Consider the following 72089-nt stretch of genomic DNA (forward strand, 5'->3'; position numbering starts at 1 on the left):
CAACTTATATGATGCTAAGCGATAAAACCTCTCCTTGTCCCACGACCCCCTCCCGATCCAATCTGGCCTGCACCACCGCCCATAGCTCTGGCCGCCGGACCTCCCCGGCTGGTCACCCCATGCTGGCCCAACCAGCACAAAACTAACCGGAACAGTCCAAACCAGCAGGCCGGCCCAGCAACAATGTAGGCGAATGCAAGAAGCGGGGTCGACGGATTTTCGGGAAACCTTTCACGCCCTTCCAGCCAAACTGATTGTCAAATATGTTTTGTCATTGCATGAAAATCCTTTTCATTTTGCAGATAAGCTCATCAATCTCAGGTGAGCTGATCAAATTGGATCCAGCTGAGCTCTGCATCCCCGCCTTGCTAAACAAGAGTCTACTGCTCGGTGTAAATATAATCAACACTACAGATTTCTATGTTGCTTTCCATTCATATTGGATCGATAGGATTGCACCGCGGGGCAGAATATCACTGGATAAAGGAATCCTGCCACCAAGGTCCACTATAAAACACACATTCACATGGTGTACTAACGAAACTGAACTAGAAGCCATGGAGCACTCAGAAGGTAACTTTGTCTGGAGCCGTGTTGTGACTGAAGGTGTCAAAAGCGGAGACATCATTAGCTGCATGGGTGAGGAAGAGGGTCAGAAATTGCCCATCATTCTTAAAAAGGTCAATTCCTGATTGCACAATGTATTATTCTGTATAGTCAATAATGATTGATTTAAATCTGTAAATGCGAACTGATGGTGATTTCCTTTTGGACCCAATTAATCCACTGATGTGTTCTTTCTTGGCAGGCAACCCCATGTACCTCAAACGAGCTGATCCAGTTTGACCCGTCAGAGCTCAGCCTCCCCTTCATGCCAAACAAGCCCTTAGTGTTTCCAGTTAATATAATCAATAATACAGATTACTATGTTGGTTTTGTAACATATCACCCAGAAACAAATGCGGGCGTGTATGACACAGTACCCGCGAGTGGAGTTATGCCACCACGGTCCACACAAAGGCTCATTGTAAGAAGAGAACCAGAGGAAGACGAACAATATGACATGCAATGCGAAGACAAGTTCTTTCTATGGAGCAGCTTAGTGCATGAAGGTGTCGAAGCCAGCGACATTCAGGCCTATGCTGATTACAAAGGGAGTATGGAGTTGCCAATTGTTTATAATAAGGTAAGTAATAATTATGCAATGAATGTGTTAGAAAATTATTTTACTATTAATACCAGCTGAAATCACGAGGCTGCCATGTTAGTAGAATCCTCCTCCTACGGTTTGGAGCACCCTACATTTGATACTCAATGAGAACACGTCTTGCTTAACTTTTTGAAATAGTCCGAATATCTATTGTCTTTTTCAAAGTTGAGCATCATCTAGGTCTGGTTCCACCAGTCAGCTAGCCTGAAATTGCATGACAATCTCATGTCACTAATGTGGTGACGACTACCATATTGTTGGCTAGTAGGCCGATCTCGTTGCCATAACACGTACGTTACTAAATTTACAAGTGTATTTAGAGGCATTACTTTGTAGGCATTTGGTCAATGATGGTCCGTTTACTCCCGTAGAAAGAAATAGATGGCGTAGTTACGTTGGTTTTTCTCTGGTACCCATTAATATAATCAATCTCGGCATTCTTTCACTTCCTTTTTTTTGCAGACGAGATTATGTACCTCAGACGAGTTGATCCAGTTTGATCCTCCCCAACTCCCCTTCCCCTTCCTGTCAAACAAGAGGGTGTCCATGTTAAATTTGTCTAAAGGGATGTTTAAAATAGCCAACGTTACGGACCACATCGTCGGTTTCAGTATATGGTCTCATGAAGACAATTATGCACGGTACAAAATGGAACCACAAGAAGGGATCCTGCCACCACAGTCCGCACAAACAATCGAGGTAAGAAGGATCCTTAACGGAAACCAAACCGAAGACTTGCAGTGCAAAGACAAGATTTTTGTGTGGAATGGAATTGTGACTAAAGGTGTTGAAGTTAGCGATGTCGGTAAATACTGGAAGAAGAAAGATAAAGAGTTGCCAGTTGTTCTTACGATGGTGAGTTCCCTGACATTTCAGTTATAAGTCTCCAATTGCCATTTTCCCGTACCGACACCTCCAAAGATCTGATAATTCACCCAATGAGTATCATGGACAACTATTACGGTAAAAGACACAACTAATAACTATGGGCTTCCTATATATGTTGACAGCCTGGCGAAAGCAGTTCAAGGTAGCATCAGCATGGTCGAATCTCTTGGACGTAAAGGCTTGAAGGAAGGTAACTAAGGCAAGCTCCTTTCTCATTACTACTTTTGTACTCAGCTATAAGGACATTACTTGTGGCTTTTTTTTTTGAGCAACCGGCAGGAGCTCTGCCTTTTCATTAAGAAGAGGGAAAATGACCAGTTAATAAGGGAAACTGGCCGAAAACCGAACAACACAACGCAACACGCCGGTCTCGAGACCGCGCACCACACGAGCCGACGACTCTTCCGCCCAAGCAGGAAAGGCGACACCCTAGAGCTAGACAACCGCTCCAACATCCGAACAGCTACAACCCACACACACCGGTCCCAAGACCGCGCCCCAGCGAGGCCGACGACACTGCCACCCAAGCGGCCAAAGCCAACGCCTAGAAGCACGACGACTAAAGCCACAGAAGCAGCACAACGCCGAAAGTCCAGAGCCACCACTCCGGCGTCCACGCCGATCCCGAGATCGCGCACCAACTGTGTCGACCCCTCCGCCACCCAAGCGACCAGAGGCAACCACACAAACGCAGACGAATTCCGGAGCCGCCGCTCCAGCTTCCACGCTGGCCCCAGGGCCACGCACCAGCCAAGTCGATGCCTCTGCCACCCAAGCGACCAGAGGCATCACCATGAATGTCGACGAATTCCCGGAGCCGCCGCTCCGGCTTCCACACCGGTCCCGAGACCGCGCACACACCTGGCCGACAGAGAACCAGCCAAGCAAGCAAGCCAACATAGACTGATGGAGTACCGGCCTCTAAGGCGACGCCCCCAAGGGGGAAGCGACGATGACGCTGCCGACGCCCACTCCAACCAAAGCCGGAGTTTAGGTTTTCACCCGGAGAGTCCGAGACTCCGAAGCGACGAGGGAGGTGAAGGAGCTCCTCGGTGATGCCTCCAACGAGGGGAGCGACGTCCGAAGACGCCGACATCGCCGGCATCGGCCGAGGTCGATACAGTGCTTTCGTACGGAGTTCACCAAGCCCAAGTCGATGAAGTCTGTCCAACAAACGCAGATGACATGCCCGCCGTGCAGCTCGCCATCGCCACCTTGTAGCTCCCAGACCACCAGGGCACCTCCTGCCATGGTGAGCCTCGCCACGCCCTCCGACTCGGGGCCGCCGCCCCGACGTCCTCACAGCAGCAACCTCGTCCGCCTCTTACCCGGAGCCACCGCTCCGGCGTTGCCACGCTTCCCACCACAGAACCTCACGCTGTGGTGCGCCTCGCAAAACCCACCGTCCCGGGACCGCCGTCCCGACCTCCTCTCCCCCGGCTGCATAGAACCACACAACCGGAGTTGTGGCACAGCCACCACACGCAGGCCGCGCACAGCCACGATGCAGCAGCATCGATCCAGGGCCGCTGCCCTGACCTCCTCCCCGCACGAGCACCACACCTCGCAGGCACCAAACCCCCACCTGACCATGATGAAAACCGCGCCCGAGAAGCCGAGGCGACCAGATCCGTAGGGGAGGCATCCTCCCCAGCCACGGGCCGCGAGCCGCCGCCCGTCCATGCCATCGGCCGGCAGGCCAGATCTGGGCGGGAAGCCCGCGATCCGCCGCCGCGAGCAGCCCACGCCCGCCAGACCACCCCCGTCGCAGCAGCAGGGTAGGGGACCTCCACCGCCATCCGGGGCCGCCGCCCGCGCCCCTGCGCCGACGAGCCGGTCGATGACGCCCCAGCCGCCTCGACCTTCCGCGAGCGCCACCAGAGAAAGGGAGGACCCCTACTACCTTCGGCAGCAGGGCCCGCCGCCGCGGCAAGGGCCGGCGGCAGCGGCGGCGATGGGGGCGAGGCGTGGGGGAGGGTGGCGGCGGCGCTCAGGTCGCCCCCAGTGTTGCCTAGGTGCGACACGGGGGGGGAGCGGGGTAGGTATAGTTACTTGTGGCTTTAGTCTGAGCATTTTGTTCAACCTCTTGAACTGTTACCGGTATGCAGGATGTACGGTTTTGGTTTGGCCTCCTTTTGGCAAAAGGGAAGTCTCAAAGTTCTGTGGTGTAAGTCGGCAGATATTGCTTCTGTGGGTCAATAGATAAGGCGGAGATTCCCGGTCCAAAAAAAAATCAAGATAATTGCTGTCTGCAATCATTATAGTATTTTACTGCACAAGTAAAAGGACACTGAAATGGATAATACTGAAATAGTTATTTATAGCCAATGAACCCATGCCTCAGTACCAGGGACCTGAACTTAATGCACACTCAGCGGCGCTGCTCTGTTTTTTTTTTTTTTTCGCTTGCTGTAGCGCAGCCACAGCAGAACCTCTTTTCACAACTGCTTGCGGGCAATCATGATATTGCCTATCCGTACACGGGTCTCATGAGTTTCACATAGTTTCAGCAGGGCCTAAACTAACATATGTGTATAAGAAATGTAGAATTTTTAAACGGTCCTTAGTAAATTATAGAAAAGTGCTGGCGAAGGAATTGTATTTCACATATGTTGGCTTTTAGCTGAACTCTCCTTTTTTAGATGATTAGCTCAAATATCTTGTACTCCCTCCGTCTATAAATGGATGTCGGTGATTTGTTTAAATTCGGATATATCTATACACCAAAGAGTGCCATCCTTTTATAGACAGACGTAGTATGATAGTTTTTTCCTTTTTTGTGCTTTTGAACTTATAACTTACAGCATGTTTCTCTATGTAGGTCTGTCATGGGTTAGTAATAGAACAGAAATCTCAGATATGAGCTCGAGAATGAGGACCGCCTGTGCGAAGCCTTCCTTGCTCGTCATGGCACGGAATCATCGAATTATTTTAAAATAGATTGATACAATGACCTCAAATTGGGACAGTATCTTGAACTGTACCAACATAACTTGTAGCTTGTGCATCGCAATTCGGCATGCATGTTCACCCATGCCCTGATGTCATATGTACCATCCCCAGAACTTTAGGTGGATTTATACGGTACCAGGCGATCCGCTCTACTGTTTGTGAACTTAAGTTAAATTTCCAAGTTTCAGGAGAACGAAGAACAGCAGTCAGCAATGAATTTGTGAAAGCCCTGAAGCAGATCAAGAGAAAATAGTTGCCTGCAGAGGACCCAACTACATGTTCCAGAGCAAATCTGGGTAGCTTTAATTGTCCTTTTCTATGAAAATGCAGGCAGAAACATTTTTAAAACGAAACACAAGAGACAGGGAAACAAATAGTAAGTCCAAGTGATCAGTTCCATGGATTAACAGAAGACGGAATTAACCTTCATGTAGAGTTCCAGAATCTTTTTACATGCATCTCTTACGTTCCAGGGGGACGACGACATGAGAATTATCTGCGATATCAGTAACCAGCCAACGAAACACAGCAACCTGCGATGACCCGAAACCACGGCTCCTTCTTTCCAGTCCCTCCCCATGTTCCTCTTTCGTCGTCCACGACATGGGCGGATCCAGCCTATAGCCAAAGAGGGCAGCTGCCCCCACTCAATTTTCTGAAATCTTGTAGTATGATAAGCTAAAGGCTGGTTTGCCCCCACTTAGAAACGATATTTGCATCACTTATCATATGTTTGCCCCCTCTAAAAATTTATCCTGGGTCCGCTCCTGGTCCACGATGCTTCCCCGCTAGAGAACTAGTAGTGGGCTTGGATTTCCCTCTTTTTCTGTAGGAGCGGGCTTCTCTGAGCATCAGTTGGCGTCAGTGTCGATGACACGATTTCCAGTATACTAAAGAATCGAACAAGTGCAAAATTGAGGTCTGGTAAATGAATGATTAATTCCAATACTAATAAAGTAGACACATGCATTTATTAGCTGTAGTTGTCTAGAGCTAGAAGGACATGCCTGATTTTGCTCCTCATGGCTTCGATAGCTGCTGATTGACCGGTTGGTGGTTCCTGTAGTGCCAAGTCGAAATCATCCAAAGCACTTGCAAACCATAGAAACGACTATAGTCAGATATAAAGCTAAGTTAATTCGACAAACAAGTGTCTGCAAGTTTCCACATCTATATACACTAGTTGGATGCCCGTGCTTCGCCACGGCCTTTTCAAATTCGTGTGAAAAAATAGTTCCATAATATTCTTAAAAAAATTAGATCCTACTTTTATTGAATTATATTTTGCTAAAATTCAAAACAAATGAAAATAGGAAGCACCTCAAGGGCCCTCTACTTTTACGAAGCAAATAAAACAAAATTACTACGTAGTCTTCTACTTTTATTTTAGAAGGGTTCACTCCGCCTCTAAGAAGGATTCCACATCTATCCGATGAGAGAAAAATAAACAATTGGTTCGTGTCGCATTAGCTCCACACAATTTGGACCCACTAAAAACACATTGGCCAAAAATACAAATAAATACATGCTTTCTGCTTGATTAACACACACACATAAACACACAACACTATATTTACTAATGTGTCAAAGGCACAGTAAACAAAAATACATGCCTAAGAGTAGTATTTTTTTTGAAAGAGGACGTACCACCACCATGACACCACTACAATGACAACTGCAAGCTCCGAGTTAAATCTTGTATAATCAAAAGAAGCCTGGTGACCGGGTGTATACGTGAGCACGCATCCATTGACTGACACGTGTCACATTTAGCAATCCCCTGTTACCATCATTGTTGGGTTAGCAAACCACATCAGCACTAACAACACACCCAAATCACATTTTTAGCAATCCCCTGTTATCAATCATTGAAACGCGGGACCCGCAGCCCACGCCAAGTACGATTAGCGATGCATAAGACAACGTCAAGGCAACAAGCCGAATTGACGAGAACCGAATCTCAAATCAGATCGTGCGGCATCTAGAGGGTGCTCACGTATACACCTAGTCACCAAATCCACTCTCATAACTTGTATAATATGGTATTGAAAATATTTCAGAAGAATTATTTATATTTAAAAATATTTTTACCAAGTAAACCTTCACATTGCCGGAGATTACTTGCAAAAATATACATACCTCAGAAGTTTGACTTCTTAGAATCAAGAGACAGCTTATCTAACTAAACTTTAATTGTTTGTTAGCTAAATTTCTATGATTGTTATGAAACAATTCACACATAGACAATCAACACATACTTGTCAAAATGTCACAAAGTATACTTCACATGAATAAAACGTGGCACCATTGTGTTTTTCTTGTAATTTTTCTTCCAAAATATTTGTGTATGTCGACAGTGCACATAATATTGACATATTAATCGTAATTAAAATATATTTGGGTAAGCCAACAGTGCATATAATATCCACATTTTAAGCAAAAAACATGGAGGTAACAAACTCATAGTAGCGTTGCTAAAAATAAATCAGTCCAGCTAAGAACTTCATATATCAATTTGTGCACATTTTAATTTCCCCAAAAATACACTAATATAATTTAACTAAAGAAAATTTGAAATACTCTGGTGTTCGTTGTAAGTGGCTTACATTGATGAATCTCTCGATCAATGCTAGTTATATATTTAAGTGCACAAACTTCCTGACATGGCATTATCTGACCACTCTACTCTAACCTTGACGACCGGCAATGCTTAACAACTTGCAAGGAACCTGCATACGACCTACAAAAACATGACAAACCATTATAGTTTAGTTGTGCTAAATGCTTGTGAAGAGATCAATAATCAATATAGACTGAGAAGTCCAGAAAACAAAAACGAAATAAATCTCACATGGAAGATGATAAAAGAGCAAGAAAAGTTACCCGCTACTATATGATAATATGATACATGTCGGCTGCCCAGCTTAATCTCTCGTATAAAGACCATATGCCTGTAGGAGTCGCGTTGCATCCGAGTCATGCACTGGTATTGAGGAGATCAGCTTAACCGAACATGTACATAGGAGTGGCACTTTGTCAGTCGATCGGTTGAGCATGAGGCATGTGGATTTAGATTGGATTACCTCCGATTGCCTTGTTGTGGACTTGTACTCACTCTCCTGGAATCTTTCCTTGAAAATTCCGTGAAGAATGAAGATGTTTGGTGACCCACAATATTGGCCTTGGAGATCTAGACCCTACCCTGAGACAGCTTGAATATCAAAAGCTCTAGCGCAACCATGTCAAATCTCTCAACCATCCTACATGTATACACCTACAATGTGCAGATGAACTCAAATCAATTGTGGTGTGCATAGTAGTAGTACTCCAGCTAAACTGATCATAGCAGGTAGAAGAAAGTAGCTGGAGCGGAATGAGAATTGTACCAGATGTAGACATGTAGTCGACCAAACAAGTCCGGTTTGCTTGGGTGATGTGGGTCTAGTGTTGGCCTAGAAAATTGTACTTGCTGCTGAAGGTTCGCCTGACATGGAGCACGTACTTTAGTCAGTCGACCCAGGAGGCCTCATTGACGAACACGGCCCGCGTCTCGTCGTGTCCACCGCGCCATGACGAGTAGAGCGAACACGGCCTCCTCGATGCAAACGGCATGCGTATCGCCGTCCCTGCCGCACCACAAGTAGAGCGCCGCCTCAGCGTGCTCCCGATCGTACGTGCCGCCAGGTAGGATAACACTACTGCAGTAGGTCACCTTGTTGAGAACCTCCGTACAAGGGAGAGATAAACCTCAAACCTGATCGTGATGGTGAGGGCCTACCGGGGATTCCGCATGCTGCACGTGAGCTCAGGAATGGATTGCGAGATAATGTTGATGGGTGCTCCCAAATTCCACTCCATGTGGGTCTGCTAGCTTCTTGCCGATAGTGGTGGTGTGCTGAAGACGGTGGTGGTGACGGATGCAGCGACAGAGGCAGAGTTAATGTGGATGCTTGAGCCGACGGAACGGCGGGAGGTCAGAGAGATAATGGCGGCGTCGCCTGTGGTACATGTGGGTCTCTACATGTGGAGGCTGGTCGCCTGTGGTACATGTGGAGGCTGTTGCGGCTGATTGTGAATCTGTGGAGAAGATTAGGCAGTTGTTATCTCGGATACGGATCTCCTCATTAATCGGATATTCTGTTTTTGTGTAGAGACATTCTGTTGCAGCGCCACCAGATTAGGAGTTACGGTGGCATTTTTGTAGCAGGTTTTTTTTTCAAGATTGCGTTGAGATAAATCATCTTAGTAGGAGACGTGGGGGGTATTATTGTCCATCCTGAAAATGTGACACCAGGCATTCACCAGTTTGCTCTTAATAGTAGAGATACTTGGGCATTTTCCGGGCTGGGCCAGGCCCAAAAAAGGCCGAAGCTGAATGTATAGGCCTGAGTCCAGCCCGGCTCGATAGTTAGGCTGAGAAATTAGGCCCGAGCCTGGCCTGAAGCCTGAAAAGGCCCGGCCTGGCCCGAGTGACCCGGTCCGTCCTTTGGTAAACGTGAATTCCTTCGGCCCGAGGCCAGGCCTGGCCCGACCATCGGGCCAAAAATTTAGACCCGAACCCAGCCCGACATGCAACTTTGGCCTAGCTCGGCCCGGGATTTTCAGGCCAGGCCGGGTCGGGCCGTCCAGGCCAGGCTGCCCATGCCCAAGTTTATCTAACCAGGAAACGTGCACCAGAACTTAGTGGGAGGCGACGTTTTCGTCGACAGTGAGGTGTATGTGGTGAGTTCATCAATTTCATGATCCAATCCGCCGGTTCAGTATTTCGGAGTTACTTAATTTACTGTGTTTCTCAAAAAAAAATAACTCAGAAAAATAACTTCCGTAGGTAATTAATTCATTTGGGAGGAAAATGGGATTACGTTAGGTGATGGAGAAGGATGCACGCTACCAGAAAGAAACATTGACCTTATGTGGATTTTCGACGTGTAGCTAAATCTGGAATTGGATCTCCATTGTCCATGGACTTTGGACCTAAGATTCAGTGGACATGAGTGCTCCGTGTAAAACGTCAGGTCGGAGTGTGTGACAACTGACAAGACAACCTGCCATCCTCCATGGACACGGCGTCACCGCGCGTTCTGGACTTCAGTGCTGGGTTATTTCTCGAGTCGGAGTCAGACGCGACTCAGATTCCCTCTACTAGACCCGGCGTCGGTGTCTATCTTGTAACAAGAAAAACACAGCAAATTTCTCGCCGCAAATCCATACGACGCCGCCGCCGCCGTCAACGTGGTTTCCGACTCCGCAATTCCAGTTTATCCATGGCTGCGCTCTCCACCGTCTCCGTCCGCCCCTCCACCCTGATGAACGCCGCTGCCTCCGGCTCCACCTCCGCGCGCTCCGGCTATCCCGACTGGGTCCTGCTCACCAAGACGGCGCGTATCTCCAGCGACCGGAACGCGACCACTGCAGCGTGCCGCACGCGGGATGGCCAGGCCGTCGCGGTGTCCTTCTAGCTCGCCGATCCGCCGAACGTCTCCCACTTCTCCGTCCACTGCCCCGGCATCGCACATCAAGACTTCTCCGACCCGCCGCCCTTCGTCATCGCCGCCGAGGGAGCCTTCGTGCTCTTCTGCGTCACCCTCGACGGGTCCGACCACCACTTCGTCTACTCAGCCCGAGGAAACCCCACCGGTAAGAAGAAGAACAAGCCGTCGCTGCACCTCCTTCCGGACCCGAAGCCTGCGGTCGAAGCGTTCGAAAGCCAGCTGTTCGGTATCCTGCCCCTCGGCGATGACGAGCACTACGCCGTGGCCTTCCTCGATCACCGGTGGGACTCCCGTGGCAATGCCTGGGCGTACCGCGCCTACGTCTTCTCGTCGGAGACCAAGGCATGGAGGAGAAGCAGGGATGCTTTGCTGCGCTTGTCGGAGTCTGATCGGCTACTATTCGACAGACATGCCAGCTCCAAGCGGATCGCAGTGGGAGCAAGCTCACTGGGCTGGGTTGATCTCATGCGTGGAATTCTTCTTCTTTCCAATCTCTTCGACGACGAGCGCCCCGTCATCACATACACATCCCCTTACCCGCAGCAAAGGTTTGTATCACCGACAAGCACGGCTACCCTCACTATGCCCCGGAGTACTTCTGCGACGTCGTCTCCTGTGATGATCTGATCAAGTTTGTCGAGGTAGACTTCGAAGATCCTGACTGCAGGGCCAATGGTAAAGCTTGGAAAGCCACCACGTGGAACTGGAAGGTCTCTTGGGATGATTGGTGCAAGGTCAGAACAATTGACGTTGCTGACATCTCGGTTGACCCAAGATACTCTGCTCTATTATTCCCTGACCTGTTGTCGGATGACAAGAAACAAGAGCTCGAACTGAAGAATCTGTTTTACCTTAACCCCACCCTCATTGTGCGTGGCGACGATGATCTTCTTTACATGCTGGCCAAGGTGGATGAGGAAGACGACGCCGCGTGGGTTCTTGCTGTTGACATGAAACATGCGGCTCTGCAAGCACTTGTCCCGGTTTCTACCCAGGATTCAAATGCCATTCCGATGTACTATGCACACGCCTTCCCCAAGTACTACATCAACCACATCACATCAGGTATGGTAACTATGTTTCTTCTTCTCATGACATCTGATTTAACATCAATATATCCTTTGGACTCCATATGTGCAGTCTGTTCACACCCTTATTTTGAACCGGCCAGTATCCTTCAGATTCTTGGATTCTTGGTTGTGTGTTAGTTATCTGTCATTGCATCTGCATAGGAGAATGTATTTTTTCGATAAAGGGCGCTTTATAACTCAAACGGTTTTTACATAGGAGAATGTATGTTTCAGTATTGACACCAACCTGCTGGCATTGGACTGTTTAGCTGATATATAAGTGTAAACATTAACAAGGGGTATCAAATATATGTTGATATATGATTTATGGAATTTTCCAATTTTTTCTCCTAAATAACACAATATATGGCGATGAAATTATATGTGTTAACATAGACATAATGCTTGAATGTTAATAAAAAAAATCATATTTTATAGTACACCGAGAATAAATAAACAGTTAATTCTTGTCCGAGACGAGAGGTTATTATTAGCTATATATTTACCAACAATTTTTTTTTGATGTTGCTCGAGTCATCGCTTATATCGGAGTCCGCGGATGACTCGAAGGACATGTAGCTGAAGATCTTGGCGAGTTTTTCGCTTGCCTTGGTGTTGATGAAGCGTGGCGATGAAGTCTCCTTGTCGCCTGACTCGATCGATGATGTAGAATTTGAAAAATCGGGATCGACCGCTGACAATCCCGACGAGATCGGAATTTGAAGACGATATGCTCCTTCTTTCTCGACGCGAAAGTGGAACCTTCCGAACGTCATGTCCATAGGCTCCTCCAGATACGCATATGCATCCAAACGGGAGGGCGGGTGAGGAACAAAATCGACTAGATCAGTTTCGATCTGTTTACCTCTGTCCATTGCGTTGCTTGCTGTTGACGAAATCGGCGATCTTGAACGTGCCATCGAGATCAGATCCTTGACGCCTCTAATTCCCACAGACGGCGTCAATTGACAAGGGATTAACTTATCAATGCCTACAAGTTGTAGACTAGGGTTTTAGTCGGAAGTAGAGGGCAAGTAGATCTCGAAGGTTTCAGCCGAAAAGTGCTCGACGATGTGAAAACTAGGGTTTCGTGAGACAATGAGTCGATGCTTTCTTTGTCCCTCGACTCCCCCTTATATAGGAGGCGGAGCCGAGGGATTCGTAATACACAAGTTACAGAGTCCGGGAGGGTTTCCAACTCATCCCGCAAGATTACAAGTATTATTTCCTAATACAACTCTAGCTTTTCTTAATAGTAACTTGGGCTTCCGATTCTTCTTATCCTTCGAGTCGCGGGCCTTCAGAAAACTCCGGGTATCATCTTCGGCAGGCCCATTGGGGATGCCTATGTCACCGTGCGCCACCACAAGCTCGCCGCATATGAGCGCGAGCTGATCGGGCTGGTCCAGGCGGTGCGCCACTAGCGGGCGTATCTTTGGGGCCACAGTGCCGCAGCACCAGTGGATCAGCAAGCTCTTCGGCTTCGACTTAACTGTCGAGTACCGCCCCGGCCGCCTCAACACAGTCGCCGACGCCCTGTCCCGCCGCGACGTTGACGACGCTGCGGACGCGCCCACGGTCGGTGCGGCCCTCTGCATCCACTCCGGGCCATCTTTCGCCTTCATCGACGAGGTTTGCCGCGCTACTGCTAAGGCCGCGGATGCGCAGCAGCTGCGCCAGCGCCTGGCCGACGGCGAGCTGGCCGCGCCATGGCGCCTGGACGAGGGACTACTCCTCCATGGGCGCCACATCTTCGTGCCGGATCATGGAGACCTGCGCCACCAGGCCTTGTCCTTGGCGCATTCTGCAGGTCACGAGGGCGTCCAGAAGACCCTGCACCGTCTCCGCGCAGATTTTTACATTCCAGGGGATGGCGCTCTGGTGCGAGATTGGGTGCGGGCGTGTGTCACATGCCAGCGGAGCAAGACGGAGACGCTCCGTCCGGCGGGCTTACTGCAGCCGCTGGACGTGCCATCCCAGGTGTGGGCGGATATCTCCATGGACTTCATCGAGGGGCTGCCGAAGGTTGGTGGCAAGTCCGTCATCCTCACGGTGGTCGACCGCTTCTCCAAGTACGCGCACTTCATCGCCCTCGGCCATCCCTATACGGCGGCATCCGTGGCACGCGCCTTCTTCGATGGAATCGTTCGCCTCCACGAGTTTCCGTCCTCCATCGTCAGTGATCGTGATCCTGTGTTCACGGGTCACGTTTGGAGGGACCTCTTTGGGTTGGCGGGCGTGAAGCTCCGCATGAGCATGGCGTTTCATCCACAGACGGACGGCCAGTCCGAGGTCGTCAACAAGATCATCGCCATGTACCTGCGCTGCATCACCGGGGATCGTCCATGAGCTTGGGTGGACTGGCTGGCGTGGGCCGAGTACTGCTACAACACGTCCTACCACTCCGCGCTGCACGCCACTCCCTTTGAGGTGGTCTACGGGAGGCCACCGCCGGCGATGCTTCCCTATGCGCCTGGCACGACACGTACTGAGACGGCGGATGACCTGCTGCGTACCCGCGACGAGATACTGGCTGAGGCGCGCCAACGACTTCTTCAGGCTCAGAAGCTGGCCAGGAGGTACTATGATGCACACCATCGCAAGGCGGAGTTTGCGGTGGGCGACTGGGTCTGGCTACGCCTTCTTCACCGGACGACCCAGTCCTTGGACCCGCGCTCCAGGCGCAAGTTGGGACCTCGTTACGCCGGTCCCTTCCGTGTGCTGGAGCGCATCGGCACGCTCGCCTACCGTCTTGAGCTGCCCGCGGGCTCGCGCCTCCACGACGTCTTCAACGTCGGCCTCCTGAAGGCCTACCGTGGCGACCCTCCGTCTGCACCACCAGCTCTTCCACCTACTTCGGATGGGCGTCTCGAGCCTGCCCCGGCGAGTGTGGCTCGCGTGATGAAGGCCCAGCAGCGACGTGGTGTTTGGCACGTCTTGGTGCATTGGACAGGCATGCCAGAGGACGAGGCGACTTGGGAGAAGCTTGAAGATCTCCGCCAGTAGTTTCCAGAAGTTTAGCTCGAGGACGAGCTGTTTGAGAAGGTGGGGAGAGATGTTATGGTCGGTCTGACCTATACACGCAAGAAGCCCACTAGTGGCTAGTTGTGGGCTTAGCCCAAGTAAATTAGGGGCTTAGCCCAAGCAAATTAGGGTTTAGAGGAGGCCGTCCTCCTATATAAACACATGCACCCTTCGTGATTAATCAGACAAATATTCATACTGTCTCGTCTCCTAAAGGGAGACGGGAGACCCCTGTGCCCAGTCGCACCCAACCATAGCCGCCGCCTCCTTCCTCCGCGACGGCGCCCAGCCGCCGGAGCCGAGCCCTCCAGCCTCTCCGCCCTCACTTCCACCCTTACAACCTCCGCCCTAGACCCGGTAGAACCCTAGCCCCTACCAGCAGCACAACCAAATCATCTGTCTGCATAAGAAACGCATCATTGCAGTGTGTCGGTTAACTGTACCCATAAATACCTGCCGGCCATGTCTCACACTCTTGGCATTACTGAGGTACCACTAAGGCCCCCTTCTTTTGGGCTTATGCTTACGGAGAGGCAAGCTTATAGAAATCGATGGTAATAAGTTGCGGTTTGAATAAGCTTGCAGAAACTATGAATGCCCTTCTTTTCAGCTTATGGAGTTCTGGGGCATTAGATGGGTGATGTCTATGTTAGCCCTAAGTTTTTTTTTTTTGTTTTGTTTGCAATGTAGACAAGTGAAGATATCGTATGTATCCAGAGCAAGAAAATGTTTGCACCTTCCGCTCAAGTTTAGAGAATCAGATGTAATAGTAGCCGTTAACAGCGGAAGGGAGTGCTTAACACCAAGTTTCGTTCAGTTTCATTCAGTGTCGATCCGGGCGTGGTCATCTTCTGCTGACGAGGGAGTTGGACAGGGCATTTTCTTTCAGGGGAGCTCCAGGTGTGGTCTGGATGTGCCATGGGGTCAATGCCGAGCTTGGATCTGCCATAGACGAGCTGCTGTGCAGGTCGACACGTTTGAGGGCGCTGCCTGCGGGAGAGCAGCGGGAGGACCGGTCGAGCGGCGGGAGGTGCGGCGCCTCGTCGGTCTGGTGGCGGGCAATCGAGGCGGCGGGGCCAGAAGGAGGTGGGTAACCGGCGAGGCGGGGCCAAAGGGTGTAGGGGCGGCGACCATTTGCGCCGGCAGCGGCGCTGGACAGGAGGATTTCGGTGGCGGCGGGAGCTAACCCTAGGCGGTGGATGGTCGCATCACCTCTGTGCTCTGTTTGTTCAGGTCAGAACAGCGTAGCCTGTGTTATCTCTGAACGAAAAGCCCCAGCCGCCCGAAGCAGTACCGGCATCAAAAATCCCATCTATATGTACATCTCCTTCAGGCGGACTCCAGTGCACATACAGTGTTGGTTTTTTCAACTGAATTTTTTACCAAAAAAATCTTCGTACGCCGGAACAACGAAGAAATCTCCTTCCTGTCATTTTTTATGGGCAGTGACTCCTATAGCATGAACAACAAACCCCACACAAGAAAAACCTATAGAACAATAGCACAACTAAACAACACAGCACATAACTCGGAAGACACATACAACCACAAGACGAAGCCCGCACGACCATCAAATGCCGATTTAGTAAGACAGCTTGGTTGACTTTAAGGAGGTAAGTCACGGCTACATGTTGCTGACTTAGCCCAGTACTGTTCCGCCTGTATCTGCATACTGAACAGTGTTGTACCTGCATACTGTATCATCTAATTAGGACTATTGATACTCCCTCCGAATGACACGTATCCTGTACACATTTTAGTCTATCTGTTCACTCGTTTCGACAAATATTATGGATTGAAGGGAGTATTAGATGTCACGGTTCACCAGCGTGCCGATGCAAAGTCTCTCCAAGGACAGAGGCTGAGAGGCAGCCACGGCGTGATTGCCCACAGCGACAGTGCCTTAGAGCATCTCCAGTCGCGTCCCCCAAAGCGTCCCCCAAAGGGATTTTGGGGCGCGCCGGACAAAAAAAGCGTTCCAGCCGCGTCCCCCAAAGCCCTTTTTTGTCCGGCGCGGCCCTATACGGTGTCCGGCGCCCCGAGCCCGTCCCCGTCCCACAGGGGACGCTCCGGGGACGCCGGACACAACGAAAAGCGAGGCGGGGAGTGGCGGGGCCGACCCGTCAGCGGCACGGAAGGCTAAAACCCCGTCGCCTACCTTTGGTCAAGCGACGTTAATGGCGTCCCTGTTTTCCCAGGCGACGCAGGGACGCGTCTCGTCCTGCATGGCCGCGTGGCCGTCCGCGCCAGAGTTATTTCGTGCAACCACCCGCCCTTCGGAGGGATCTCTCCCCCCCCCCCCCCTTTTTTTTTTTGAGAGAAAGGGAGCTCTCCCCTGTATAAACATCAGGACACTAATCATGATAGCATTTCATTGCTCATTTCACAATACAGTCCGTATCTTCTTCAGCCTGCAGCCCGCTCCACAACTATCAGGTATGTACAAGTCAATGATTATGAGTCATTTCGGTTTTTGTTTTGCTCCTGTTGTATTACTACTTTTCCAAGATCCGCTGAAATCTCTCTGCATATAAGAAGTATAGATTGTGTTTTGCGACGTGCAGCATGTTGGTTTGGTTTGATTTGCCTTCCATTCTAACTTAGTTCAGATCTGCACCGCAAGCCGTGAATTTAGCCTGTTGAAAGTAGCAACAACAACGGAAAAAAAATCTCACAAGTTAATTGGATTGTTGAACATCTACGTCAAATGGAGAATCGGAACTATGCAGGAGTACTAAAGAAATGAGGGAGATTTAGAGGGTAGCTAGATTCCCCTCTATATGCATGAGGAGTTGAGGACACTAATCACGGTAGTTTCCATTGCTCATATCGAAATACTGTCTATATATTCTTCAGCCCTGGCCACTCCTCTGCTAACAGGTTTGTTCAAGTTAATGGTCCCAATTTAGTCATTTTGGTTTGTTTTACTTCTGTTGTATAATTACCTTTTCCAGAATCTGCCGAAATCTCTATCAGCATGTAGCTCTAGAAATCTAGATCGTGTTTTTGTGAAATCTCTGTTGGTTTGGTTTGGTTTGATTTGCCCTCCATTCCAACTAAGTTCATATCTGCACCGCGCGCCCAAAATTTAGCCTCTAAAAAGTAGCAACAATAAGAAAACAAGTATCTAATTTGTTAATTGGATTGTTGAGTACCCAAGTCAAATAGAGAATCGGATCAATCCGGGCAACCTAGGTGTGAGAGAGACTGGGGAAAGAGATGGTTATGGCACATGGGTCCGTCTGGTGTTTTAGTCTACATCTCAGCATCTTCATTAAAATGCAGGGTTTGGTTGATCAAATCATTGGACATCTCCATAAACTGTTTCAGCTTGCACTCCGTCGACCACCTACAGGTCTCTCATAGGTACGGAATGTCCCCTTGTTTGGGTGCTTAATCTCATGGCTCATGAATTGCATCAGATTTATGTAACTATGGCGAGTTGAGCGCTGTGTTCTTAGGAAGCCAAGGAAATCATGGAATCAAGAAATGTAAAGTTGTTGGAGCTTATATTTGACGGAAGCATCAAACCAAGAGATGTAAAGTTATCAGCTTTAGAGAGCATCACCCAAAATTTCGCCGAAGAGCGAATAATTGGCGAGGGTGGATTTGCAACTGTTTACAAGGTAAACTTCACTTTTCACAGAAAATCTGGTTTAAACAACCTAAATATCTCATGTGCTTGATCAAAACTTTTTGTCTGTTCCAACAATAGAGCAAAATAAAACTACTGGAAAAAAATGTTCGAGTGGTGGATGCGCAATTTTATCAAATTACTGTTATGTCTCTGTGCTATACTCCGAAGCAACGCCAAATTTTCTCACAAGCTGTTGCATTGCATGTTCAAATATTTTCTAACGCGATCCAGGTTTGAACAGGGCATCCTCCGAAATGGAGAAGTAGTTGCTGTGAAGAGGATAAAGAACAGCCAGACAATAGATGATAAGCTATTTCGTCGGGAGGTTAACAGCCTATTGAATGTCAGCCATAAGAATATAGTTCGGTTTCTTGGCTTCTGTTCTCATACGGAGCATAAAGCAGTCGATTATGAAGGATCGGGAGAGTACATTTATGCTGAGTCTAGAGAAAGAATACTCTGTTTTGAGTACATCAACAACGGTAGTCTTGAAAAGTATACTGCAGGTACACTCTGGAATGTGATTGGCTGATGGCCGCTCTTCTCTCTCTTTTTTGAATTCTACTCTTGAAAAATAGGTTGCAGGTACATCAACACACCTCTGCCTTTTTATTCTGCAGATGAATTAAGAGGGCTTCAATGGGATGCTCGTGTTTTAGTAATAAAGGGAATATGTGAGGGCCTGCAGTATCTTCATATAGAAAAGCATATTATTCATAGGGATCTGAAACCAGCGAACATACTAATAGATATCAATATGGTTGCAAAAATAACTGATTTTGGTTTATCAAGGATGGAGAAAAACGCACAAACCAAAAGTACAGGCCGCATTTCATCACCGTAAGCAATTTACCAAAACAACAAACTTTTTTTAACTTGCTACTTTCCAGTTTATATGCTCTGTAATTATTATATTCTCATGCAGAGGATACACCGCGCCAGAATACATAGACAAAGGCGAAATGTCAGCCAAGTATGATGTATATAGCTTGGGCATCATAATAATCGAACTGGTGACAGGAAGTAGGAACATTCCCGATAGTAATAATGTAAGTGTGTTTTACATTGTAGATGGTTCCTTTTTACAGATTTAGCCGAAATATTTGTGTTGCATATCATTAGGAGGTTTTGTATACCACCTTATAAATTTTACGGCCCATCCAAAGATAAAACCATACTCTTTCGATTAAGAAGGGTAATATAGTGGCATGTTGATGGATATCAGCGTCATGATAATCCCAAAAATTTCATGTGAGATAATATGCACCTGGTTTTGTGCCATTTATTCTTCGTCCCTGTAAAGGGGTATTCCCAGCGTCAGGCATTCCTGGTCCAAAACCTTGTTACTTTATTCATCTGGTGATAGATTTAACATGTGCCAAATTACAGTTCTAATATCACTAGTGGAAAACAGGGCTTCCGTGGGAGCCTTTTGTCGCGGGCGCGCCTGCACCCGCGACAAATGGCCTGGCCACGTCGCCCCGAAACCATGTGGAGCGCGCGGAGGCTTTTGTCGCGGCCTTTTGTCGCGGGCCGTATTACGACCCGCGACAAAAGGGGTAGGAGCGACGTGGCCACCCCTTTTGTCGCGGGTCGTAATACGGCCCGCGACAAAATGTCCCCGCCCTATATATAGAAGCAGCCAGCCACCCCCCCCACCTCATTTTTTCCTTGGTGGTGAAGGTGGAGGTGTATGCTAGCTCATTTTTTCTACATGTGCACAAGAGGTGTTTGATGGAATGCTTGTGAGAGGGATGCCACTTGGTTTATTTGATAAGATTTCTCCTCTTTTTGATCCAAAAAGGTTAGCAACTATTTTCTTGACTATATATATATGCATAGTCCGTACAATACTAATTTTAGCAAGGTGATTGCATCTGATACATATATAATTGTGCTTATGATGCAGATGAGTCATCCATGGATGTACGGTAACCGATGTGCTCCCGCTTTCAGAGAGGGCGTGAATTCTTTCTTGCTTGTGGCCGAGGCCAACAAGTCGAAGCAAGGTTTTATGTGCTGTCCATGTCTAAAATGTAAGAACGAGAAGGATTACTCTTGCTCAAGAGATATTAAGAGCCACCTGCTTCGGTTTGGGTTCATGTCCAGTTATAATGTTTGGACCAAGCACGGAGAAGAAGGGGTTATGATGGAAGACGGCGATGAGGAAGAAGATAATGATGAGAAGTATTATCGATCTATGTTCTCTGAATGCTTTGATACCGCAATGGACGACAATGAAGAAGAAGGAGGTGAAGAACAGGCATCAGATGATCCTGTTGATGATGATCTTCGTCGGGCCATTTCGATGCAAGAAGAGACTGTGACACGGATAAGGAGAGGTTGCGGTTCGACAAGATGTTAGAGGACCACCACAAATTGTTGTACCCAGGTTGTGAAGATGGGCATAGAAAGCTGGGTAGCATATTGGAATTGCTGAAATGGAAGGCAGAGGTCGGTGTGACCTGACTCGGGATTTGAGAAATTGATGATAATATTAAAGAAGCTGTTTCCAAGAAATAATGAATTGCCCGTCGGTACATATGAAGCAAAGAAGCTTGTCTGCCCTCTAGGATTAGATGTGCGTAAGATACATGCATGCATTAATGACTATCCTCTACCGCGGTGAGAAGTACGAGAATTTGAATAAATGCCCGATATGTGGTGCATTGCGGTATAAGATCAGAAAAGATGACCCTGGTGATGTTGAGGGCGAGCCACCCAGGAAGAGGGTTCTGCGAAGGTGATGTGGTATGCTCCAATAATACCACGGTTGAAACGTTTGTTCAGAAACAAAGAGCATGCCAAGTTGTTGCGATGGCACATGGAAGAACGTAAGAAAGACGCGATGTTGAGGCACCCCGCTGATGGTCGGCAGTGGAGAAACATCGGGAGAGAGTTTCCGGATTTTGCGAGGTGAGGCAAGGAACTTATACTTTGGTCTAAGTACAGATGGCATGAATCCTTTTGGGGAGCAGAGCTGCGATCCACAGACTGGCCCGTGACTCTATGTATCTACAACCTTCCTCCTTGGTTGTGCATGAAGCGGAAGTTCATTATGATGCCGGTGCTTATGCAAGGCCCAAAGCAACCGGGCAACGACATTGATGTGTACCTAAGGCCATTAGTCGATGAACTTTTGGAGTTGTGGGCCAAACCAGGTGTACGTGTGTGGGATGAGCACACGGAGCAAGAATTTGACCTACGAGCGTTGCTATTCGTAACCATCAATGATTGGCCTGCTCTCGGTAACATTTCAGGACAGACGAACAAAGGATACAATGCATGCACACACTTTGTTTAGATGAGACTGAAAGTAAATATTTGGGAAAAAGCAGAAAAGTTGTGTACCCGTTCAATCGTCGTTTCCTTCCGCGCAAGCATCCCTTAAGGAAAAAAGGCAAGCATTTCGATGGCGAGGCAGACCGCCGTCCGAAGCCTGTCCCCCGTAGTGGTGCTGATATATTTGACATGGTCAAGGATTTAAATGTTATCTTTGGAAAGGGTCCAGGCAGTCGACTGTTCCGAAAGACGATGACGGACACGCGCCCATGTGGAAGAAGAAATCTATTTTACGGGAGCTAGAATATTGGAAAGTCCTGGAAGTCCGCTACGCAATCGACGTGATGCACCTGACCAAGAATCTTTGTGTGAATATTCTAGGTTTTCCGGGCGTGTATGGAAAGACAAAAAGATACAACGAAGCACGGGAGGACCAGGAACTTCATAAAGGACGAAACGGCAATCATCCGGGGGCAGTTTGTAGGGCCTGCCAGCTATGCTCTTACCAAACAAGAGAAGGAGATCTTTTTGAAGCCCTATTCAGTATCAAGGTTCCGTCTGGTTTCTCGTCGAATATAAAGGGGATAGTAAATATGAAGGAGAAAAAATTCCAGAACCTGAAGTCCCATGACATCACGTGCTTATGACACAATTGCTTCCGATTGCATTGAGGGGACTTCTACCAGAAAATGTTCGACTAGCCATTGTGAAGATATGCTGAACGCAATTTCTCAGAAGGTAATGGATCCAGAAACTTTGTCAGGATTACAGGAAGATGTGGTCCAATGTCTTGTCAGCTTCGAGTTGTTGTTCCCACCATCCTTCTTCAATATTATGACGCACCTCCTCGTTCACCTAGTTGAAGAGATTAGAATTCTCTGGCCTGTATTTCTACACAATATGTTCCCCTTCGAGAGGTCCCTGGGAGTCTTAAAGAAATATGTTCATACCCGAGCTAGGCCGGAAGGAAGTATCTCAAAGGGCTACGGAACCGAGGAGGTCATTGAGTTTTGTGTTGACTTTCTTCCCGACCTTAAGCCGATTGGTGTTCCTGAATCTCGGTATGAGGGGAGGCTGATTTGGAAAAGGCACACTAGGAAGGAAAGCAACGGTGTGGAGGGACAAGATTTCTTTCAATCAAGCGCACTACACAGTTCTATACAATTCCAGCTTGGTGGCTCCGTACATCGAGAAACATAAGAATGTTTTACGAGAAATAAACCCGGGCCAGCCCGAGTCCTTGATTACACGTCAACACATGAATACCTTCGGCAGTTGGTTGCAAAGACATCTCATTAATGACCCATCTGCGGTGGAGCAGCTGTACTTGTTGGCCAGGTTACCATCTTCAAACATATGTACATTCCAAGGGTACGAGATAAATGGGAATACATTTTACACGATCGACCAAGATAAGAAGAGCACCAACCAAAACAGCGGTGTCCGCTTCGATGCAACAGACGAGAATGGGCAGACCACCACATATTATGGATACATAGAGGAGATATGGGAACTTGACTATGGTCCCACTTTTAAGGTCCCTTTGTTTCGGTGCAAATGGGTGAAGCTCAGCGCTATACATATTGACGATAAGTACGGTATGATAACAGTGGATCCCAACAATCTTGCGTACTGACGAGCCTTTTGTCCTAGCCAGCGAGGTGGCTCAAGTTTTCTACGTGAAGGACATGTCTAGCAAATCAAGAAAAAGAAATCAACAAAAGAATACATCAATCGAGGAGCCAAAGCGCCACATAGTTCTTTCGGGGAAAAGAAACATCGTGGGAGTGGATGACAAGACAGACATGTCGAAGATTATAATAAGTTTAAAGAAATTCCGCCCTTCACGGTGAAAATTGACCCAAGCATCTTGCTAAATGATGAAGATTCTCCATGGCTACGGCGTAGAAGATCACAACACTAGATGGCGATGTAATAATGTATTCTTCATATATAGTTCCCAAGACAATCTCTACATTTATGTAATAATGAAGATTAAACTGTGCTTGGCTTGTTGATCTGCTTGGCAAGGCGTATCGATGCTCCTTTTATAGGCACGGCACCGCTTCTACTTTGTCTTATTACTTCGACAGGCCGTCGTGCGCTACATGCTTTATCTCATCGAGCAGTGCGTCCACCCACGCGTCCTTATCCTGCCGACACCTTTAGTCGCGGTTGCAGCCACCAACCGTGACAAAAGGTTACCGACACATCCTTATCCTGCCGACAGCTTTAGTCGCGGTTGCAGCCACCAACCGTGACAAAAGGTTACCGACACATCCTTATTATCCTGCCGACATCTTTAGTCGCGGTTGCAGCCACCAACCGTGACAAAGGCCCTCCTAGATAAGCCTCCCAGTCTTTTGTCGCGGTTTGAGCCTCCACCCGGGATGAAAGTTTCGCGCGCCACTTCGTTCCCGCCTATTTTCTTCCCGCATTCCCGCCATTTTCCACTATATATATGTAGGCTTGGACTCTCATATCTGCAAACCTCATCACTCTCTCCCATGGCTTCCATCGTATGTCTAACACCCCGGGAGGCGGAGGCGCTTTGCGCCTCGAACTACCCCTGCCCGCCCGGCTACCGCGTCCCGACCGGCTGGTTGCTGAGCGTCGGAGGCGTACCGGTCCCTCCTATCCACTGTAGGTGTGCCACGCGAGATGGCCATCACGAACCACTACTATTTCGAGCTCACGCCCGAGCAGCGGAGGAATCCCCGGTGGCATCCCGACTACAGCCCGACTTGGGACAGCTTCTTCATCAATCGGCGTGAGAGGGCGGTTGCCAGTACGAGGAGGACGGCCCGCCTCCTTCGAACTTCAACGAGGCCGGCCGTCGGATGTGGTGGCGCGGCCGGACTCTCCAGAGCGTCCCGGCCTATCGTGGCCCCCGCTGCGCTACCCTCAATCCCAGCCCACGCGTGGTCATCCGCCGAGGTTCGACAACCGCGACCCCGATGCTAGCGACGATGACGTCGGCGACTTTGATGACTACAGTGGCGACGTGTATAGGACTAGGCACGACTATGATTGAATGGCTCCAACATTCGAATCTAGCCATGTATCTTATTTTTCGGTTGAGCTCTGTACTTTAATTTCAGTTCAATCGTAATAAATTTCGTGTCAACCACTTTATTGAACAAAAACAACCGACAACGACTTTATAAACTAAATTTAAACTAATAGAACCGACAACGACTTTATTGAAATTACAATAAAATAGATAAATTACTAGTCTAGTCTCTACTCGTCGTCGGAGGTTGTCTCCGTCCAAAGGTCATCCCACCGAGGGTCGTTTCGGTCCAAGTTGTATTCGAGTTCTCGAGCTCGAAGGCGGCGACGGCCCGACGGTTGCGCTGTTGGACTGCGTTGTGCCCTAAGGTTAGCAAAGAACGCGTCGGGGGACCGCGCCCTCCACCGGCGCATCAATCGCTCGTCGCGCTCGGCGATGGCGATCTGCGCTGCACTGGCGATGCCGGCGACGGTCCTCGTCGGTGACGAGGCACGGCGGTGGCGCGAGGAACTCCGCCTCCTCTAGCGATTCAACATCCGGAAAGTTGATGTCGTGCCCTGGCCGCCGAAAGCGCCACGCCGCCGCGTCGTAGCGCGCGCCGCCTCCTCCGGCGTGTTGTACGTGCCGAGGGTGAGGCGGAAGCCACCGGCGCGTATCTCGGCGGTGAACCTACCGCTCGGATGCACTTTCCGAACGCCACGGAAACCGGACGCCCCTCGACGACATGGAGGCATCCCGGAGATGAATGAGCGGAGGCGGTGGCGACGTGTGGTTGCGCCCGCACTCGTCGCTCTATATAGCGCACGCGGGGCATGGCACGTGTTAGCGGTGGCTACACGTCGCACGCCGGCGTCGGCGGGGTGAGGCACGTGGCAGCGGTGGCTACACGTCGCACGCCGGCGTCGGCGGGGCGAGGCACGTGGAAGAGGTGGCGACACGTGGCACGGGGACGCGACACGAGTGGATATGATGCGAGATGCAAATAGTTATATGGATATCATATTCATGTTCATTGGATTTTTCTGATCAATTTTCATATATAAAACTTTTCTTTTTGAGTTACCATTTAAAAGTTATTGAAATAATAGTTTTTATTAAAAAAACAGAAAAACAAAAAACAGAAAAAAACAAACACAAAAACTGTTGCAGGCCTGATCCGCGTGAAGCGCATCCAACGGCTCCAGGCCGTTTGAATCCAACGGCCTTGGAGCCGTTGGATGCGCTTCACGCGGATCGGCCGCCTCCCCCTCCCACCCCCTTTTGTCGCGGGTCGAGCCACGGCCCGCGATAAAAGGACCCTTTGTCGCGGGTGGTGGCACGACCCGTGATAAAGGGGGCCTTTTATCACGGGTCGTGCCACCACCCGCGACAAAAGGGGTTAGGTATAAATACCTAACCCCGCGGGCGGAGCCCCCACCCGCGACACACGGAGGCCAACACTTAGCGAAATTCACGCCGCTGCTGCCGGATTTTGCCGTGCCGCCGTCGATCTGCCGCGCCGTCGCCGCCGTCGATCTCCTCTGCCCGCGCCGTCGCCGCCGTAGGCCTCCTCGAGCTCCTCTGCCGCGCGTGCCCTCTGCCGCCCGCGCCCTCTCGCCGCCGTCGATTGCCGCCGCGCGTGCCGCCGCGCCGTCGATTGCCGCCGTGCCGCGCGCGCCGCCGCCGCCGCCACTGTGCCGTGCCGGCCCCGCCGCCGCGCCGCCGCGCCCCCTCCGCAGGTACAAGCCGCCGGCCATGTGCGCAGCGCCATGTGGCGCCCGCCGGCCCTCTTTTTTTAATTTTTTTTCTTAGTTAGATAATTTGTATAATTAGTTAGTTCATTTTTGTAATTAGTTATTAGTTAGTTTATTTTTGTATATAGACATTTTAGTAATTAGTTATTAGTTAGATAATTAGTATGTAATTAGTTAGTTCATTTTTGTATATAGACATTTTAGTAATTAGTTATTAGTTAGATAATTAGTATGTAATTAGTTAGTTCATTTTTGTATATAGACATTTTAGTATGTAATTAGTTAGTTCATTTTTGTAAGTATTTTGTTGTAATTAGTTAGTTTATTTTTGTTGTAATTAGTTAGTTCAAATTTGTAGTTTAAATTTTGTAAGTATTTTGTTGTAATTAGTTAGTTTATTTTTGTTAAATGTAATTAGTTAGTTCAAATTTGTAGTTTAAATTTGATTAGTTAGTTCAAATTCGGATCGGCCGCCGACACACCCCTCTCGCAAACACCCGCCGACACACCCCTCTCGCAAACACTAAGCTCTCGCAAACACCCGCCGAGACCCCTCTCGCAAACAATCGACGTCGACTCCCTCCCCTCGCAAAACCCGTCGCCGACACCCTCCCCTCTCGCAAACACGCGCCCTCTCCCGCTCGCAAACACGCGCCGACAACCCTCTCCCGCTCGCAAACACGCGCACACACCAACTCGCAAACACGCGCCGACACCCCTCTCCCTCTCGCAAACACGCGCCGCCGAGACCCTCTCCCTCTCGCAAACACGCGTCGCCGACACCCCTCTCCCTCTCGCAAACACGTGTCGCCGATTAGGGTTAGGGTTTGGTTTGTGTTTGATTAGGGTTAGGGTTTGGTTTGTGTTTGAACATTTACTTATCGATTTAATTCTTTTGCAGAAACAATGGATCAATTCGAACGGGACTTGGAACAGAAGACATATTCGAGGACATGATCCGCGATGGTACGAAGCCGACCGAGCCGGCTCCGGTGATGGAGAAGCCGACGGCTCCGGTCATGGAGAACCCGACGGCTCCGGTCATGGAGAAGCCGACGGCTCCGGTGACGGAGAAGCCGACGGCTCCGGTGACGGAGAAGCCGACGACGGCTCCGGTGACGAGGTATTAATGGAATTCTATATGTACATATGTATTGAGGCATTAGTATAGAGGCATTAATGCAATTCTATATGTATTCTCTTAGGCCTCCGAAGATAAGATAGAGAAACGAGGCCCGGCAAAGAAGTTGACCAAGAAAGACCACTTCACAATTGAAGTTATATCACCGGAAGGCCAACCGGTGGCACCCGAGAATGTCGGAGTGAAGTTCAAAAATCAGTGCGGAGTTGTGGTTAGAGATCGTGTCACGATCACCGTCGAGAATGGAACAAGACGACGAATTTGTCCTAATCTCTGGTTCCCGATAGGTACAAGGACACACTTTTAAGAGACCTCATGGCACATTTCACTTTGCCAGATTTGGGATCGGAGTCCGAGAATGCTAAGCAGCGAGAGCTAGTGAAGAAATGGGCTCTTAAGAAGATGGGCGAACTTTTCCGGCGTATAAGAACCGGTTATGGAAAAATTATAAGAAAGACAAGAAGCCTCCAAAGTATTCGAGAACTACCTAGCGAAGCAGGAGCATAGCGGGAAGAATTTGTGAGGTACAAAGAATCGAGAGGAGGCTGTGAACCTGTCACGAAAAACAAGAAGAATGCAAGCGAGAAGAAATATCACCATCATACGGGGCGAGGGGGCTACGGAAGAGCCATGCCTAAGTGGGATGCACAAGAGGCTGAGATGGAGCTGAACGGGATCACTCCAACCCACGCGAGAAGGATGGGACATAAGGGCTCGAAATTGGTTCCTCGCGCATGGCTGTGAGTATGACATGAAGACAGGGAACATTGTTGAAAGTGACACCAGGGTTAGGGTACCCAGCAAAAATGGATTGAAGTGACGACAGATATAAAGGCGGGAAAACTAAAGTTTGCTCCCGATAGAGAGAAAGACTTGTCGACGCTTGTCCTCGGTAATCCCGAGAAGGGAGGACGAACAAGAGGCTTCGGCCCTAGTGTTCCGTGGTCGCTTGGGTTTCCGGCCGACGCGGAGACTTATAGAAGCCGAGCGAGAGCTAAACAACGCCACTGGAGGTGCAGAATGACCGGATGGCCGAGTTCCAACGCCGACTTGACCAGCAGCAGCGGGAGCTTCAGCAGCAGCAGCCGGGAGATAAATGAACTAAAAGGACAGCGCCGCCAGATAATACCGCTGAAATATCTCAGCGACGAGACAGCAGCGTGGCCGACTCGGAGGCCCCTCCTACACGGATGATGATAGATGCCGGTCCCGGCGACCCCTTGGATGGAATCAAGGAGACAACACCTTGTGATCTCCATGAGGTGTTCAGGAAGGTTTCGTTAAGGTGGCGGTCGGCTATGTCTTACCGGCATTTGGACCTGAAGGTGAGCCGGCAACATGGCATGGCAATCCGATTCCAGCTGGCTATGCTCGTGTCGGGGTGGATTCAGTTGTCCCGCAGTGGGAGACATTGGAGCTCCATATCCCTGGAGGTGATGGGGGGCTTACACTCGAGAGAGGTGCTGGGAGAAATCATTCTCTCGGGAAAAGAAGAACATCAGGCTGCCAGCTGGGTAGCACCTAGTACCGGTCGTCCCAAAGAGGTCACCATCACCTCCTCCAGGTGATCGCAGGCCACCATCACCTCCTCCTACTGATCACATGTCGACACCATCACCCCGTGGGTACGACGTCGACCACGACATCGGTACTCCATCTCCATCTCCAGCGCCGCCGCCTCCGCCCACTAAGACTCGGAATGCACCCAGCCGGAAGCGTTTCAAGAGTCCCGTCCCCAAGAGGTCGCCCCTCCCAAAAGTACCAAAGGTTCCTCCCCCCGTCCTTGGGATCTTACCGTCGAGGAAAATGCGGCCGCTGTTGCGAAACACAACTATGATCATTTCCATAAGCCAAAACCTCCAGCGCACAGAGCCATACACAGAGAAGCAAATAGAATATGCTACTAGTTTTCTGAACACACCATCGCAGTATGAGTTACACGAGAAGAAGGATGACTATACACGCACTCTTGCGAAGGTTATTGACCAAAAGAAGGATGAAAAGGCTAAGGAGAAGGACATTGCTGCACGAGCAAATCATCAGCTAGAAGTGCAGATGAGAAAAGGTCAAGTTCAACAAGTGCACCCTCAAGGCCAAGCAAACGACAAAAGGCAAAAAGAGAAAGGAAGTTCCCCTCCTCGGTGCTCAGCCCAAACAATCGATCCCACCACTCAAAGTGTTTAATGTTCCCAAGGTGTACGAGGAACATGGTGGTGCTGTCAATATGGAAGAAGCTGCAACTCTAGCGGCTCAATGTGGAGTTACCGTGGACGAATTGTTTGGTGCCGCAGATGCTGCACTACCCACTCGCTGATATAGCTCCTACATTTGTCTACGGGGAAGACTTGGTCAGCAGAGAGCAGCTGCATAAACTGCCAACACATATGCGGAATTTGCATCAGTGGTACCTTGATGCATGCAAGGAGAAAAAAATGTACATCGTGGCGAGTATACCATGGGAATATTACTACCGAAACGAGGAGAGCCAGATTGAGATGAATGAACTACGCAGTTATTCAATCTAGAAGCCCTCGACAAATCTCTCATGAGTTGCTATTGCTTGTAAGTTGTTAACTACATATAAGTTCATTTTCATTCAGTTCATGTTCGTTTTCATTGCATATATATACTCATTATATCTTATGGGTTCTCTTTGCAGACCGAAGATCAGTGAGTGCAAAAGTAATAATATTATCAATGTTGGGTTTGTTGACCCAGCTAAAATACATGTTGAAACGGTGAAGCATAAACGCGAAGAAACGGGGGGAAACCTACTAAGGTTTTTGGGGCAGCAATATTTCTGTGATTCAATATTGTTTCCTTACAACTACGAGTGAGAGTCTTAATGATCTTTTATGCACATTCAATTTTTCTTACTCGATGTTAAGTGTAATTCCCGACGTATATATGCATAACATGTGCAGCTTCCACTGGATTCTACTAGACATTCAACCTGATAAGGGAATAGTTGAAGTAAGAGACCCATCGAGTAGAGGCCTGGACGGGTTCCAGGACTTGCGTAAGTTGCTCCAAGTGTAATTTCCTTCATCGCCGCGCTTTATCTTTCGTGAGATATCAATTAATTATCCACTCATTCAATCATTCTTTTGCCCGGCAGGGCTTGGCAAGCTTTGAAGAATGTTCATAAGGACATTACCTTTGCAAAGAAGCTAACATTTACTCCTCGTAGCGTGCCCCAGCAGCCACAAGGGACGAATCTATGTGGATACTACGTTTGCGAGTCCATTCGCATGTTAACCACTGAGAAGCAGAACAGAAATAAATTCGACGTAAGCAATAACATTCACAACTTTATTTATTATCATCAATATTTCGTTATCAAGACTGATATAGTCATACTCATCTCATTTTCGTATATAGGTCGACTTCATGCGGGACAGACTCCAACCAAAGGAACACGCACTAGGAATCGCGGAGGAAGTGGCGGGACTTTTGGTTAGAGAAGTAATAAACAACAAAGGCTTGTTTAGTCCAGATAGTTGTTCTACCTCCAAATAGACGGTCGTTAGTACCGTTTGTCGATCGTGAGCTCCATGTATATATGTAGGGAACCTACGAATATGTGTAAGGGGAATCGACTTCTGCTTCCAATATTTGTTTGATCGATCTATATATATATATAATGAATGAATGTGTACAACTTCTAGTAGCGTACAAATATATGCAACTTTTATTTTCGAACGAAAAAAATGAAATAACAGGCGGTCGGTGGCGGGGGGGGAGGGGTGCTGCACCCCTCAAACCCTAAAGCAGAAGCGTTGTGCGCGCGCCACGTAGAAGGCCTTTTGTCGCGGGTGGTAATACCGCCCGCGACAAAAGGGCCTGTGCCCTGCGCGCCCCGCGGCTGCCACGTGGTGGACCTTATGTCGCGGGTCGTAAGTGACCCGGGATAAAAGGCCACCCTTTTATCGCGCCTTGCTTGTCGCGGCTGGCCGCCCGCGACAAAAGGCCCTAACCACCCGGATCAAAAGGCCTGTTTTCCACTAGTGTATCGACTAACTTGGTTAACAACCGAATATACTTTTTCAAGTGACTTTAAGATCCGTAAATTTTTCTCGAAGGGGAAATAAGGTAATAGTAATTGAGCACCCCATAAAGTTTTTTTAGCGAATAGGAATTATATTTCTATTATACTTATACACAATTTGCATTCCAAGCATTGGATGGCTTATTGAATTTTTCATGGTGCCATAGTTTAAAACAGATCTTTAGAAAAAACTGATGTACCGAGTGCAGAATCGAGCTGACATGGTTTGTCTACCCTATGCTTATACGAATTGCCGACATTAAATATGTCATCATTATTCAGCTTTGTCTAATGGCAGGTACTCAGAAGATGGAGGCACAGATTGCTTAAATCAGGGAAAGAAACACCATTCATATACCAACAGATAGCTAACCTCATCGAGATTGGGCTACTCTGCCAGGAACAGGACCCCTATAAGAGGCCTTCTATATCAGACATAATACGTGATATCAATGAACTGGAGAGCATAGATAGGCAAATCAGCTATGCGAATGAATCTATGGCTGAGAAGGTAAGCTATTGTGCTCCTCATGACTTCAATAGTAGTAATACTTCATTGGTTCCTCTATTGTTACATATTATTATTTTGTTTCGAGGAGAGTACATGGAAGCAAAGCTTATTTGACTTGCTCCTCAGGGAATTCCTATCTACGTGTAGATGCACATGAGAAACAAACTAAGAAAGTGGATCCTACATTGTAGGAGAGAACTCTTAGATATGTGCTTCATACTAATGTGGATGCATTCTTTCCGTTAAGCACCCATATATGATAAAAGAGCACATGACAATATCTAGGCAACAGAGTGTTCCGATTACCATTACCCAATGTTTAATTTCCATGACTAATAATCCAAACATTTAATTTAAATAAAAAACATGCATTACCTTTTGCCAAGTTTTCTAATTCTACAAGTTTCCACCTTAATGAAAACAGAGCTTATGAGATTGTACGAAAAGTACACATCTTGTTGTTTCAATGCATCTTGATTTATTCTTGCAGATAAGGCCCTACTTGGAGGATGACATGCTTGATATTGAGCCACTCGAGCTATGCTTTCCTTTCGAGCTCAACAACCAGATATCATCCTCAATTGAGCTAACCAACAAGACAAACGCTTTTATTGCCTTCAACATCCAAACGACGAGCCCTCTACCATACTTTATACAACCAAAGAAAGACATTGTGGCTCCACAATCAAAGTATATTGTCAACATAACATTGCAATCATTAGACAAGGCACCACAAGATAGGGGGTGCATTGGCGATTTCATCGTGCGGAGTACCAAAGTGAATGAGAGTCTTATAAGTGAGGATATAACTGACGATACATTCAAAGGAGAGGAAGGTAAATTGGTTGATGAGGTAAATCTGCCGATTACATATAAAGCTGAGGTGCCCCAAGTGGATGTGTCAATTGGGTCACTAACAATTTCAGACAAGAGAAATTTTCACGGCCCACAGGAATCAGATGTGCGGCCAACACAGGCAGAATCAAAGGTGAGCATGGTGACTTAGTCAAACCTGTGAATAGTTTAATTACCTTCATTAGCAGAAGATATTATTTATTAAGAATTTAGATCTACACATGCACAGTAAACTAATTAACATTTAACCATGGAGCATCCAAATAAGTGCCACTTCGTTTTTCTGGTTGAAAAAAAGTCCAGTCCTCATTGTGTTTTCCTTGATTAGACTATGTTTTCTATGCAATACTAAATCAAGATAAATTATAATTTATTATTGCGCAGTCCAAGTATTTGCCACTTCGGTTTTTCTGACTAACAGCATAATTTGTCATCTCTGAGTTGCATGCATTTAAGATGATATTTGTAAATAGATGAACTAAGTAGCTGCTCATTTCTCTGCAAAACGTAAGCTGGCTTCGAAGTCATAACATATGTAGGCTTATAGTGCTAGTGTTCTACAGTACAATAGTTCTCACGCTCTCATTCCCTCTTTAGAAAGGAAATTGTCAACTTCCCTTGATGGCAATAATTCTGGCATGTGTAGATATGCACCTTATATGCTGATTTCCCCACTCATGACTATTCTCCTAAAAATGGGTGCGAATAGTGGAAAATTTACTAGGAAGAAAATTTACTGAATTTCTTTGTACTACATATATATAATTTTACTCTAATTATTCTTTGATAATAGAAAATGCAGCCCTGATTTGACCGATTGGTTTGCATAACATTCATATTTGTGTTTTCTAAGACATCGTATATTCTGAATGGATGTGCATTGTTGAGAAACTATTCTTGTTGGTTGTCCAATTATAGGGCCCACTAGTCAGCTTGTCTCACATGGCAAAAGAGTCAGGTTCCGCCAATTTATGCAAATGATAATGCAGATTAGATGGTTCTATTAGCTATAGTTGTTCCAAAAGGTAAGTTATGATGGCTTCCGCACCAGCTCCTCGCTCACCTCCACTAGCCTCAGCATCGCCGAATCCCCGCCGGCAGCCCTCCTTCTCCCCCCACCCATCTTCCCGCATGAACCAATACCTTTCCTTTCATGAGGACCTCCCTGTTTTTTAGAAACGAGGCGAAAGCTTTGCCCCTATCTTTTAGATGATGGGTGCATTTATAAATTGATAGGCCTACATGCTTACTTCTCGCTGTAATTTTCACATTTCATTTTTCAAAATTCTTAAAACATGAGACATCTTTCTGTCAAACTATGCACCTTGTGTTGAAGCGTGTTAACCTCATGATGAACACATGTCAATAATAAGGAATGAACCCAATTGGTTACATTGAAGCTACCACCACAAGCCCGCAACTACGTGCGGCGCATTATAAGGATGACGACGACACAAACTCTTAATACTTGCAACATTTGAAACATTTTCTAACACAATGCTGTTAGCCACATAAGAAGAAAAAGGTGGAGATAATTCCAAAATATCATCATAGTCAAGTCCTCAATGTTATCATTCGGTTTGTGATTATAAATTGGAATACGGAAGTCTCACCTTGGTAATCAACAACCAAATTATCCTTGTAGAAATGAGCTGGAGATGTACCTTAGACTGCAAGATGACGTTTTGCGATCACCTGTTTCTTTTGTCCTAGTTAATCTAACATCCTTTTTTTTTTCTCTACAGATAATTTCATCTACCTCAGTTGAGCTGATCAAGTTTGAACCCCCTGAACTCTCCTTCCCCTTCTTGCCAAGCAAGTGTCTGTTATCTTCAATTAAGATAGTCAATATTACAGATAGTCATATTGGTTTCAATACAAATGCGGAGGAAACAAATGTGGCATTGTACATCACGGAGCCACAGTGTGGAGTACTACCACCATGGTCAACACAAGAACTGGTGATAACAAGGGTAACCAAGGAAGAGACAGCTGAACTGGAAACCATGCAGTGCAAAGATAAATACTTTGTGTGGAGCTTCTTTGTGGCTGAAGATGTCAAGACCAGCGACCTCACAAGATATATGCCCAAAACCGAGAGAAAGGAATTGCCCATAGTTTTTACTGAGGTAAGCTCCATAATTTTTAATGAGAGCTCCATACTTTTGTAATAAATCGGTTTTAAATTGATTTACGATTTTTCCCTGCCCACCACACTCAGAGGCAAGAGTAGTGTTGGATAAACCAAATATTAACGAAACATTCCTTGCATGCATGCATGTTTTTCTGTCACCAACTAATCCACAGCTATATATTTATATGCTACCTTTTGCAGACAAGCTCAAACGAGTTAATCAAGTTTAATCCCCCCGAGCTCTGCCTTCCCCTGTTGCCAGACCAGAGAGTGTTGTCCTCAGCTAAGATAATCAATATTACAGATCAGTATATCGGTTTTAGAATATGCACCAAGAAGACCAATTCAGCAACGTACTACGCAAATCCTTCGGAAGGGATTTTGCCACCACTATCCACGAAAGCACTCTTGGTAACGGTGATAGCAGAGGAAAATGAACTAGAAGAAAGTCAGTGCAAAGACAAGTTTTTAATATGGAACGGCATTGTGACCGAAAATATGAAAGCCAGCGATGTTATTGATAACATGTCCGAGACTAAGTGTACCGCATTGCCCATTGTTCTCACAAAGGTGAGTTCTCTATATGTAATGAATATGTCTTAGATTTACCATTGTATTTTATTTCTAGACCACATAAAAAGGTCTAAATATCCACATCAATCTTCTCAAGTGCTGACCCTTTGGAGCTCCCATATCTTCTGCTTTTGTTTTGCTACTGACCTCCTTGTGGCTCAACAAGGACACTTTTATTTTGATTAGCCCCCACTTGGAAAAAATACGAATCCAGAAAAACAAAAATAGCAAACTGTTAGGTATAATAAGAAGATTCATATGGAGTTGAGAAGAAACTAGAGCACTGTAATGCTAAATAATCAAACTCTTGATCTGTTCTTTGATTGCATGGTTTTTTCAGCTAATTAAATATGTGCTATGTTATTTTCAACAGACAAGTTCATCGCTCTCGGACGATCTGATCCAGTTTGATCCCCCGGAACTTCACTTTCCTTTTTTGCCAAACAAGAAGGTGTTAACCTCAATTAAGATAGTGAATCTTACATATTATAATGTTGGTTTCAACACATATAGCAGGCCAACAAATGCGGCATGGTACCACACAGAGCCACCAAGAGGAATCCTACCACCACGGTCCACACAAAAACTTATGGTAACTAGGGAACAAAAGGAAGATGCATTAAAAGATAATCAGTTCGATGACAATTACTTTGTGTGGAAAAGCATTGTATCTGATGGTGTCAAAGACAGCGAACTTAGTGATTACATGTCTGACCAAGAGAGCAAGGAGCTTCCCATTGTTCTTGACAAGGTTAGTTCACTATTTTTCTTGAGGGGAAATCCACTGATTACGTATTATACACTGGTAGGTCCCATCTTAGCTTTTCAAGGTTTTTTATTTTGAAAATAAAATCATTCGAGAACAGAAAAAATATTGTGTCAAACATGATTCAATTAAGGTCAAAGGCATCTGTGAGCCAGAAAAATACGGAAAAAAAATTATGAAACTTTTTTTGAGAGCAACCATGTATTTCGTTGATAGAAAATCAAGTTACGTGAACAAACAAACGTGGAAACCATCCTTAGAGCATCGTGGACTTGCTAAAGCTAGCCGTAGCCGCCAAACTCCAATGCCGCCTAGACACACGTTGGACAAGACGCCGAGCAACATTGCGAGATCCAAAGAAGCATCATCACCAACGAGATTTTGTGAGTCGGTGAACAGCCTGCTGCAAGCAGCAAGGCACGCGATGTTGTGTCATGTCGACTGGGGACGTCTCCGTGCTACTTTGGACCAAGATCCACCGCATTCCATCGACAAAGTCAAGGTATAACGATAGATCCACCACATCTAGACCAACATCCTCGCTCACGCCCCGATCGTGGATAACAATAACGGCGAGAAGACAAGTTGCCGATCTGAAGGATCGACAAGCACACGTTGCCATCAACTCCAAGATGCCGCTGTGAAGATCGCCACGTAGATTGAGATGGATTTATTCGCCTGGACGCCGCTCCCACCACCACAACGGCAAACCACGCCAGAAAAATTCTAGCCCCAACTACTAGGCCAAAATGGAGGAACGAGGTTCCCCTCCCTAGTCCCTACAATAGCAAGCAAAAGGGAGAGGGGACCAACGTCCTGGCTGGTGGAGATCAAGAGGGAGTTAGGTCGCTGCCCTTGTCATCTGCGAGACGAGGAAGAGGAGAAAAACGTTCAGATTTGCTATGTCTAATTGACGAGAATTTCTTAAGTCTCAGACACCCAAAGAAACGGGCATGTGTTGCACTTTTTGCAGCTTCACTTTTTAGATTTAAGAAAATCTGGAACATAGACAAACTTTGCGGATTTGCTATGTCTTAGTTTAGAGACTTAAGAAAATATGGGATATAGACAAACTTTATGGATTTTCTATGTCTCGGTTGAGAGATTTTGCTAAGTCTTAGTCACGAAAAAAGTGCATGAGTTACACTTTTTTAAGACGACTGAGATTTAAGAAAATCTCATTGAACTGAGACATAGACAAATTGTTCACTAGTAGAAAACTGATCTTTTGCAACGGTTCAAAAGGGCCATATGCACCGGATGGCCAACCGGTGCAAACCATCCGGTGCAAAAGGCCCCCCCCCCTTTTGCACCGGTTCGGTTACAAACCGGTGCTAAACACCCTTTATAAATAGTACGCCCCCGTCTCTCCCATTTCACTCATCACCAAACCCTAGCCCATTGCACAATGCCCCCAAAGCCGCACCCGCCGCCGGTGGAGGTGGACCCGCAGCTCGCGGAGATAGAGGAGTGGGAGGAGCTGCTGCGGCAAGAGGCGGCAACCAGGAGGGCAGCAGCGGATGAGGTGGACCCGCAGCTCGCAGAGATAGAGGAGTGGGAGGAGGCGGCGCTAGCGGCTACCATAGAAGCATTTGAGAGGCAGAGTCTCCAGGAGCTGCATAAGCGGCCGCGTGTGACGGATTTGGATAGTGAGGAGATGCATAAGCGTCGTCGTGAGGAGGAGCTGTGGCAGGAGGCGGCAGCCAGGAGGGCAGCAGCGGATGCGCGAAAGAACTAGTAGAAGTTGTTATTTTAGTTTAAATTTAGTTAATGTTGAATTTCAATAAAGCAGTGTTGTCGTTGTTTTAGTTTAAGTTTAGTTAACGTATCTTGTTAAATTTCAATATAGTCGTTGTCGTTTTATCCCGGTTAATGGCTAGAACCGGTGCTAAAGACGGTTGATTAGTTTATATACCCCTTTTATCCCGGTTACTGGCTGGAACCGGTGATAAAGATGGTGGATTAGTTTATATATCCTTTTATCTCGGTTCCTGGCTGGAACCGGTGCTAAATCTGGGGGGGGTCTAAATCTGGGGGAGGCTTATCTGTTATTTGCCTTATCTGGGGTGGTTTCATCTGGGGGGAGGGGATTATCTGGAGGCACACACCGCTATATATAGCCCCTCCGGGGAGAGTAGAGAGAACAAAGAGAGAAGATGCAACGACCAAGAAGGAAAGAGCCTCTCCGGCGAAGTTTCTCGAAGATGTCTTAGATGGCTGGCCGTCTTAGACATCTTCGGAAACTTCGCCCGAGAACTCTTCCCGCAAGCTGCTAGTATACACCCAACAAACAGTAGCTCAGGGTAAGGAGGGGAGAGCATAGAGAGCTTCTAGGGAGCTGGTATATAACCCGACGACGGCGACCTCGAAGGAAAGAGCCTCTCCGGCGGAGTTTCTCGAAGATGTCTTAGATGGACGGCCGTCTTAGACATCTTCGGAAGCTCCGCCCGAGTAACTCTTCCCGCAAGTCCCGCTCGGAAGCTGCTAGTATACACCCAACAACCAGTAGCTGAGGATAAATTTCCAAACATGTGTATCTAGAAAAATAATAAACTTGGATAATTGCATTTAGTTCAAACGACCAATGTTACTGATACATATCACAACAAACGCTTCACAATATGAGCTCAAGGTACATGATAATAATTAATACATTATGATCGCTTCGACCGTAACCATGGAGTATCTTCAGCATTTAACGCGATGGTTGGATCAATGTTCACTGTGAAGGGCGGAATTTCAGCAAACTTATTATAATCTTCTGACATGTCTGTCTTGTCCTCGACTCCCGCGATGGTTCTTTTCCCTGAAAGAACTATGTGACGCTTTGGCTCATCGGATGAGCTCGTTTCCTTATGTTTTCTTTTCTTCGGTCTAGAGGACATGTCCTTCACATAGAAAACCTGAGCCACATCATTGGCTAGGACGAATGGTTCGTCTCTGTAACCAAGATTGTTGAGATCCACTGATGTCATTCCGTACAGCTGGTCTACCTTTACCCCATTTCCATCCAGCTTGAACCATTTGCACCGAAATAAAGGGACCTTAAAAGAAGGTCCGTAGTCAAGTTCCCATATCTACTCTATGTAACCATAATATGTGTCCTTTTTCCCACTGCTAGTGTTTGTTGCATCAATGCGGACACCACTGTTTTGGTTGGTGCTCTTTTTATCTTGGGCGAACGTGTAGAAGGTATTTCCATTTATCTCGCACTCGGAAAGTCACTATAGTCGAAGATGGTGACCCGGCCAACATGTACAACTGATCTACAATATCGTTGTTATTAATGAGATGTTCTCGGAGCCAACCGCCGAATGTCTGCATATGTTTATGCGTAGTCCAGTCTTCAGACTGCCCCAGATGTTCGGAGCGTACAATATTCTTGTGATCAGTGATATACGGGGCCACCAAGGTGGAACTTTGTAGAACTGTGTAGTGTGCTTGAGTGAAAGAAATGCCGTCCCTACATATCATTAATTTCCTTCCTAGCGTGCCTTTTCCACTTAGTCGCCCTTCATGTCGCGATTCAGGAACACCAATCGACTTAAGGTCAGGAATGAAGTCAACACAGAACTCGATGACCTCCTCTGTTCCATAGCCCTTGGAGATGCTTCCTTCTGGCCTAGCACGGTTATGAACATATTTCTTTAAGACCCCCATGAACCTCTCGAAGGGGAACATATTGTGTAGAAAGACAGGACCGAGGATGGCAATCTCTTCGACAAGGTGAACCAGGCAATCTCTCCGGGAACTCTCTATCGATTGTCCTCCACTGCGACCCATCAGCGGGGTGTCTCAGCATCTCGTCTTTCTTACGGTCTTCTTTGTGCCATCGCAACAACCTGGCATGCTCTTTATTTCTGAACAGACGTTTCAACCGTGGTATTATAGGAGCATACCACATAACCTTGGCAGGAACCCTCTTCCTAGGGGGCTCGCCCTCAACATCACCAGGGTCATCTCGCCTGATCTTATACCGAAGTGCAGTGCATACCGGACATTTTTCCAAATTTTCATACTCAGCGCGGTAGAGGATGCAGTCATTAATGCATGCATGTATCTTCAGCACCTCTAATCCTAGAGGGCAGAGAACCTTCTTTGCTTCGTACGTACTGTCAGGCAATTCGTTATTCTTTGGAAACCTCCTCTTCATTATTTTCAGTAACTTCTCAAATGGCTTGTCACATATACCAGCCTCTGCCTTCCATTGCAGCAAGTCCAGGGTGGCACCGAGCTTTGTGTTGCCATCTTCGCAATTTGGGTATAACTTCTTTTTGTGATCATCTAACATGCCCTTTAACTTTCGCTTCTCGTTTTCTGTTTCTGCATCTCTGTGTGCATCGGCGATGGCCCGACGAAGATCATCATCAACGGGCTCATCTGATGCCTCTTCATCTTGATCACCTCCTCCTGCATCTTCATCTTCATCATGCCCTGTTGCAGTATCACCGCAGTTAGGGTACATATCATCATCCTCTTCTTCTTCGTCGTCGTCTTCCATCATAACCCCTCTTTCTCCATGCTTGGTCCAACAATTATAGCTGGGCATGAAACCTTTCCAAAGCAGGTGGGAGTGAATGACTTGCCATTCAGGGTATTGCTTCAAGTTATGGCAATCAACACATGGACAACACATAAAACCATCCGCCTGTGGGTTTTCCTGAGCCACACGGATAAATTCTTCCAGGCCCGATCTGAACTCGGGTAGACGTCGGTCAACGTACATCCATTGCCGCCGGTTCATCTACATCAAATAATTAATTAATTTTATCAATAAATAATTACAAAACATCATAATATTTATAAATAGTGGAAATTAGCACCGTACAAATGAAAGGGTAAAGTTGTTGCTTAACCTTGATCGAGGAGGAAAGAAAGAGGAGAAAGCTTAAGTGTCGCTCCGGCACCTCATCTCATTTTTTGTTGGGTGTAAAATCAAGCGGCATCACTCTCTCACACATTTCATCGAGCACCTTATGTGCATGCCAAAGAGAAGCAACTTAGCACTCAACACACACACCTTCTCCTAGCAAAAATGAAGTGAGTGGGCTGTTTGGCCGGGTAGCTGAGCTGAAATAGGGCTGGAGACCTTTAGCACCGGTTCGTGTTACGAACCGGTGCAAATGGTCAATCTTTTCCCGGTTCGTAACACGAACCGGTGCTAAAGGTTCCTCGGCTGACACGTGCCTGGCGACGAACCTTTTGCACCGGTTTGTGTTACGAACCGGTGCAAAAGATAGATCATTTGCACCGGTTCGTAACACAAACCGGTGCTAAAGGTCCCTCTGCGAGCTGCGCCCCACGAACCGGTGCTAATGACCCCTTTTAGCACCGGTTCGTGCCAAATCCGGTGCAAATGACATCTGGGGCAAAAAAACCAAAGCCCTTGTTTCTACTAGTGGTTGTACCATTCCGTGACACTTAGGTCAGTGGTGGAGTGTAGTGTCCACCACCAGAATGGGGGAGGCATTTACTAGTTCAATTTCTACCAAAAACAAATATATTTCATGGAATTCTTTTCATTGCCTTCGCCAACACCAAACACCGAGAGAGAATGTCTAAAATATCCCCAACAATTGATTCCTTGAAGAATCCTCTTGTTGTGACTATCCTTTGGAGCTCCGTACGTACCTGCCTTCAGATGTTTTACTAGCTGCTAGGATCACTCCCTTGGCGTTTTAGCGACGGAGCGTAGGCTTTGCATGTAGTGGCAAAATGTAGACTAAAATATATCTGGTGAGCTACGACAAGTATTTATGAGCCGAGTGAGTAGTATATTTGGTGCTCGGTGCAATACTCCCCCGTATTTTCTCCTCATATGCGCGCATGGGCGTGGCTACTATACCTGAACATTATTACTGGCGCGCCCAGCGGATCAGGCATGCATGTATGAAAGGCGCGCCACGACCGATGGTATGCGCAACGTACCCTTCCCTGCCTTTGTGCAGATTAGTTCATTTTCCTTCCAAAACCTGGGGCTAACTGCCACACACATGACCTTACGCTGGTAGAAAAACATTAATTAACTAGACGACAAGTGGAGAAAGTATAGCGGTCTTGTTGGACAAGACGGCATCATGATCGACACATGAGTTACCGGTCTGTTTACTAAGCGTACAATTTTCGTGGACACAGAATATAATACTGTAGATGCAGTATTTGTTACTGTAGTAAGATTTCGGCAGTGCGTATATGTTAGTCCACACCACATGCATCTTGTCTCCATTCTCTTGTCTTCACTCGTTTGTCTCCGTATATATGCAATAGAGCTTGTATGCCAGCAGAGGAGAGAGATCACAGAGACCATGGTTTGACGTTATCTCTATGGTGTAGACAGGGTTTACACGTGAGTCGGTGCTCAAAGAATCTCCTCTCATGATAAACTGTTTTGCTAATGGCGATACACTTTCTAGTCCAACTCTTTATTTATTCCAGCTGAAACTAATTGTCGAATATGTTTTCCCATTGCATGAAAATTGCGTTCGTTCTGCAGATAAACTCATCAATCTCAGGTGAGCTGATCCGGTTGGATCCCGCTGAGATCTGCATCCCCGCCATGCTAAACAAGGAAATGCTTTTAAGTATAAATGTAATCAACACTACAGATTTCTACATTGCTTTCCATGCATATTGGATCCCAAGGATTGCACCGCGGGATAAAAAATCAAGAGAGAAAGGAATCCTGCCACCACGATCCACTAAAAAATACTTTATGTCATGGACAACAGTCGAAACTGAACTAGAAGCCATGGAGCCCTTAGAAGAGTACTTTGTGTGGAACCGTGTTGTGACTGAAGGTGTCGAAAGCGGAGACATCATTAGTTACATGATTGAGGAAGAGAGTATGAAACTGCCCGTTATTCTTACTAAGGTGAGTTCGTAATTACGTAATGTATACTATTTTGTATGGTCACTGATGATCGATTTTAATCAGTAAAAGCGAACTGATGATGATTTTCTTTGGGCCCAATTAATCCACGGCTGTGTTCTTTCTCTTGGCAGACAACCCCATGTACCTCAAATGAGCTGATCCAGTTTGACCCGCCTGAGCTCAGCCTCCCCTTTATGCCAAAAAAGCCGTTGGTGTTTTCAATTAATTTGGTCAACAATACAGATTACTGTATTGGTTTTGTAGGACATCACCCGAAAACAAATGTGGGGGTGTACTACACAGAACCTGCGAGTGGAGTTATTATGCCACCCCGGTCCACTCAAAGGTTCGTTGTAAAAAGGGTACCAGGGGAAGAGGAACAACATGACATACAGTGTGAAGACAAGTTCTTTATATGGAGCAGCTTAGTGAGTGAAGGTGTACAAGCAAGCGACATTGTTAATTACATGAGTTACGAAGGGAGTAAGGAGTTGCCAATTGTGTATAAGAAAGTAAGTTCCCTTATTATTTAACGATTGAGTTCAAAGTTTACCTTATTAGCGAAAACGCAAAAGAAGGTGTCCCATGTTTTTTATTGCATGTTTTTTTCAATCCTAATTAATCTTTGCTATGTTTCTCTGCAACAGACAAGTTCATCTATCTCAGACGACCTGATCCAGTTTGATCCCCCAGATCTTCACTTCCCCTTTTTGCCAAATAAGAAGGTGTTGTCGTCAATTAAGATAGTGAACCTTACAGACCACAATGTTGGTTTCAATGTATGGACCATGCGAGCAAATGCGGCACGGTATCCCTCCAATCCAGCGGAAGGAATCCTGCCACCACGGTCCACACAAAAACTTGTCATAACTAGGGAACAAAAGGAAGATGCATTAAAAGATAAATTGCTCGATGACAAGTACTTCGTGTGGAACAGCATTGTATCTGATGGTGTCAAAGACACTGATCTGATTAATTACATGGATGACCAAGGAAGCAAGGAGCTGCCCATTGTTCTTGACGAGGTTAGTTCACTAATTTTCTAGAGGGGAAATTCACTGATTAAGTAATTATTATTACACTGATAGATCCCACCTTGGTTTCAACGAAGTTTTTTTATTTCGAAAATAGAAAACATTGTAGAACAGCAAATTACTTTTTTAAACATGATTCAGTTAAGGTCAAATGCAAACTTGTGTGCGCGTGGTTGCTGTACCTGTACGTCGCCAAGTGGGGCGCTTGTTAATTAATTGCGACGCAGTATCGATTAAAGAATGTAACTAGCCAGCTCGCTAGTCCATGCATGTGTGCGTGCTTGACAGCGATCGATGCATGCTAGCTGATGCTGATCGATGCATATGCATGGAAGGCGCGCACGAACGGGCTGGGGGTGTTGCCCTCTGTAGCGAATGATTGGTGCACCATGACCGGTGATATACATATTGCATCCAAAGGATTGCACCAAGGATCAGAACATCATGTGGGAACGGAATCCTGCCACCACGATCCACTAAAAAATTAATATTGTTATGGACAACAGTTGAAAATGAACTACTCGACATGGAGGCCAGTAGACGGTACTTGGTGTGGAGCCCAGTTGTGACTGAACGTGTGAAAAGCGGATACATCATTGGTTATATGGATGAGAAAGGGAGTAAGAAATTGGCCTTGATTCCTAAAAAGGTTAGAGCATCTCCAGTTGTGTCCCCCAAACCGTCCCCCAAACCACGCCGGATCGAGCGTTTGGGGGACGTGTTTTGTTCGTGCCGCTTTTGGAGGACGTCGCTCCCCAACCGCGTCCCCCAAATGCCGCCCCCAATCAGAAATTCAAATAGATGCATTCAAAAGAGATCGTTCCCGCCGATTCGTCGCGATCAGAGTAGCCGCGATCGATCAAAGTACTGGGCGCGCGATCATATTACAGACCGGTGGTGCATGCAAATTAGAAGAAGGGGAAGGGGTTGGGCGACGGCGTCGTATCCTGAGTCGACGCAGGCCCGTCGAGCACGATGACCTCGTCGCGATCTGCCTGTTGCTGTGCATGGTGCGTCTGCTCCGTCGCCGACGCAGGTGTAGTAGTAGAAGACGCGTCAGCCTGCTCTTGCTGCGCTGCCGCTGCCTGGATGATGGCCCATCGCGTCGACATTGCCTTCTGGCTCCTCTTCATTGGCACTTTCTTGTACTCGCTGTTGATGAGCTTGCGCTCATCGAACTCGGCCTTGATCCTCGCCCAATACTTCCCGCTTTTTTGGTTGGCGCCGATGATGGAGTCATGGCTCACCGTCGCCCACGACTCGCACAGACAAAGATCTTCCAGAGGCGTCCACTTCGGGCCTCGTGTGCCCGACGCCTTCTTCTTCTTCTTCTTCTTCTTCTTCTTCTTCTTCTTCTTCTTCTTCTTCTTCTTCTTCTTCTTCGTCCTCACGCCGTCCGCGTCTACCTCCACGAGATCATCGTCACCGGCACCCTCGTCGTCCTCTTCCTCGCCGCCCTCTTCGTCCTCATCGTCGTCCTCCTCGTCGTCCTCCACCCCGTCCTCTTCCTCGTCGTCCTCCTCCTCAACCCCGTCGTCCTCCTCAGCACCGGCGCCGTCGTATTCTAGCGGACCCCTGCGGCCGGTGAAAGGGCCGCCGTCCGGACCGGGTCCTGGCTCGCGCTGCTCGTACGCCGGGGGAGTAGAGGTTGTTGGGGTTGAAGCTGCCGTGCGGCAGCGCATCCTGGTAGTGCGGCGACAAGTTAGGCGTCACGCACCCGGGAGTACCGGAGGGGCCGTCGTTGTAGAAGGTGGATGACGACGGAGAGAAGACTCCCGGAACGTACACCGGCATGTTCGTACTATATGGGCTCGCGTTGGTGGCGAGGCACCCGGCCAGTATGTGCTGGTTCTAGCGCGCCGCCAGAGCCTTCTTCTCCAGCTCCACCGCCCTCCGTCCTTTCCGCTCCGCCGTCGATAGCTTCCGGCGCAGGCAATCTTGCTGCCATTGATCGTCGGTCCATCCTTCAGGCTTCTTCTTCAAAGCCGGCGCCTTCCACGGCCTCGCCAATGGCGCTGTCGCCCCTTTCGTCCCATTTCCCGGCGGCTTCTTGGCCGCTTTCTTCGCCATCTTTTTGGGGGCTGTCGGCGGCGCCATGTGGAGAGGGTAGCGCCGGCGGGTGGACGGCGGGATAGGAGAAATGAATCGGCGGCGGGATATGTTTTGGGAGGCCTGAAATGCGCGGCGGTGTAGGCGCGATTTGGCGGGAGCGGCGGGATTTGGCGGGAGTGTGAGACGAAATTTCCCTGTGCCGCTGACGGGTCGGCCCCGCCACTCCCCGTCTCGCTTTTCGTTGTGTCCGGCGTCCCCGGTGCGTCCCCTGTGGGACGGGGACGGGCTCGGGGCGCCGAACACCGTATGGGGGCGCGCCGGACAAAAATGGGTTTTGGGGGACGCGACTGGAACGATTTTTTTGTCCGGCGCGCCCCAAATCCTTTTGGGGGACGATTTGGGGGACGGGACTGGAGATGCTCTTAGTTCCTAATTAGGCACGCAGTGTATACTCAAAGAAGGTGATGTCGCATGTTTTTTCCAGCCTATTAGTAATTAATACGTGCCATCTTTCTCATTATCGGCTAGCTTTTTTTTATTTCAACAGGAAAATTCATCTACAACCAAACAACGTATTTGATATTCTAGCGCAATTCCGATAGTACGCTAATTTGTTAATAGCACACCCGATTCAGTTCCATCAGCTTAATATTTGCATCCATATGATTTAGTTACACCGGTGTTTCTCTTGCATTCATCCACTTCCTTTTTTTTTTGGCAGACAAACTTGTGCACGTCAGACGAGTTGATTCAGCTTGATCCTCCACAGCTCCCCTTCCCATTCTCGACAAACAAGAGTGTGTCAGGCTTATTTAAAATAGTCAACGTTACGGACCACAGCGTTGGCTTCAATATACCAAGTCGTCCTCAGGAAGGCAATTTGGCCTTGTACGGAACTGAACCGCGTTCAGGGATCCTGCCACCACAGACTGCACAAACAATCAAGGTAACAAGGACCCTAAAGGAAAATGTAACAGAAGACATCCAATGCAAAGACAAGATTTTTGTGTGGAATGGAATTGTGACCGAAGGTGTTGAAGTTAGCTATGTCGATAAACAGTGGAAGAACGGTGATAAAGAGTTGCCCGTTGTTCTAACAAAGGTGAGATCTCTAATTTATCTGTTTAAGTTCCCACTTACATTTGTATTGTCCCTCCCCGACCCCTCAAAAAGTTTCAATAATCCATTCCAGTGGGAATGAAGATGTTTTTTGGAACAGGTGTTTTTTTTGGGAATAACACGATGTTGGTGTAGAATAGCCAGTGAGTACACTGGACATTAATTGTATCGCACAATAGCCAGTGAATAGCTAGATATGGATAGGAAAACCTGTTTTGTAGCTCGGTTTCTTTTTTTCTTCAAAAACTTCAATTTTTTTTTATTATATAGTTCCAGAAAATTTTGGAAAAAATACCTAGACGTAGAGAATGTTGAACTCTATCAATGTGTAAATTTTCAGATTGAAATATGTTGTATTTTGCCCTCAGTAAAAATGACAAAATCTCAGAAAATGACAAAATCTGGATTATAGTGTACTGTTCACTACTATTCATCAATGATGAAATCAAGATTTGTTAATTTTGCTGAGTCCAAAATACAACATATTTCATTCTGAAAATTTACACATTTGTAGATTACAATGTTGTCTAGAGTATGGATTATTTTTCAAATTTTTTTGACATGTCTAAAATGAAATTTTCATAGATTCAAAAAGTGCCCTAGTGTAGCTCGGCCTCCGTATAGCCACTCTCGGTAGGGATACACCTATCTATTATATACTAAAAGCAAGATACGTGGATCTAAAATAGAGACACTACGTTGATCCACATCATCAGAATTATTTTAACCATTAGATCAATAATTTTAATGGGTAGGATTTAAAGATTTTACGTACAAGAATATATTTTGTGGAAACACATAATATGTCATGTCACGTTTAACGTGTAACACCTAAATCAGCCCAATCCAGATTTAAGTTTGCTACGTAAGAGTTTAGGCCCACATCATGTAATTTATGGAAATAAGGAGATGTGAAATACGGTCAGCCCGGATCGGGATTAGCCGTGACCAACGAGGTCTTCTAGGATTCTATTCCAATTTGATATATGTATCTAGAGAGATATTTTTTCAATTTTTTTAAATTAATACTTTCAACTCTTCAAAAACAAAATTAGCCGTAAAATATATGGCTAGATATATGTATCCAAGACTTTACTTCAGAAATTTCGTTTAAAAACACATTATATTTTGGAACATATAAAAAGACAAATTTCTGACAAAAAATACGTATTTTACTCCTATATACAATCAACATTTGTTTTTTTGGGGCACAAAAAAATGATTATTCTTCCAAAAATTTGCATGAATATATGAAGTATGTATATGTATCCCTGAAATAATTTTTTGAAATTTTAAAAATTCAAAAGTACAATTTTTATTTCGTTTTCTAAAAGAAGGCACCAATTCCGCGTCCATATCAAAGTCGCTATAGAATATTTCTAATATGGAAGGTAAGAAACATATGACCTGAAAAGTTTCTTTGTCACTTCATTTATATTTAGGTATGGTTTAGCATGTTGATATCATAAAACTACGTATCAACCTCAACCCTAGAATTAGCAATTTTGATTTTGAAACAACATAAAACAAAGGGTTGAGATGCATAGATTAAAAGCCCTAAGAGTTTACTCATGGATGAGAGAAAAAACAATGACAATCACACCTGTATTGTGTTCACACCTCTTGTGCACATATCTTAGCGAAGCTAGCAATCCTTCTATGGTGATTGACGATCATCGAGACACCCTGCAAGCGAAGGAAACATAAGAAATTTCGTATATATTGTGTTTTCTTGCACACACATGTGGTGTGGCGGTCCTTTTATGGCACCGGCGAAATACCCGAGTACCTATGATGAAAATTTCTTATGTTTCCTTCGCTTGAATGTTTTAGTGGCGCGGTGGAAAAGATGTGTGTTATCTCAATACTTTTTGCTAGACCTCCGCCCATCCCGATGTGAAAGGTGATCGTCCAAGTGTTCCTACGCACGCCTATGCCCATCTTGATATGAAAAGTGAGCGTGCAATTATTCCTACGCACGCCTCCACCCATCTAGAAGTGAAATATGAGCGTCCAAGTATTCCTACGCACACCCGTGCCATGCGATTCGCTTAGCGGCAGTGCTCCTGTCGATTTCAAGTCAACGAGCCGGAATGGAAGCATAGATATACATAGGAATTATAACACGATTTGAGTACACAAATGCTATGGTCTGATAAAAAAAACCATATATGTGAAGAGATGAAATTTAGCATACAATTTTTTTTTGGCTCATCACACACGTAGTGAGAGATTACAAGTATTATTTTGTTTCTTTAAAGTATAAATTTAATGCTTAGAACTGAAAAAGAAATTCAAAAATGACTAGATCAACATATTAATTACCTTCAACATATTTTCTCCACTATGATTAGGACATACTTGGCTAATTATTAAACTGGAACATGTCCCATATAAACTAAAGAATTTTATTTTCACAAGTGAAAGATGAGAGATCACCATCTTAATGCAGTCGACACACAACCTAGCTGTTGCGTCCTATAGCATGCTCCTGAATATAGATAGGGAAAACAACAAAGCTTAGTTCTTATTGTGATCTTAAGTGTGGCAATTAGTTTCTGAAGCAACTAGGAGCCAAGGGTTTACTGGATAGTTGCTGGACTATTGGAGAGTCATTCTAGGATTAATATGCTCATGTATTTGATTTCATGGACCTTCATATTTTGTGGTTATGATTCTACACTTACTAATATGATAAGTTATAGGCATATGAGATACTATATTAACATAAAATGCCAGTTAGTTGGCACCCGTTGAGGTCCATACATATTTCTTCTTATTCTCTTTTGTTATTTCCTAATAACGTGTTAATTAATATTTAACAAAAATAATGATAGAATTTATGTGCCTAAAATATAGTGTATTTGTTTGCAATACTAGGTTGAATTAGAAAAAAAATGCAAAGATAAATAATCCCTTTGTTCCCAAAAATAAAGTTGCTCAAGTTTGTCTAAATACGATTATATCTAGACATATTTTTACTTTGTAGATACATCCGTATCTAGAAAAAAGTAAGCATCTTTTTTTGTGAAAGAGGGAGTAACACTTTTAGTTAAATTAAAAATGACGCCCTCGCATTTGCAAGGGCCACCTTGCTAGTTACACTAAATGATGCTACCTCCATCCCAAAGCTGTTAACTATGGGCTTCCCATATACTCCTTCTATCCGCCTATAATATTTGGATAAAGTTAAACTTCTTAAAGTTTGACTAACTATATAGAAAAAGTGCCAATATTTATATTCTTAAATTATTATTTTTAAAACAATCATGAAATATATTTTCATATTACGTGCATTTAAAATTTTAGATGTTGATATTTTACTGTTCATAGTTGCTCAAACTTTAAAAAGTTTAATTTTGAATAAAAACTATAGGCATCCTAATTTGGGAAGGAGGGAGTATGTTGACACTGGTCACTCTGGGCGTTCGGGAAATCCCGAAAATTCGGGACAGGAAATTCGGGAAAAATATATTTCGGGAGCTGAGAAATGACACCCGAAAATGCACCTAAAAATGTGAACCCCGACAATTCGGTACCCGACAATTCGGGTTCGGGATCGGGATCGGGAAATCCTGAATAGCCCGATTTATACACAGAACGAAAAAAAATAGTAGCGTTGAGCTTTGTCGTCCTTCAATCGATTATACTCCGTCCTTAAATTTGGGAAGGAGGGAGTATGTTAAGGGAGTGTAGCGCGGGAACCTGTACATACTAGTAGTAGTACTACTACTAGATGCGTCCGAGAAAGTGTTCGGAGCGCGGTGTTTCTGCTTTTTGTAAGAACACACATGAGACTTGCGCGTTTTCTATATTAAGATAGATAGAATGTTTTTACAAGAACAACTAGGGCACCAATCACAAGCGATATGGCCCGACTCCACCCCACATAAACCTCACTCAATCTCTCCAAACACTCCACATAAGCCTGCTTGCTTTCACAACTTGAACTCTTCCTTGATTTTGCGGCAAACCTCCATCGACATCGTCCCGAACTTGTCAAGCACCATGCTGTTCCTCTCGAGCCACAAGCACCTAGCGACCAGGAGAACTAAAACATTCAGCTCTTTGTGGTGCTTCCTTGGCACGGCGTCCGTCAGATCACTCCACCAAGTTGCAATCTCATCGGTTATCCCCGGCGTGAAACGGTGGAGCCTACAAGGCAGGAGAATTTCGAACTAGATGGAGTAGGAGCATTGTAAGGTAATATGGTTAGCTGTCTCTGGCTCCTGGCAACAAAGCACACATGCCTCCAGGTGTTCCAAACCCCTCCTTTGAAGCCTATCCGCCGTCCATAGGCGATTTTGCATGGCAAACCACAAGTGTAGCTTATGCAGTAGAGGTGCCCCGGCTTTCCACAGTTTTGTTGCTGCTCGTGCTCTCATTCTTCCCGTGAAGAAGGCCTCATATGCAGATTTTGGAGTGTATGTGCCTGTAGTAGACAACTTCCACGTGTTCAAATCATCCCCTTCCTCTAAACTGACCTCCCTCAGCGAGTTCCAGAGGTCCAGAAACTTGGTAATGGCTGGAATAGATGCTGCTCCTATGATTTCGGCCACCCAACTATTGTTCAGAAGTGCCTGTTCCACTGTCATCCTCTTTGCAGCAGGTCTCATGAATGCCATCAGGTTCGGCGCTATTTGATCCACACTCCTTCCATCAATCCGCCGATCAGACCAAAAGTTAAGCCTCTTCCCATTGCACAGATCACACTTTGTGCACGTGAGGAACATCTCCTCGGCTTCCTTTGCAATGGAGAAACTTAGGTCCACCCAAGGTTTGTCTTGTTCAGCTTTCTCCATCCATCTCCATCACATACGCAGGGCGTGATTCAAAAACTTTAGGTTCTTCACTCCTAAGCCACCAAGATCCTTGGGTGTGCAAACCTTATCCCATGCCACCACACACTGTCCTTCCCTTGCCTCCGATGCCGCGGACCAGAAAACCCCCCGGAGAAGCTTGTTTACAGTGTTGAAAAACCATGGAGGAAGATCGAGGGATAACATATGGTATATACGGGAGGCAGCCAATTTTGCATTGATGAACACTAAGCTCCCATTTTTTCTCAACAAGGAAGCTTTCCAGGTCGGGACTCCATTAGCAACATTGTCGATCAATGGTTGTCGCTCAGCTTTAGACAATCTCCACGGTGATAGCGGCATCCCAAGGTACTTAATTGGGAAGTGCTTGACGGGGCAGCCCAGCACATTGAGGATAGGCTGTAGATCCACATTGTTGCATCTGATCGGCGAGACAGAGCTCTTAGCAAGATTGCAATGTAAACCCGGTGCCATGCCCCGAATAACCGAAGCAGCTCCACCGTAGCCGAGGCCTCCTCCACAGTCGGCTTGATCGACAGTACCACATCGTCGGCGAAGAATGACAGCCTGTGCCGAATTCCACAATTCCCCAGGGGAGCAAATAGCCCAGCCTCTTCCGCCAACTTGAAAATTTTATTTATAATATTGAAAACTAGGATAAAAAACATCGGGGAACTTGGATCGCCTTGACGCAACCCCCTAGCATGCCATAATTGCTCCCCAGGCATCCCATTAACCATGACACGAATCGACGAGGTCGACAACAACAACACCACTCTCGCAATCCATTTGGGACCGAAGCCTCTGCATCTCATAACCTCCAGAAGACCAATCGACGGAGTCAAACACTTTGGCAATGTCCAGTTTAAGCATCAGGGCTGGGATATCCCTCTTATGCAGATTATGCACAGATTGTTTCACCATGAAAAAGTTGTCTTGGATCGTCCTCCCATGTACGAACGCACTCTGGTTGCAATCCACTAGCAGAGGCAGAGGCTTCGCCAATCTAACTGCCATCGCCTTGGACAGGATCTTTGGCAAAGCTATGAATCAAACTTATAGGTCTGAAGTCAGACACCTCCACCGCATCATCTTTTTTGGCAACAAAGTGATGTATGCGCCATTTACTCTCCGAAAACCCCAGCCATCAACTGAATCAAACCAAGCTACTGCCTTCATAACCGCATCTTTGATCAGAGGCCAACACACTTGGTGGAACCGGGCAGAAAAACCATCCGACCCAGGGGCTTTGTCCGATGGCAAGTTGCGCACCACTTCCCAAATCTCAGCTTCAGAAAAGGTAACTCCAGTGCAAACAGATCGACAGCGGGCAATTGCAGTGCTTCGAGATTCAACCCATGTTCCCTAGGCCTCGGGGTTCCCAGAAGCTCGACATAATGTGAAGTGGCGATGTCCATATCAAGGATACGAATAGCGCAGATATACGACATGGCACCAGACAAGCATGTGGCATAGCATTAATGTTGGGATTCTCCAACGGATTGATCAAATAAAAAACCACGAACATGTGGACGTAAATATTGCCAAATACACAGCTTATCTTATTTTTAGCCACCTTGCTGTTACAACTTGTGATTCATGACTCTATATATGTATATACGAAGACTTTTTTTCGGGTATGTGTAAATAAAGACTTGGGCTGCTAATACGGTCTCCGAGTAGTACCTAGCACTACACGGACTAGATTTCTAATCCTATTCAAACTCATATTAGCAGCCTTGGGCATGAGCACGACAAACATCAGCTAGCGCGACCAGTGGTTGGGGAAATCCGTGGGCTATGCCTGTCGTTTTATATAACGTTACTGTAAAGTTACCAACAGAAATGGATGTTGGCCGCAGTCGCTAGGTTCAAGCGTCCAAGAAGAGAACCTCCATCTCTAATGTACACATGGCTCAGTATTCAGGCACCTGAACTTTATGCACACTAAGCGGCACAGCTGTATTTTTCATTGTTTTCTCCATCGGTCTTTCCTGAAACAGGTGTGAGGAAGTCAATTTACTCGCTTTCTTTTGTTTTTTCGCAACTGCTTGCTGGAGACCATGATATTGCCTTCCCTTAAAAGCATGTTTTGTGCCCGGATTTCACGTACTTCGTATCTAGTAAAAAGTTTCAGCATGTCCTAAGTTAGCAGATGTAAGTTTTAGAACTGTAAATTATTAACCGGGCTTTAAAAAATTATAGGAAGGTGTTGACAAAGCAATTGTAGTTGACCTGCTGGATTTTAGCTCAGTTATATATCCCTATTTTCTAGACGATTAAGTTGATTATCTTGTATGATAGTTTTTTGGTTTTTTGCGCTTTTAGACTTCTAACGAAGAGCATGTTTATCTATGTAGGCAAAAGAAAGGAAATTCTGGAAATGGAGCTGACAAAACTAACATGTCTTGTGTAAAAGAAGAAATCAGCAATGAGCTCGAGGATGAGGAAGCGCCCGCGCGAAGCCTGGCTTGCTCGTCGTAGCATGGAACCGTCTAATTATTTCAGACTCAAATTTGATACAGCATTCTCAAACTGGGACCGTGGCTTCAAATACCCTGTTTCTGACATAACTTGTAGGTTATAGCTTGTGCATCGGCATGCATGTCCGCCCATGTCGTTTATATTATTCCTGGAAAACGTTCAGGTGGATTTACACTACTGTACCATGCCATCCGCTGTACTAGAGAAAATTCTCACGTTTTCGGAGAATAAAGAGCAGAAGCCAGCGAGGAGCGTGGCTTTGCTGCCTTGGTAGCCACCTCTTGATAGGTACAGTAGTACGGTGGAAGTTAGATATACTTGTCTTGTGGTCTATCGGGCTCCAAGAACTTGTTGTCTCGGTTTTCAAGTCAGATATACTTCCAGGAGAGGAGTGCAGATTTGGCATCGCTGGAGCCGTTCACAGGGTAAGTGCTGGAATTTGGGGTATTTGGCCTTTGGCCCATGGCCCATTATCAAATTCTGAAACTCTGGCCCATTCCAATAATCAGTGGCAGTACTAGTGGGAGCTAAAGTTTAGTCCCACATTGCTAGTTGGGAGAGAGTTGGAGTGGTATATAAGGTGGGCTGTTCTAGTCCTAGTAAGTGAGTGAGAAGAGGGAGAGCCCTCGCGCGCTCCTCCTCCGCTGCCCGCCTCGTCCCGACGCGACGCGACGCGACGCAAGTTGCGGGAATCTCGTCGAGCCGAGCTTATCTTTTTGCTGTTTGGGAAATTAATTGTGTAATCAATTTCGAGTCATTAACGGACGCGTTACTCAGCCGTTTTGCCTTCCGGTTTTTCTGGATCGTGGCTATGCCGACTCGGACGTGGGCTGCGCCCCACGACCTTCCCGAACCGCACTATATAAGCACAGACTCCAACCCTAGTCTGTACCAGACGCATACGCGACTACCCGTTTCCAGTTCATTGCGCCGCCGCCTTCGTTTTCCTCATCCCGTCCGTCGGCGTGCACCGACTGCCGGGACAGTACGCCTCCGGAACCCTGCCTCTCGTGAACCTGTACGGGTGAGGGGCAATCAGGTTTTTGGGAGCGCTCCGGCGCGACTACTGGCATCACGACGTCCTCATCGGACGACGAGTTCCTCCACACCGACAACTTCTTCCCAGACCTCAGCGACTTCTTCGACAACCTCAACATGGGCGACAACGACGCTGCTGCGAAGTATGTGATCTTGTCGTTTCTCTTTCAGTTTCTGTTAGAGTTTCTTCTTCTAGTTTGTGTGGCAGATGCGATCAGTTTATCTTGTTTAGATGTGATCTGTTCATCTACCTTACTAGTCTGCATGATTAGTTTATTTGTTAATTTCGTAGTCATGATTTATCATTTACTAGTACGGATTATTTCATATGAATATTTGCTTATATTTCCAACAAGAACGACTGAGACATAATAGATTTCAGGCGCCTGATTTCTAGCGTTTTCGAATAAATTACTAGTTGTTGGGTGGTTGTGCCAAACGTGTTGTATATTATTTGTATAGCCACAAACATAGTGGCAGGATGATTATGACATTAATTGATAGAGATTCACCGTATATGTAGTACCGCTGCGCTCCTATGCAATATATGGACCCGTAGAGAACTTCCAGCTCCCCATCCCAACCTTTTCTTTCCCGTGAAATCTTTGCTCATGGCATTAGCAACCATGCAAGAAATCGCTGAGAATTGCACGCATGCATGTATGGCATCCGTAGGTATACGTAGAGAAAAGAGGCACTGGGAAGCACACGGTCACATGATCGACATCAGCTGCATAGGACTGCATTGTGGTTGCATCTCGATTGACAGGAGTTCGCCCCATTTGGTGAGTAAGGCTCGGTAGAGGAAGCAAACTGCTTATCGCGGAGTTTTTTTTTTTTTTTTTTTTTTTTTTTTTTTTGAGACCCCTCGATCTGTGTTACAGTTGTAGCATCTGAACTTATGCACTAACTCAACACCACACTCACACCACACACACGCACACCACTAGTGCACAAGCTAGACTCTAGAACTATACACACAGCACACATAATTTGGGTGTCCCTAGGAGCTAGTAGTTGTGGCACATATGTGTGGAGGGGATTTTATTCTGGAGCAGAGCCCCCGGTGAGACACCAGAAAATCGTCCCTCATGGGAATCGATCTCGGGCGGGCAGGCTGGCCACTGCCAAGCCTAGCCACCGCGCTAGCCGCGCGTCCTCTGCTTATCGCGGAGTGGTGGTGACGCTGCTGAACGATCCAAGGTTGATGACCCGGAAGCAAATGACCTTCCGTGACGGATGGAACCATGGGCCAGTACTATAACAAATGCTTTTTCTTGAATTGGACAGGAAATTCGAACCGAACTCGACGACAGCAATTGTTGGGAAATTTCAACTCAACACTGCCCCTAGAAGTTGGCCTATATTACAAAAATTACCCCTCCGGCTCTCCACTCCCAGTCCCGTCCCTGCAGCCCTGCACAGTGAAGATGCGGCGGCGCCGCCGCCCCATTTCGACCTCCTCCGTTGCAGGCCACCGGAGAGAAATGGCATCCCACACTGCTACTCCCTGGCATGCAGGTCGTCTGCCTACTACTCCTCTCGAAAGTCTCCCTCCTTTCATCCCGCTGCTCCTCTGTCTGTCCACCCCCCGGCCAACGCCGGGAGGCGGTCTGCATCGCCGTGAAAGCTCACACGTTCAGGTCCGGCCATTCATCGGATCTCTCATCGCCGCATCCTTCAGGTCCAGCTACTCCCTTGCCCCCGCCGCAATCTCCATAGCCGTTCCTCGAAGCCCTTTAACTAGTAATTACAAGAGTGGGACACCACATGATCTTTGAGATGATCTGATATATTACCTCCATTTTAAAATAAAAGCCTTTTAAAATAGCCAGTTTAGTTTTCTAAAAAGATATATATTTTAGAACGGAGATTTTCTTAAAACACAAAACACACGCACACAACTGAAGTACAAGTTCCAGTTAAAAAAAAAAACTGAAGTACAAGTTCGATCCAGACGAAAGCATATATAAATAGTAGTTCGATACAACACCTAGCCTGGGAATCGTTGACTCAAGCTCTAGCGCTTTGCATGCAACCTCCTGACCTCGCCCATGGCCTCGTCCAGTAGCATATGGATTGACGTTTGAAAGAAAATATCAACCGGATTGCTAATCAGCTTTTATTCTATAGTTAGTTTGTTGCGAATGAGTGAGAGGCTTCGACATTGTGCCGCAAAGGTAAATCTAAATTAATCCACAGAAGAGGCCCAAAAGACTATTAGCAATAGCAATGAACTCCCCACCCTCTGTTGGGTTCAACTCGCAATGCAAGAGCTCGATCCCTAACTTCTGCCGTGCGTGGTCTTATCAGGCTTCCAGTGAAGGAGATATGCCCAAGAGGCAATGATAAAGTGGTTATTATTTATATCTTTATGTTTATGATAAATGTTTATATATCATGCTATAATTGTATTAACCGAAACATTAGTACATGTGTGATATGTAGACAACAAGAAGTCCCTAGTATGCCTCTTAAACTAGCTTGTTGATTAATGGATGATTTGTTTCATAATCATGAACATTGGATGTTATTAATAACAAGGTTATATCATTATATGAATGATGTAATGGACACACCCAATTAAGCGTAGCATAAGATCTCGTCATTAAGTTATTTGCTATAAGCTTTCGATACATAGTTACCTAGTCCTTATGACCATGAGATCATGTAAATCACTTATACCGGAAAGGTACTTTGATTACATCAAACTCCACTGCGTAAATGGGTGGTTATAAAGGTGGGATTAAGTATCCGGAAAGTATGAGTTGAGGCATATGGATCAACAGTGGGATTTGTCCATCCCGATGACGGATAGATATACTCTGGGCCCTCTCGGTGGAATGTCGTCTAATGTCTTGCAAGCATATGAATAAGTTCATAAGAGACCACATACCACGGTACGAGTAAAGAGTACTTGTCAGGAGACGAGGTTGAACAAGGTATAGAGTGATACCGATGATCAAACCTCGGACAAGTAAAATATCGCGTGACAAAGGGAATTGGTATCGTATGTGAATGGTTCATTCGATCACTAAAGTCATCGTTGAATATGTGGGAGCCATTATGGATCTCCAGATCCCGCTATTGGTTATTGGTCGGAGTGAGTACTCAACCATGTCCGCATAGTTCACGAACCGTAGGGTGACACACTTAAAGTTGGATGTTGAAATGGTAGAACTTGAATATGGAATGGAGTTCGAATATTTGTTCGGAGTCCCGGATGAGATCCCGGACATCACGAGGAGTTCCGGAATGGTCCGGAGAATAAGATTCATATATAGGAAGTCATATTCCAAGTTTGGAAATGATCCGGTGCATTTATGGCAGGTTCTAGAAGGTTCTAGAAAAGTCCGGAAGAAATCACCATGGAAAGTAGAGTCCCGGAGGGACTCCACCTTGCATGGCCAGCCAACCCTAAAGGGGAGGAGTCCAAGGTGGACTCCCCTAGGGTGGCCGGCCAACCCCCCTCATGGAAAGGGGGAATCCCACCCCAAGTGGGATTCCCACCTTGGGTAGGTTTTCCTACATATGGGAGGTTTCATTGTTGGGGTCTTATTCGAAGACTTGGATACCAACACTTGGGGATTTCCACCTATATAATGAGGAGGAGAGGGAGGGGGCTGCCTACACTTGGCCGCACCACCTAGGGCTGCCCTTGGCCGGCGCCCTAGCCTCCCCCTCTCTCCCCAAACCCTAGCGGTCTCTCTCCTCCACCACATCCCGCACGCTTAAGCGAAGCTCCGCCGGATTTCTCCACCACCACCGACACCACGCCGTCGTGCTGTCGGATTCAAGAGGAGCTACTACTTCCGCTGCCCGCTGGAACGGGGAGATGGACGTCGTCTTCATCAACAACCGAACGTGTGACCGAGTACGGAGGTGCTGCCCGTTCGTGGCGCCGAAAGCGATCGTGATCAAGATCTTCTACGCGCTTTTGCAAGCGGCAAGTGAACGTCTACCGCAGCAACAAGAGCCTCATCTTGTAGGCTTTAGAATCTCTTCAAGGGTGAGACTCGATACTCCCTCGTTGCTACCGTCTTCTAGATTGCATCTTGGCTTGGATTGCGTGTTCGCGGTAGGAAATTTTTTGTTTTCTATGCAACGTTATCCTACAGTGGTATCAGAGCCGTGTCTATGCATAGATGGTTGCACGAGTAGAACACAATGGTTTGTGGGCGTTGATGCTTATGTTATCTTTAGTTTGAGTACTTTGCATCTTTGTGGCATAGTGGGATGAAGCGGCTCGGGCTAACTTTACATGACCGCGTTCATGAGATTTGCTCCACGCTCGACATGCAACTTGTATTGCATAAGTGGCTTTGCGGGTGTCTGTCTCTCCTACTATAGTGAAGATTCAACTTACTCTTCTATTGACAACACTAGTATCACCGTTGTGGTTCATGTTCGTAGGTAGATTAGATCTCTCTCGAAAACCCTAAACCACGTAAAATATGCAAACCAAATTAGAGACGTCTAACTTGTTTTTGCAGGGTTTGGTGATGTGATATGGCCATAATGTGATGGTGAATATGTATGAGATGATCATTATTGTATTGTGGCAACCGGCAGGAGCCTTATGGTTGTCTTTAAATTTCATGTTGAGTAGTATTTCAAAGTAGTTGTAATAGTTGCTACATGAGATGAACAACCATGAAGACGGCGCCATGGACCTTGACGCTACGCCGACGATGATGGAGATCATGCCCGTTGATGATGGAGATCATGTCCGTGCTTTGGAGATAAAGATCGAAGGCGCAAAGACTAAAGGGACATATCATATCACATATGAATTGCATGTGATGTTAATCCTTTATGCATCTTATTTTGCTTAGATCGCGACGGTAGCATTATAAGATGATCCCTCACATTAATATCAAGATAATAAAGTGTTCTCCCCTCGTATGCATCGTTGCCAAAGTTCGTCGTTTCGAAGCATCTCGTGATGATCGGATGTGATAGATTCAACGTTCATATACAACGGGTGTAAGCCATGTTGCACACGCGGAATACTTGGGTTTGCTTGACGAGCCTAGCATGTACAGACATGGCCTCGGGACAACGGAAACCGAAAGGTTGAACACGAGTCATATGGATGATATGATCAACATGTTGATGTTCACCATTGAAGCTACATCATCTCACGTGATGATCGGTTTTGGTGTAGTGGATTTGGATCGTGTACCACTTAACAACTATGAGGGATGTTGTATTAAGTGGGAGTTCATTAGTAATTAGATTAGAACATGAACTAATTATCATAAACATAGTCTTAGTAGTATTTTGAATTAATTTTGTAGTATTGGCATCCGTTTTCTACTATGCGCTAGTCTTGTTATTGAGATAGAAATACTGTTAAAATCTGACAAGAAACTTTACGGATTGGTACCGTATTGTTAAAGAATCAAGAATTGATTAAGTCCTACTGCAAACTTTTAGTAAACCTCACATTGTTGATTCAAAGAGCTATGGTTTCAATTAGTAGCTAAAGTTATCTTGTCTACGTAAAACTTGAAGTTCAAATCTGTTTGAAAAGTAAGGAGCTGAAAATTTAGTTTTCAGAAATAATCAAGGTATGAGATATATGTGATATCTAAGACCTTATTGCAAGATGATAGAATATAATTTGGTGAGACTACATAAACTCATAAGTTTTATGGGAATGTATGAAGGTTGAAGATGTCAGGCGTCACAATCCTCCAACTATTGGGGCACTAATGATATTCGCATATCCATGAAAGTTATCATCCTTAGTATGCACCGTTGCTAAGACTCGTCGTTTCGAAGCATCACGTGATGATCGGGTGTTATAGATTCTACGTGTGCTTACAACGGGTGCAAGCCAGTTTTGCACATGCGAATAATAAGGTTAAACTTTATGAGCCTAGCATGTACAGACATAGTCTCAAAAAGTTGTCATGAATTGATGGATAAAATAATGAGTGAAATTGTTCATCATATTACAAAGTTACTAATAAGTGAAGTCTAGAACACTTGTCATATGATGATCAACTTCAAAGTAAGAACCTCAAGGTTATTGGTATTTGACGAACAAACCTAGAAGTTATTGATGTTAAAGTGTTTTTCTGAATAATGAGGAAAGCTAAAAGAGAAACTGCAAAAGATATTTTGGCAAAAAGAAAGAAAAGACTAGAAAGTCTAGCTCAGGTGTATATAAATGATATACATGTTATGATTGTATTCCTAGTTAGGTCACACAATGAAATTCTTGGGTATTTGTACCATATTGGTTGGTATGAAATGTCATACAAAACAACGCAATACAAGAATACAATGGCCTAAGTGACTGACAAGGAATATGATAAGAATGCACGTCTGGAACAAAAATAAAGTGTTATTATGTTCGTCGTTGGCATTCTATCTAGCCCTTAGAATTTATAATAAAGAACTTAATAATTGTTATTTTGCTCTGGTCAAATGAAAACAATGAGTTGTTCAAATTATGACATTTCTCCATGTACGATGGATAAGTTATTATAAATCTTAATGGTGAAACACACATACATAACACTGACGCTAAAATGCCATAAGGCAAATGATTTGAATTCCACTTATTTGTGGAACCGCCATTTAGGTCATGTTAGAAAGGAATTGCATGAAGGAACTCCATGCAAATGGATTTTTGGAGTCATTTGATTTTTTAATCATTTGGCGCTTGCAAATCTTTTCTAAAGAGAATGATTAAAATACCGTTCATAGGCCAAAAGTTGAACGGGCAACTAACTTAGTGGAAAAATACATGATGATGTATGTGGTTCACTGGGCATGGTTGTGTGCGGGAGATTCTTCTACTTCATGAAAACTTTCAATAATGAGTTGAGTATATATATGTGGATATATTCAATAAGGAAGAAGTTTGAAACATTTGAATGGATTCAAATAAATTTCAGCATGAAGTGGAAATCATCGTAATAGAAAAGTCAAATATATATGATTGGATCATGGTGGAAATATTTGAATTACGAGTTTTAGCGAACATCAAAGAGAGTCATGAAAGTGTTCTACAACTCACATTTCTTGGAGTATCATAATGATGATATAGTATCCGAGAGATGTATCCAAACCTTGTTGGATTAATGATGAGATAAAATATTATGATGCCATTATATTTTTGTGGATTATGCTTTAGTGACTACCGCTTTTACACTAAACAGAGCATCATCATGATCCGTTGAAATGACACCATACGAGTTATGGCATAGGTAAGAAACCTGATAGTCTTTTCTTAAATTTTGGTATGCATAGCATAAGTAAATAAGTTTACAACCAAAATCGGATGAATGTCTTTGTTGGTTATCCCAGAAATTTGATTGGGAATTCTTCCCACGAGACAAAGACAAAAGTGTTTGTCAATGTTTCTTATTTCCGAGAAATTGTTTCTAGTGAAGTATTTGAGTGGGAGGACAATATAATTTGATAAGGTTTATGAACCTGAGCATAATGATCAGAGTAGCGCAGCATCGGAATTGGTTTCGGAAGCGGCCACAACGATCATGGCTCCCATGACTACAAAGTGTTTTAGTCATGGAGATCGAAGTACATATTGAACCTTGTAGGTATGGTTTACTTTGTGATCAAATAAATGATTTGTTGACAAAGGATTGATTTTGAACAATGATAAACCAACTACAAACAAAGAAGTTATGATGGGCCCTGACTCCGTTAAAATGGCCATGCGCCATGAAATCCAAGATAGATGAATACTTTATGGAAGTAAATGGATCTATGAAATTGATAGACTTGGATGGAATATCCTTGAAGAAAGCTTGACTTGTCGAAAAATTGTTTACGACAAAGTTCAAAGAGTTGAATACGATAAGATTAGATCTTCCGTAGCAATGCTTATAGTCTATGTGGATTATTCTAGTAATCACTACATATTTCTTTTATGAGATATGCTAGTAGGATGGCAAAATACACTACTTAACAGAAGTATGTATACAAGATACAACCAAGAGTTTTGCTGGTCCGTGGAATACTAGATAGGTATACAAGCTTCAATTGGATGAAGTAAGTATCACGGAGTTGGAATCTTCACCAGATGAAATAGTCAAAGAGTTTTTGATTTCATCAGAGACGATGAAGAGGCTTGCATTTGCAAGAAATTAAGTGGGAGCGCTAAGACACATTTATAATACTTTATGTAGGTGACATATAGGTGGTTATAAATGATGTAATTATATACTTGATTAAAAGGTTTCATTGAGAATTAACTTCAATGAAAGGATATGGACTGAAACAAATTTAGTGTCAAGATCTATGAAGATAGATTGAAACACATAAATAAGTTTAAGTCAAAGTACATATGATGAATATTGAAGTAGTTCAATATAGAAATATTAAGAAAATGTTCTTGTCATGTGAAGGTTTAACAAGACTTGAGTGTATCTGACACTCAATGAGTAAAAACACATGAGTGATTATAGATCACGAATAATATGTACACAATCAGATATCATGTGCTATAAAGTGTTATGAGCATATACCAGAATGATTCATATGATGATCATTGGACGACGAAGAATATCCTTGAGTACTTTAGAAGAACTAAGGATATATATATTTTTTTGTATGAAGAAATGACAAACAAATCGCTGTAAGGTGTTACACCGATATTGGTTTTGTCACATATAAAATATAATTTCAATCTCAAATTAGACTAAGTGTTGTTTCAAAGGTAGCACAATGAGCTAGAAGTTGTCTATGCTAGATTTAGAAGAGTTCTAAATATTGTGACGGATTCTACAAAAGAAGGCAGAGTATGTCATTGTTTTGACAATGACAAAGGATGTTAAGTCAAGAGGTTCTTTGAGAACTTGGTGTAGTTCCGACGAGTCGTAACTTTGAAGCTATATTGTGTGTGACAATATAAGTGACATATTTCAGACAAATGAATTAAGGTTCCACCAGAAGATCAAACATATTTAATGCCAACTCATTTGGAAATGAGTGTTGCGTTGAGACGCAAATGAATTACAAAATACATACGTTTCTGAGCGTGTCAGATCCGATGACTAAAAACCTCTCCCGTGAGCAATACATGATAAAGCACCAGAAGGCCAAGGTGTTATATCTTTACAAATGTAAACTAGATTATTGACTCTAGTGCAAGTGGGAGACTGAAGGAGATATGCCCTAGAGGCAATGATAAAGTGGTTATTATTTATATCTTTATGTTTATGATAAATGTTTATATATCATGCTATAATTGTATTAACCGAAACATTAGTATATGTGTGATATGTAGACAACAAGAAGTCCCTAGTATGCCTCTTAAACTAGCTTGTTGATTAATGGATGATTTGTTTCATAATCATGAACATTGGATGTTATTAATAACAAGGTTATATCATTATATGAATGATGTAATGGACACACCCAATTAAGCGTAGCATAAGATCTCGTCATTAAGTTATTTGCTATAAGCTTTCGATACATAGTTACCTAGTCCTTATGACCATGAGATCATGTAAATCACTTATACCGGAAAGGTACTTTGATTACATCAAACGCCACTGCGTAAATGGGTGGTTATAAATGTGGGATTAAGTATCCGGAAAGTATGAGTTGAGGCATATGGATCAACAGTGGGATTTGTCCATCCCGATGACGGATAGATATACTCTGGGCCCTCTCGGTGGAATGTCGTCTAATGTCTTGCAAGCATATGAATAAGTTCATAAGAGACCACATACCACGGTACGAGTAAATAGTACTTGTCAGGAGACGAGGTTGAACAAGGTATAGAGTGATACCGATGATCAAACCTCGGACAAGTAAAATATCGCGTGACAAAGGGAATTGGTATCGTATGTGAATGGTTCATTCGATCACTAAAGTCATCGTTGAATATGTGGGAGCCATTATGGATCTCCAGATCCCGCTATTGGTTATTGGTCGGAGTGAGTACTCAACCATGTCCGCATAGTTCACGAACCGTAGGGTGACACACTTAAAGTTGGATGTTGAAATGGTAGAACTTGAATAAGGAATGGAGTTCGAATATTTGTTCGGAGTCCCGGATGAGATCCCGGACATCACGAGGAGTTCCGGAATGGTCCGGAGAATAAAATTCATATATAGGAAGTCATATTCCAAGTTTGGAAATGATCCGGTGCATTTATGGCAGGTTCTAGAAGGTTCTAGAAAAGTCCGGAAGAAATCACCATGGAAAGTAGAGTCCCGGAGGGACTCCACCTTGCATGGCCAGCCAACCCTAAAGGGGAGGAGTCCAAGGTGGACTCCCCTAGGGTGGCCGGCCAACCCCCCTCATGGAAAGGGGGAATCCCACCCCAAGTGGGATTCCCACCTTGGGTAGGTTTTCCTACATATGGGAGGTTTCATTGTTGGGGTCTTATTCGAAGACTTGGATACCAACACTTGGGGATTTCCACCTATATAATGAGGAGGAGAGGGAGGGGGCTGCCTACACTTGGCCGCACCACCTAGGGCTGCCCTTGGCCGGCGCCCTAGCCTCCCCCTCTCTCCCCAAACCCTAGCGGTCTCTCTCCTCCACCACATCCCGCACGCTTAAGCGAAGCTCCGCCGGATTTCTCCACCACCACCGACACCACGCCGTCGTGCTGTCGGATTCAAGAGGAGCTACTACTTCCGCTGCCCGCTGGAACGGGGAGATGGACGTCGTCTTCATCAACAACCGAACGTGTGACCGAGTACGGAGGTGCTGCTCGTTCGTGGCGCCGGAAGCGATCGTGATCAAGATCTTCTACGCGCTTTTGCAAGCGGCAAGTGAACGTCTACCGCAGCAACAAGAGCCTCATCTTGTAGGCTTTGGAATCTCTTCAAGGGTGAGACTCGATACTCCCTCGTTGCTACCGTCTTCTAGATTGCATCTTGGCTTGGATTGCGTGTTCGCGGTAGGAAAATTTTTGTTTTCTATGCAACGTTATCCTACATCCAGGTCAGGGCATCGGCTCACCGCCCTATCCCCTCTGCTCTCCTAGGCTTGGAGAGCAAATTCGATCACTCCAATTATCCTACCAACCATAGTAGTGGTCGAAGGAGCCACGTGAGTGTGTTGATGTATCAGAGTACTTAACATAATAAAGTACTAGTTGTTGGGTAGGTCGCCCCCACCTTCATGCCGTAAATAATTTGTAGGATGGCACGACATGGTGGCAGGACAATATAACTTGAAGATCCATCATATATATGGAGTTGCAAACAATTTCCCTTTACATAAGCCGCAACCTTGTCTTACTTATACGGTCCTCATGCATGGAAACAATGACACTTCGAAATTGCGCACATATATGACATCCATAGGTATACATAGGAAATGGAGGCACTGGGATGCACACCATCACTGGATCGCGATCACCGACATAGCACTAGGCAGTTTGCTGTATCCCACAGGTTAGGAGTTCACCAATTTCTCTGATGAGTCTCACTCGCGGTATGCGGCTCTGTAGGATAGGACGGTGGTGGTACTGCCTAAAGTGCGTGGGCTGATGTACCCGGTGAGGCCCGAGATGACGCTGGAGACATTGTGTCTCGCCAGATGGAAGATGATGTTCTAAGAGGCCTTATTGATGTACTAGGATTACTGAAGTGTCGACACGAATCCTATTTTTCTTTCCTTTTCATCTTCTGTAACAATGGAGAAATTATGTTAGGTTTGATTATATTTTTTTATTTGGGTAGGAACTAGGAAGGAATTATTGAGAAGTTATTTCACATGCTTTTGATAGACAAGTTTCTATTTAGGAACAAATTTTCCTCTCTAGCGCGACTCGGGAGTTTCCCGCAATCGATCATGGCCGGTTTGAAAATTATAAAAGGATAGCAACCGCACTCTGGGGAAAAGCCGCAGTAATTGCGAAATTATGTAAACAAATTTCAATTCGGCACTGCATTTTTTTTGGCACAAACGACAAACAAATTCCATCTCCTGAAGACTGAAAATGCGGCGGCGCTTGGTTTGCCGCCGCCGTGCCATCTGGACCGCCTCCGTTTCTGGACACCGGAGAGAGACCAATAGCCGGCGCTGCTCCTCCCTGACGGCCAGCTGCTCCTCGAAGTCACCCCTCCGCGCGGGCAGCTCCTCCCATTAATGCCCGCCCCCCGCGGCCAACGCCGGAAGCCAGTCTGCCCCGCTGGGAAAGCTCACGCGTCCAGGACTCGAGGTCCAGCCTTGGCCATGCGGTCTCTATCAACACGTCTTTCATGTCCGGCCACGCCCTCGCCCCTACTGCCATATATCTCCCAGGTCGTTTTTTTTTTTGAACAAAGGAGGACCCGAAGGTCCCAGAGGCTGCTTCATTAATCCGTCGGTGGGTTACAATTTACATCGAGGCCCCTAACAAATTGGGGAATAACAGATAAGGCCGCGACTTTTACAGAACAGAACAGACCCTAGGACTAAAAATGGAAAAACAATCAAGTCCTTGGTCTTCTCCACCGCCGTCAGGAGATCTCGCCGCTCGGGAGTCGACGCCACCGCCGGGGAACATGCCACTTGGGGTGGAGTCAACTGTGAGCCCCGAGCTAAGATCGGAGAAGAACTTCCGCAAGAGCTCTGGCGCGCAGCAGCGTCGTCCAGGCGAAGCGAAAGAAGAAGAACTCATTGTGAGCTCAGCACCAGAGTTGCAGGTGGCGTGAGAAGCGACGAATAGCGGCGGCGCCAGACGTCGTCGCTTGTGAAGCGCAGTTGTAGCAGCCAAACGATAGCACCACTTGGGCAGCGACTGGCTCCGACGGGCGCTAGACGACGAGTCGGCCGCTTCTCCTTCCTCGCCACCACGGCAGGCCAGGGAGAAACCGAGTCGATAGCCGGCCATCGTCAGTCGAATCCAGTACAGGTAAGACCTCCTAGATGGTGCAGAAGACATGGCGCCGGCTTGTATGGGCTCCTCCTCGCCTCCACGGCCGGCCAGGAGCTTGTCGACGACGCTTGACACCAGCGGGCGTACACTTTCCCCCTCGCCGCCGAGTCCGGCCAGGAAAGGACTTCGTCCGCCGCTTCTGCACTTCTTCAGGTGGTGCTCCGCCTCTTGATTATTGAAGGAAGCGCCAGCCCTTTCCTTCCCTCTCCCCTCCGACCACCGGAGGAGAAGAAGAAGGAGGAAGGCCCTAGATCAGCCAAGATCCAGGCGGCCAGATCTCGACCTTCGCCTCCACTACTGGGCATAGAGCCCCTACCGGCAAACAACCGCTAACCCTAGCTAAGCTAACTACCTCGGCGCCTCTCCTCCACCCATCTCCACCGGCGGCGCCGGCGAGATGGGCTTCAGATCGGCCCGGCACCGACGAGGTGGCTCTCAGGAACTGTAGACGAGAGAGAGGGAGAAAGGGGGAAAATGAGTTGTTTTTACAAAGTGCTTCCCAGGCCGTTTCTCCAAAAGCCTTTTGATTACAAAGAAGCGGCGCCCTCTTGCTTGTATTTCTTGCTATTATTGTCAAGCTTTTGCCTATTGCTTGTGGAGGGTGTTGAATCGTACTACCTCCGTTCTCCGTTTTAAGGAATAAGGCGCACACGTATTTCAAGACGAACTTTGACCATAAAAATTGAGCAATAAAATTTTAATTTTATTATATGTAATTAGCACCGTTGGATTCATACTGAAAAGCACTTTCTAATGATGCTAATTTCATACAAACAATCTTTATATATTTAAAGTTTTTTTTGGTCAAACAAAAAGCATGTAAAAAAAGGACGCCTTATTTCTTGAAATAGAGGTAGTATCTAAAGGTATGAACGGTGCACCCTCATGGAGCCCTTTGAGGCTATCCACGATAGGCCACCAGGCGTAGATGGGTTGGGCGCTGGTTTGCTTCTCTCCACCTGATTGGGCCACGCGTCCTGATACGATTGGCTCATCTGAGGGAGGAAAGAAATATCGGGCCGGCCTTCCTTCTCCCCTTGCCAGACAGCGTCTCCACTCTCCAACCCCCAGCCTCCACGACCTAGGGTCGACCCCCTCTCCAGATTCCCATCTCCCTTCCTCTCCCCTAGCCTCAACCTCCACACTGCTGCTATCTTCGTCCCCTTGATCTCTGCCTCCTCTAGCTTGATGCCATGGCTGACCCATGGAGGAGCACGCGGGGAAGTGGAGGACTGATGTGGGGGATCATACAAGAGTGCGGTCTTCTGGTGGCATTGCTGCTGCTTCCAACCCGTTGGACATCTATGATGCAGCTCCATCCACCAATATCTAGGTTCCCCCACCCTCTCTCTGGATCCCCTTTTTTGTGCAGCAGATCTCCAAGGTATGGAGGCTTCTCCTCACAGCTTAACTTTTTTTTCTCTTTGTAGCACGATATGATGCTTCTCATAAATCAATTTGTCTTGTTGCAGTGGATGGACAATAGGTATGGCTTCACCCCCTTTGACCTCAGTTTGTTTCTTTTCCCATGAGGAATGTCAGATATAAAATTCTTTGTGGTGCTAATTTCTTGCCTCATTGTGTTTCCTGTGTAGATTATTTATTTGCTTACTTTATGTATTTGTATGTATCGTTTCTCTAGCTGAATTGGATTTGGGACTAGAAGGTCGAGGAGGACGAGAAAGAAGGCACCACCATGAACGCCGAGAAGATAATGATGTCCCCGTTGATGATAAGCAGGAGGCCAAAAGAAAGATAAACATGGAGACCCAACAAATAAGAATGAGAAGCAGCCGCAGAGGTATAATACATATTTTAAATTTTTGTATTGGCACTTAAATATCTAAGCAAATCATTTCGTGTGATTTATCCGATGCTATTTTCTTCTTCCATACCCGTACAATCCCTCGCTGATTGGTGTATTAATGCACCTATGATTTTAAATTCAAGGAAAAGGTAATGTTAGTTTAAAGTTGTAATGTTTGGTCATTCTTTTGCTTGTTGGAGAACAATGATGGCTCCCAGAAGATATCTGGAGATAGCCTGAGGAATGTGTGCAAGTCATTTGTTGATGAATACCCAATTTTCTTGATTGAGGACCCATTTGATCAGGATGACTGGGTTCACTATGCTAGGATATAGGGCTGCATTGCTCTGATCTGGGTTGGTTTTGTTTTTGTACAGGCGCTGGCGAACCACAGGATCATCGATTACCACAGCGATGAGTTTTCTGGGCTCTCTCGGTGATTAAATCGCATTGCATGTTTTGGTAGAGGAGGCTGGGATCGATTACAAAGTGGTGAGTTATTATGAAATATTAATACTAGGATGTGCTATTTTTGTTCATGGGATTAGATTTGCTATTGGATTAACAAAATTACCAGACCGTGTCTAGCATATAGAAATTCTGAAATTTGTCTACCAGATGGTATCTGAAATTTGCAGCCCCAGCAAAAGTTGAAACATTTTCATTGCCTGTTTATATGGAAATAAAGTAATAATCTGTGGGCCTTTTTCTGCTCTGCCAACCCAACTTTATGTTCTATCTTTTTTGAGATGCATTTTCTTTATCTTTTCATTTTCCTTGCTGATGTCATTAGTTTATTTCACTCTTTCATGCAAAGGGTTGCAAAGGCGATTAGGTTGAATAAGCCCTGCAATGATCTTCTCCTCAAGGTATGTTTGGTTTTAGATACATTATTTTTATTGTAGCATATATCTGTGTTATCACCGGGATTTGACCGAGTCAGAGGTGGGCTGCGATCAAGATGGATTTAAAGGGTATACATGGAAGAAATACGTGAATCGGCCCGTTATGCAAAGTTTGGGCAAAATTTGCCCTTGTATATGTAACATAGTAGATCGCATCTTAGATAGAGTTTAACCCGTGCACGGTTAGGTGCACGTCTGAATTAGAAAGTCCCCTGGACTATAAATATGTATCTAGGGTTTATGGAATAAACAACAACCAACGTTCAACCAACAAATCAATCTCGGCGCATCGCCAACTCCTTCGTCTCGAGGGTTTCTACCGGTAAGCATCATGCTGCCTAGATCGTATCTTGCGATCTAGGCAGCTTATGCTCGTTGTTCATGCGTTGCTCGTACTGAAGCCTTTTTGATGGCGAGCAACGTAGTTATCATAGATTTGTTAGGGTTAGCATCGTTCTTCGTATCATATGCTTACGTAGTGCAACCCTTGCATGTCTAGCCGCCCTTACACCTATCCTAGGTGTAGGGGCGGCACCCCGCTTGATCATAATTTAGTAGATTCGATCCGTTACGATTGCTCCTTGATTCTTCAAGGATTAGTTTAATATCTGCAATAGTTAGGCCTTACAAAGGGTTGGAGGATCCAGCGGCACGTAGGGTGTCGTTTGCTAGTCCTAAACAGGATGTTCCGGGGATCAACCTCGTGTTGGTTTTTAGGCCTTGTCTAGGACCGGCTTACGATCACCGTGCGTGGCCGCGAGGCC

The 72089-nt window shown here is 45.9% G+C and overlaps 2 protein-coding genes and 1 long non-coding RNA gene across 3 annotated transcripts; all 3 read left to right on the forward strand.

The window, feature by feature from the left end:
• The first annotated feature begins 539 nt into the window (after positions 1-539).
• Positions 540-5325, forward strand: LOC127325555 (uncharacterized). Its single transcript, XR_011753955.1, has 4 exons — positions 540-680; positions 809-2065; positions 2221-2288; positions 4920-5325. It is a non-coding gene; the product is annotated as an uncharacterized lncRNA (long non-coding RNA).
• An 8744-nt stretch (positions 5326-14069) lies between these two features.
• Positions 14070-14618, forward strand: LOC139837776 (uncharacterized). Its single transcript, XM_071827045.1, has one exon. The coding sequence runs from the start codon at positions 14070-14072 to the stop codon at positions 14616-14618; it is 549 nt and encodes a 182-aa protein (XP_071683146.1).
• Positions 14619-16986: 2368 nt separating this feature from the next.
• Positions 16987-54986, forward strand: LOC127325597 (uncharacterized). Its single transcript, XM_051352374.2, has 16 exons — positions 16987-17072; positions 17922-18002; positions 18098-18262; positions 18515-18779; positions 18894-19113; positions 19199-19322; positions 31789-32001; positions 32492-32989; positions 34602-34985; positions 35192-35560; positions 35937-36314; positions 42823-43200; positions 43332-43712; positions 43848-44225; positions 47008-47388; positions 54586-54986. The coding sequence occupies exons 3-16, from the start codon at positions 18113-18115 to the stop codon at positions 54616-54618; spliced, it is 4152 nt and encodes a 1383-aa protein (XP_051208334.1). The 5' UTR covers positions 16987-17072; positions 17922-18002; positions 18098-18112; the 3' UTR covers positions 54619-54986.
• Positions 54987-72089: the final 17103 nt, after the last annotated feature.

Source organism: Lolium perenne, chromosome 3, assembly GCF_019359855.2.
Source record: "Lolium perenne isolate Kyuss_39 chromosome 3, Kyuss_2.0, whole genome shotgun sequence".
NCBI classification, from domain to species: domain Eukaryota; kingdom Viridiplantae; phylum Streptophyta; class Magnoliopsida; order Poales; family Poaceae; genus Lolium; species Lolium perenne.

Coding starts and splice junctions, on each gene's coding strand:
- LOC139837776 (XM_071827045.1), top strand. CDS start 14,070: ATGCTTCCCTATGCGCCTGGCACGACACGTACTGAGACGGCGGATGAC.
- LOC127325597 (XM_051352374.2), top strand. CDS start 18,113: ATGGAATCAAGAAATGTAAAGTTGTTGGAGCTTATATTTGACGGAAGC. Junction 19,114..19,198: donor ACAGGCCGCATTTCATCACC/GTAAGCAATTTA, acceptor ATTCTCATGCAG/AGGATACACCGCGCCAGAAT. Junction 35,561..35,936: donor TGCCCATTGTTCTCACAAAG/GTGAGTTCTCTA, acceptor TATTTTCAACAG/ACAAGTTCATCGCTCTCGGA.